This window comes from Lolium perenne, chromosome 4 (assembly GCF_019359855.2).
Source record: "Lolium perenne isolate Kyuss_39 chromosome 4, Kyuss_2.0, whole genome shotgun sequence".
In the NCBI taxonomy this organism is placed as follows: domain Eukaryota; kingdom Viridiplantae; phylum Streptophyta; class Magnoliopsida; order Poales; family Poaceae; genus Lolium; species Lolium perenne.
The window spans coordinates 107,816,521-107,888,609 of NC_067247.2; the positions used below are offsets into that span (position 1 = coordinate 107,816,521).

Below are 72,089 nucleotides of genomic sequence, written 5' to 3' on the forward strand. Positions count from 1 at the left end.
TGATCGTTACAACATCTATACAGTAGATCTTGGGTGTTCGTGTAGGTCGTGATTTTTTTGTTTTACATGCACAAACCCCTTCGGTGGTATTAGATCAGATCTATGTTTAGATGTTGTTTTCGATCTAGCATGCACATGTGTGCAAGCAGTATCATCCTTTGTTTCTTCTCACTAGTATGCTTCTTCTCGAACTCTCGTTCCATGAACTGTGGTTTGTTACAATCTTCTGACGCTCCACGGTCCTTCTATGCTATTATTGAGTATGCTAGTTGCTCGACCAACAACGCGCTATACAGTTGATTGTTCGCCTCATTATGTGACAAAGAGGATGCATAGGAAGTATTAATCAACACTTGATGATAGTGATGTAGAAGTTGTCTAATAAAATCGAACAACCTGAGTAAAAATTTGCAATCAAGTGACTAGAGCCATCTAACTCTTTTTTTTGCAGCAAGTGCATGTGATGTGGTATAATCATCAAGATTTCAATGATATTGTATAAGATGCTATATGACTAATTTTATGATCTGCATATCATGGTACAACATGATGGCTGGAGACATATGACTATCAATTAAATATGACTTGTGTGTTAGAAGTGTTTTACATTTCCTCGTTGGTCGTGTAGATGGAGATCGGGAGCAAGGTGTTGCTGTCATATGGAGGAGAAGGAGCTCTACGCCACCATGAAGGAGTTCCCGGCACCATGAGATGGAAAGCAAGTTCATCATGGTGCGATGAAGAACTAGAGACGAATGACTATTGTAAGGGTACATTGCCCCTATGTTTAGTTTTGATAATTGATAACAATCCCTATTCCATAGATATTGCTTGAAGACCATCTGTTGGATTCAAGTATGTATGCCATGAAGATAGAGATATACCTTGGGTATTGGCATCAAGATCATCGATTTGTAGAGAATAATATGATAGGATCAAGAAAAATAAATAAATGTGGGTTCTTATATCGAACTCAATTTATCCATGCTCTAGTTTATGTATTAATCAATGGATGATCAAAATCTTGAGGGTTTGATTTTGAGAGAAGAATTCAAGATATGGCTCTACGTCGGTGTCATGATAGACTCATGAGTTAATCTATGGTTAGCTAGGAGTTAGAGAATGCAATAAAATAAAGAATTCTTTATGTACCTCAAGACATTATGATAGAGCATGAGAAGATACAAGGTTGACCATATCTAAGAGCTAGGATTGTACTCAAGTTGGTCAACACATGCATGAAGCATAAGAATGTACCACATGGGATCATGTGATCATGTGGTATGGTAAGCACTGTCATTATTATTTCTAAACTAACCCATCATGTATGTGTCTTTGTGTTGTCTATGTGGGTTAGGTATCTTTCAATGGTCATGCATCAAAAGTAAGATCACATATATCTCACGAGAGGATGACATCAAGTGGTGATTGTCATCAATTTTGAGAAGTGTAAGTTCAAGATAAGCATCTCAAGAAGATCATGTGCTTGAAACTTGCCATCCATTTGGTGATAATGGACATGTGATGTGTCTTAATTAATGAACCTATACATAGAGCATGCTTTCAAGATCCGCAGCAATAATGGGAAACTATGAAAACTCATTTCCTTTATGCGTTATTTATTTACGAACATTTGCATTGATGACACCAACAAAATTGTATTTAAAAAATGATGACAGGTTCCAAGAAATAATGCCAACTATGGGAGCATATGCAATATTTTTAACCTCTAGGAAAATTACTCTTCTAACTACATAACTGATTGCAACCTCATAAAATATATCTATATCTACACTCCTATATAGTGTGCCAATTTTGAAAGTTTGAGTCCAAGCATCATGAAGCAATTTATACCGTTGATTGGACATCATCCAATGGCCTAGAACACTAGGATTCACAGCTACAATAGCGCCTAGCTTTTCTATACATCCTTCCAGAAACATCCATGATATAACTAAGCCCTCCTTCGGACGCAGCAGCTCAGTTCCTTAGAGCATCTCCAGCTGTTCGAGCCTCCCGGCCGAAAATCCGGATATAACAAATGCCGGATTGGGTGTAAAAAGGGTGTGGGGGTAATATTTTCCCAGTCGCACCCCTGGCATTCGCCCATCAGCGGCGATAGATTCAAATATCATCTTCCCGCTACACAAAAGAATCGCCAAAGTCCGGCGATCGGATCTGCCACATTCCGGCAATCGAAACTAGACGATTACATGCTCATCGGCGGTCCCGTCCTGAGCATCGGCGTCTGGCGCAGCATTGGGCGGTGAAGCATCGGCGTCTGGCGTGGCATCGGGCGGCGAAGCGGAGGACGAAGGATTCGACGGTGGCCGGAGGATTTCTTGGCGATGGGCATCGTACCAAGCCCTCGTCTCCTCGTCCATGTTGGCGTCATTGCCACCGATCAGGAACGCCAGGTCGGTGTTCCTCTTCTTCGTCGCGGAGGCGTCCTTGAGCAAGGCAATCCAGACGCCCTGGTTGGCGAGCATCGCCTTCCACCGCACATCGTGCTTGTCGTCCCTCCCGGCGGCGTGCACCCTCGCATCGGCCCAACACTTGTCAAAGGACGCCTGCAACCTGTCGGCTGGATGGTTGGCCTTCTTCTGCTCTTTCAGCTTCTTCTGGTCGAGCTCAGGGCGGCCCCCCGACGCGGCAGGTGCTGGATCGCCGGGGTTGTACTGCTCGCCCTTGTTATTTGCGAGATTCTTGCGCACCGCCTTCCACTTGTCGCACTCCGCGATGCGGGCGAACAGGTTGAGGTACTTGAACATCTGGCTACCGTTGTCGTCCGCGTACATGGTGAACGCCCGCCGCACCTGCAAAAACAGGCCGACGATTCAAGATTAAACCTCGACGATGTAGGGTCGACGGAGGAGCCACGGCGAGTGAGCATACCTTTGCTTCAAAGTCCTCGCCGCTCACAGCATGTTTGTCGATCTCCTCATGTATCTCGTGCCACTTGCTACACGCCGCCTGAATGATCCCCCAATGGGTCCCCATTGCCTTGTCGCCGCGTTCCATCACCGTCTTGTTGAAGTATGGATCGATGAGTTTGCGCTCGTCGAACGCCACCTTGACCCGCTGCCAGTACGTGTCGTAGTTCTGATTGGCGCCGGTGATGCTGTTCATAGACACGATCTTCCAAGCTTCAGCGAGGCACTCCTCTTCTTTGCCCGTCCATTTGATCCGCGGCTCGGCCGGTGGTGAGTCCTTCTTCCTTTTCTTCTTCCCCTTGGACGGCGCCTGCGTGGGTTCAGGCGCTTCCTCTTCGTCGACGTCCTGGTCGAGGTAGGTCTGCTCTTCTTCTTCATCGACTTCTTGGGTACCGTCGTTCTCATCGTGGTGATCGTGGTCGAGGTTGACGCCCCCCCACGACGCGACGGCTTCCGTCACCCTTGCCTCCTCTTGTGTGAAGAAACTCGGGCTCGACGCGGCGACCATGGAGCCCGACGTGATCATCTCATGCATCACAGGCTCATTCGGCGACGGCATCCTGGGGTTGCGGAAGGAGAGCATCCCACGTCGCAGGGCAGGCGAGATGCCCTCGTACATCGCACCGTCGTACGATGGTGGTGACGGCGTAAACCCTGCCATGCCGGTGGCGTAGGTGTCATGGAACATGGCCGTGGCCGGCGACGCCAGCGAGAAGGAAGGAGAGCCGATACCATGGCCCAGGGAATTGGCCGACGCGTGGCTGGCCGAAGTTGATGGAGATCAGCCTCGCATGTTCCTCCGCCGCCGTCGCCACCCTCTTCGCGTTGCACTTCTTCTCCCTCTCCGCCCTATCGCGAGTTTCGTTCCGCGGCCGCTCCACATCCGCCGCCCACTCCGCATTGATATACCCGGGGGCCTCCGTTTTGGCGCCCGCGGCTTCCTCCCCTTCGGCGCGCAATCGACGGCGAGCTTCTTCGGCGGCATGGTGGTGGAAGGGAAGAGGAGGAGCTGTAACTGTGGGGGGGGTGGCGGTAGATCCTCCGAAATTCGGCGGGGAAAATATTTTTATGCGGCGCATTTTGGAGGGAAAACGAAATTAATGGAGGGAACTACCAGTTCTGTCGCCGATAACACGGGCCCGCTCGACGTTTCGCGCGCTTTTGTTCGTCCGGAGTCCCCGATCGGGCCTCGGGAACCCGGGGATGGTCTGGGTTCTCCAGACGGATGAAATGCCTAATCCGTGGGAAAACGAGAATCCGGAGACGCGAGTGAGCCGTTTTCGTCCATCCAAATAAAAAAAAGGTGTCCTAGAGGTCTCGTCGAGTTGATAACGCATTATTGGACGGTGGGCAGTTAGAGGCTTAGAGCATCTCACGGTGGGTAGTTAGAGGCTTAGAGCATCATTCAATATGGTGTCCGGCACCTCGAGTCTGTCCCCGCTACAGGGGACGGTCCGGGTACGTCGGACACAACGAAATGAGAGGCGGGGAGGCGCGGGCCCGACACGTCAGCGGCTCAAACACTCAACCGCCGCCTACGTAGCGATGGTGTTATCAGGAAGGGGAACCGTCGCATTGGCAACCGCGTTGATCGACGCGCGAACCGTCGAAATGGAGCGCGAACTCCGCGGAAGAGCAACCGCCGCTCTCTTCGACAACTGCGCCGCCGTTCATCCGCACTCAATAAGACCCCTACGTATGCGCTTTCGGATCTACAACCCGCCGCCATTCATCCAAACCTCTCACGATGAGCGACCTCTCTCAGCTTCCATCAGACACCGACAGCGAGGGTAAGCCTCCGGGATGACGCCATTGGTGCGACAGAGTTGCGATGCCTAGCAGCGGTGATGATTCCCCGCCGCCGCTGGAAAGTGTGAAGGAATGGGAGGCCGTGGAGGAGGAGCGGAGGAGGAAGAGGCTGAGGAGGCGGCGGCGGCCCGGGCGAAGGCGGAGGTGAAAGCGAAGGCCAAGATGAAGGCGAAGGCGCAGCCGGCGAGCACCATCGACGACGAGGAGGACACAAATTCCTCCGACGCGTCGACCGACACCGCCTCTTCGGAAGAGGTGACGAGCAGGAAGCGTCACCGTGAGGACGACGAGGCGGGGCCATCAAAGAAGAAGAAGTAGTTTGAAAAAATTATATGTAATTTGTTTATGTTGCACCACTTTGAATATTAGTACAACAATATTAGTATAAAAAATTTCTTCTATCTATTAAAATAAAAATACAGTGTTTTAAAGTTGGGGACGCTGTTGTGGAGCGACGTCCCTTTAGCGCGACAAGAAGGAACACGTCCCCCAAACAATAAATCCGGCATTCTTTGGGAACCGTTTTGAGGACGGGGCTGGAGATGCTCTTAGAGCATAACAAGTGATGCTAAAAAAAGGGTTTTTTGTTCTCGTGCCCCTGGTTCGTTAGTTGTGCTCAGTTTTCCCCAGCCGATAACTTTTTCTCAGTTTTCCCCTCCCTCTAGTTTGAAACCCCTCGCAGACGCTCAGATGGGAGGGTTGCTGTCAGGTCAGAGGCCTTACCGTTACTGTTAATCTGACGGGTGGGGCTGCACAGAGGGCAGTTCCTCTCCGACCGTCTCGTGCTGACGGGTAGCCATCCATCTATCGCTGACGTGTGGGCCGTTTTATTTCTTGATTGTATACGTTGTGCTGCCAATGACAAATAAGGCCGCTCTATAGGGCTGCCGCAGCCAATGACCAGTGGAGTCGTCTATTTTTCAGGAAAAAATATATATTGCCACTCTGTGGGACAGCCGCAGCCAATGACCAGTGGGGTCGTCTATTTTTCAGGAAAAGACATATATTGCCACTCTGTGGGGCTGCCGCAACCAATGACCAGTGGGGTCATCTATTTATTTAGAGAAAATCATATATTGCCGCTCTGTGGGGCCTCCACAGCCAATGACCGCTGGGGTCGTCTATTTATTTAGAGAATATCATATAGAGCCGCTCTATGGGGCCGCCTCAGCCAATGGCAGGTGACTATTTTCACAGCTTAATCTAAAGTGAATCTTATGCTAAACATGGTGCATCCCGACGGTGACCTAGCAGTGGTAGCGAGCATAGCCGTTCTGACCATGCCGATATCGGCATCGGCATCGACATCGTTTGGAGGCTGTGGTGCTCGAATCATGGTGGAAATTGCGATATTATTTTTTACATGCATAATATATAGAAAATAGCTAGATCTCGAAATCGATGCATATGAAGCTACATATATATTCTTGGTCATAATCTCCTTATCTAAAGGGGATGGATGCATGGCTTCACGTCGTCGTCGCTTTCATCGTCAGTATCTTCGTCGTTCGAGTAGTAGTACTTCCTGCACATTGTTCCGTCGAACACCTTCACTGTGAGCACATCATAGCCTTCATATTTGAAGTGTACGAAGCAGCCGAAATCCACACCGTGCGCGATGGTGAAATTCTCCCAGCCCTTGTCAAGGTACATCTGGCCTTGTCCGTCAAATAGGACATCCACGGTCCAGAGACGAGGACCGCAGTCAGCTGCTCGCAGATACACCTTAGCTGGCTCCTGGCCGTCAAGATAGTCAGCAAACTTTTTTGGGAGTATCTGCAAAGAGATCGAGCGCCGATCGTTTGAAATTAAAGGTTTATTAGAACATGCCGATAATTAATCACATGCATCATATATGTGGGAACGCGTACGTACCTTCTTGACCAAAGGGTCTTCATAGACGACGATGAAGAACTCCTCTATGATCAATGGCAGTGTTGATGGTGGTGGTGGCAATGATGATGATCCACCACCCCGGCCGCCCCTTCCCCTTCCCCTTCCGGTCGGCGTCCGAGACGTGGAAGCCATGGCAATGGATCCAGTGTATGTGAACGAAGAAGAGAGAGGCAGAACCTATTGACACAAGGGATGGCCGTTGTGGGTGTTTATAAGGGAGAGATAACCGTTGTAGGGGTTTACACAATAAATTAAGGAGGAGGTGACCGTTGTGGGGGTTTACACAATAAATTAAGGAGGAGATGACCGTTGTGGGAGTATATATCTCAACAAAAAAGTAATGCGGACTATCTTGACGGAAATGGAACTTCGTGATATAGTTTATCATTTTACCGTGAAAAGTAATGCCTAAAATAAATGGTAATTCGTGATAGTTTATCATTTTACCATAATGGCCACAAGAACTGGGTGATGGTTTATCATTTTTTGCGTGAAAAGTAATGGCTACAACAAATCGGTGATGGTTTACCATTTTTTGCTTGGAAATTAATGGCTACAAGAAATCGGTGATGGTGTATCATTTTTTGCGTGGAAAGTAATGGCTACAACAAATCGGTGATGGTGTATCATTTTTTGCGTGGAAAGTAATGGCTACAAGAAATGGGTGATGGTGTATCATTTTTTGCGTGAAAAGTAATGGCTACAACAAATCGGTGATGGTTTATCATTTTTGCGTGAAAAATAATGCCTAAAAGATTTTATAATTTAGCTCGTGAAAAATAATGCAGAAAACCAAACTTTAGCGTACTGGGTAACCGCCCTTTAGCATACATAGAGGGTGGAAGCTAACCGCCGACAGAGAGAGAGAGAGGGTGGTGGCCCCGACCAGAGAGAGAGATAGGGGTTATCCTGCCCGTTAGATCATACGATCAACAGTCGGCGGGCACGATCCGCGTGACATGGGCTAGACTAATCAGGGCAATGTTGGGCGTCTGTGAGAATTTATGAAGGGAGAGGGCAAAACTGAGTAGTATCAAAAAACCAAGGGCAAGTGAGTAGTAAACAGACTAAGGGATTCAAATATGATATTTTAAAAATAGAAAATGCATGTTTTGTACAATGAAACCCATCTTGGTCTACCTCAAACTATTTGCAATATAAATATACATGAGTGCGAAAATTATGGCCTCATTCAGACAAAGTATGTTTTGGGAAAGCTGTTTTGGGTAGGGCTTATTGTGGAAAACCATGCACCTCCATAGCTACTAGGTGATTTGAGAAGTGGCAATTTGTGGTAAAACTTGATTTATCTATGATTGTTATGGTTCCCAACATGGCAGGTCGCGTAAGAAGACTCCATGAGTAAGTGCCACACTTTTTTGGAATTTTTTGCACACTAAATGACTCATTTAACTAGTTAATCATATTTGTTGACTCTCTGTTGACCAGCCACTTGAGGGTAAAACTGAGTATATTGCACTAGCCAGTATTAGCACTCAAGGGGAAAACTGAGCACACAAAAAATGCTAGTATATGACTCGAGGGTATACCTGAGTATATCTAAATTTCCAGGGTTAGACTCGAGGACGCGTGTTGCGGTGCAGAAGTGGAAGACATGTCATTGTTGATGCGTGTCGCAGGGCAGACGTGCAATAGTGGATGCGTAGGACGCGGGTCGCATTTAGGACGCGTAAGCCCCTCTCTCCCTCCCTCTGCACACAGTACGTCTCATTCTCGCTCACGCACGAAACCACGCCTTTGGGAAAAACCCCAACCGCCGTACGAGCGCTCCCCTGCCAGCGATGGAGAAGAAGAATGTGTCGGCGTCCATCGCCCCCGAGCCCGTCGCCTCCGAGCCCGTCGCATCCGAGGCCGTCGCCACCGAGCCCGTCGCCTCCGAGGGCGGCACATCCAAGTGCGGCGCCTCCGTGAACTGGGCCTCTCTCATGGCTGACGGACCACTTCACAAGATCGGCGAATGCTTACTGGCGAATGAGGAGTACGTGGACACCTACTCTGCAATGAGGCAAGTCTGTAGAAATTGGCGCTCAGGTTTACTTGAGCCCGACGTGCACCTGCACGAATGGATCATGGTAGACCACGCCCTTCCACGCGCCGCTGAGTTCACCTTCCTCCAACTCGGCACATCCCGCTACGTCACCATAGATCTATCGGAAGTTCATGCAAGGTTCAAATTCCTCCATATCTATAGGGTTAATCTATTTTTATTTTCAATCGTAAACATCTTAGTGCTGAATGTTATCTTCATCAATATATTTTAGATATTACTTCGTCGGCTTTTGCCATGGCGTCATTGTGCTTGCCCAGAAGAACCCGCCGCACAAGATACGGCTTCTGAACCCACTCACAAAGACATCAAACACTATGTTTGAGGCACAGATGCCATCTATTTTTCTAGATTCAGTCGCTGTAATGAAATCCCCGACTATGGTCTTCGTTTCTGCACATTACCTGGAGGGAATTGCTTGGGTCGATGAGAGCACTCCAACTAAGGATATATATGAAGATTTGTGAGAAGGAAGATTTTTGATCGAGCACCATTCTCTGCGTTGCATTACCCCGTTCAATGGTGAATTGTATGCAATAGTTGTGGACAATTCTGGGAACGGACAATTAGTGTGCACCAATGTACAGTCGGAGCAGCGCGCGAGCACTGTCAAGATGGAGACACTAATTTTATTTCCAGAACTTGGAAATGACAAGTTATACCTTGTGAAGTCGGATGGTGATCTGTTGCTTGTGTTGTTGGACAACATGCTTTTGGAGGACCAACCATTGGTGTACCGTGTGTACACTCAGAGCCGCTCTCTCCATGTGGTCAGTAACATTGGCAGTCATGCCTTCTTCGTGCATTATATCCGGTGTATCTCCGTCGACACCAGAGTGCACCCGACACTTCGACCTGGCTGCATCTACTATGCGGATTTGGGTTATATCAGAGAGTACTTTCATGATACAAAAGCCTGGGATGAGTGGCCACTACATGTGGATAAAACAGGAAACTACGGTCTGAGAAATGAACACAGGCCATACCGTTTGGAGGATGTATTGGCCGCACACTGCAGACGGAAGGAGTTCAATGAATATTTCCTTGGGATAATGCACGAATGGAGCGACGAAGAAATATATGAGGAATGAAGAACAAATTCATTCATCCTGGGGTATCCTAATCTTCATGTTGGCCATACATTGCGTGCGTCTTGTATTTTTTTCAGCTTAATTTGTCGTGAACATTAACGACGTTATTGGCTGATTTTGGCTGCTCTATGCAGTTTATGTATTGTACGTACTTAGTTTTCTGATTATGATGCTGTGAATTTATCATATACTAGCTTCTAGATTTGCTACTAGATTTGCTACCATATTGGGCAAAAAACGAGGGCCAAAAGACATAAATAATTGAAGAAAGACATAAATAGAAGCTTCTCTAGATTTGATACTAATTTGGTGAAAAAGATAGAGAGAGAAAGAGGGGAAAGGTGCTCTTAAAAATGCCAATTTGGGCTGAGAGAGACAAAACCCAGCTCTCACGTACAACCAAACACGGTTTCGTCCTGTCCCACGCGGTCCCTTCCTACCAATCCCACACGACGCGGCCCCACAAACGACACGGCCCCACACGTCAGCACGGAACGTTCAACTAAACGGATTCCTTCTGTCCGAGCTCCTTCTGCGGGTTTCAGACAAAGGCTTGAAGAAAACTGAGAAAAAACTAAGGGGCTGGGGAAAACTGAGTACAACTAAGGACCTGAGGGCACGAAAATAGAAATCAAAAAGCAAATAGAGCTTTGCTCTGGTGGTTAGGTCCTTGTGGTGGAACCAGCCCACCCAGGTTCAAGTCCTAGACTTGGCATGGGTGTTTGCATTTACCTGGATTTATTCCAGGTTTTAACCGGCGCTACGCTTTCAGTGGTAGGTGACGTGTCTGTCAACAGCGAGGCGCCAGTGGTGACTTCGTCAACCTCAAGATATGCTGGCTCAGTCCCTCGGAAGTGCTCATAGGGGTAGGATGTGCGTGCGTGCGTTCATAGGGGTGTTTGTACATGCGTGTTTGTAAGCGTCTGCGTTGTACTGTGTTCTCAAAAAAATAGAAATAAAAAAAGAAACATTAGAGCCGAACATTTTATTGTATACATGCACGAGTGACGACAGCCATGTTCAGTCGTTCAGCCGCATGAGGCATGAATGGGAGGAGATATCTGAAGAGGATCAGAGCGGCAGGTAGAACGATATATAGAGAAGGTATAAAAGAGTAAGACATGAAAAATCCAACCATATATCACAAATTTGCATTTCTGTATTAGAAAGAGATGTCAATGTTTCAGCAAAACACAATCATTACAAATTTGAAACTCCAAAATGTTATTTTGGGCAACAATTAGGAGAGTTTATTGGTTATAATGCCTAGTTTTAACGTGCAAAGCACGTGAAGCTGACTAGTATAGTTAAATGTATCACAATAGGGTGGCACGACATATTCGCAAATGATGCGGTGCATATATCCTCAATGTATGTGTTTTTTCAGGAGTGATGTTTTAGAACATGGAAGCATATGCTCCCTTTATTTTCAAATGCATCTTATACATATTTTAAAATTTCAAAAAAACTGAAGTAAAAAAAATTTGCACGTACATCTTCACGTGCTACACACTCACAAAGTCGTTTCAGAAAAAATCAACTTGTCATGTGGCTTGTGTAAAAAAAACAAAATTAAGTGCTGAGAATAAGGCTATTCACAAGATAAATTTTCTCTTTTTTACATATACCACACAAAAAAATATTTTTTCATGAAACTTGGTGAACTCAAATATATTACGGAAATGTACATGTAGAATGTTTTGTAATTTTTTTTTACATTTCCAAATTTTTTTTTTTAGTAGACGGAGCATATGCAATCAGGAGCCGAATTGAATTTTTTTTCCGGCTATAGACAAAAGGAAGCATGCTTACTTTTGAACCTGTAAAGAACTAAATATCCATGCTCTGGTGCTTCTGTGCTTGATGTTTAATTGCCTGTGACAAGGTTTGCTTGTTTGTGTCGACGCTGTGCTTGCAGCCTGCCTCCGCCGATCCATGCGAATCGATAGGAGCCTCTAGTCAGATCGTTGTTTGTTTCCAGTTTTGTTTGCCGTGATGTGAGCTAGCACAAGACAGTTATGTAGCTAGCTTTGCTAATCGGTGGGCTAGCACAAGATATTTACAGGTTGGTTCTTTGTGTTGTTCGTTGACTTGCAAGCGAGCAAGATGGTTATACACTTATACTGGCGATACTGGAACGGCTGAACCTAGATCAGGGTGGTAACCTCAATGAAAAGATCATCCTGATTGCCAATCTTCGTCATACCAACCCCGACCAACTATACTATTTCCACGACTCAACAAGTCCATGTAGGTACTTACTGGTTGAATCTATGCTATGATGGAGCTTGGTGAGGGTCTTTTCTATGTCTACGAGCGCAATTATCCATTATATAGTTCTATCATATGTTTCTTTATCTACTATAGACAAGATTTGTTTAAACAAAACATACACACAAGCAAAGAGATTCAATAGGTAGAGTACATACGAACAGAAAATTGATTACATAGGTGTAGCAGTACATACAGATTGTGCAACTGGACATTGTCAGTCAGGTCGGTCTTCTCATCATTGTACAGCATACAAGGTTTCAAACGCCGTGCAGATGACTGCAAATACTCAGAAAAGACTGTCGCGTGACAGAGGAACAGAAATAAAGCCCCATCTCCCGAGTTCCCGTTAGTGTAAAATGCAAAACATGCCTTGCCTGCCTTCTGTGCAGGTCGCATAAACTCTACCCAATAGGACCAGTGATGACAAACTCTACAAGCACACAGTTCTATTATCAATAGACCAAATGTATAAGATTTCTCAGGTTTCCACGACATGGCCACCCAACCGCGAGAGTGTGTGTGCGCATCAGAGCTCACCATAAATTAAACGATACTATGGGCTCCTCCAGACTAAATGTACAGTTAAATGTTAGCAATCACAGCTCAGAAGAGGGCAAAATCTCAAGGACCTTGTGGTTGTGGCTTCGGTAAGTTATCTGCAAGCGGAGAGATGCAAGAAATGGTTAGGTCTGTTCTCCTGGTAAATATCTTGTTGGAAATCTAATAAAAATATAAATGTAACCAGAATCTGTCAAGGGGAGAAATGGAAGGATGGCCAGAAATAAATCAATCAATCAACCAGACGATATAATCTAATCCAGTATGATACCAGACTACAGAGATGAAGGCATTGGAAAATCAACTTTCCCCAAGATGAACAGCACCCATCCCCACAAAACATATTAGTCCTCAGAAAAGCACAAGCATGCTGCTTCAGTGCTTCACATAGAAGAGGACGCACATGACTAATTATATTAAGGATATTCCAGATTTGCAAATTATAAAATTGCTTTATACTAAAAGAAGAGTCAAAAGTTCCACACTACCATAAGCACATGCACATATCAGGTGTAATTATCATGAACTAAACAATAGATTTCTTCATTTGTGCAAACTTTCTAGCGTACTGCAAACTTAGCTTTATCAAAAATAGTGCATACCATTGCTGAACTTTTCTGAACTCTGTGAGTACAGGATATATGTTTTCAAAGGCAGTGTATGTCTCATCTCTCACCTGGAAAGAAAACAGTTCCAGTCTTTCAGATGTACAAAAGAATAGCCAACAGAAGTATATACAATGAAGGACTGCTACCTTTGCTCCAGTCAAGACAATCTTGCCAGAAACAAAAATCAGAAGAACAATCTTAGGTTGCTTCATTCGATAGATCAGGCCAGGAAAAAGTTCAGGCTCATACTGCAAAAACAAAAGGTTCACATCATTCAACTTGGACTTGAGAATCACAGAAACATGCACACACCACAGATTCTCAAATAAACTCATTCGACTCACACTTGAGAAAGCACCATGAGAATATGCAAGGCCCTCCAGTCTAATTGGAAATTTGACATCACAAGAGGCAACGATATTCTGAATCTTAAAGTCCTGATATAGCACAGAAATCAGTAACAGTCTCACAAAATGAAGGTCAGAGTGCTGGTACACGTGAAAACTTTACATGCCTGAAATAGTTACCTTAAATTTAGCTGGAAAACCAAGTTTCTGAATTATACGAGCATACTGGGAACAACATTGATGTGTTAGACTTCAGAAACCTCTCAGCCAGCATAGACGAAATGGAACCAAGCCATGTCATACCTTTCTTGCTGCGAGCTTGGATTGTTGCTCACTCTTTGCTCCCGTACAAACCTGTAAAAAGATATTACTTCTGTTAACATAAATAGAGTGGATGGATAATTTGATACATAGTGGTAGTTCTCTGGAACTTATGCACTCTTCTATCAATAAGGCTAAACACAAGTTCCTACAAAAACAAATATCTTACTTCCAGCCAAATTGTTATGAGATCAATGATGACAACCAATAAAGATTATATGAATGAAGATGTTGATCTAAACAACATCTGAAGTAATCAATCATTGCAAATTATCCATCCACAGGTAATGGACTACAATATTTATGTTTCATCTATTACAGAGGAGCAGAAGAATTTCGTGATGCTTGACTGTTAACAGCAATGGAAATTAAGCAATGGATCACTGCTTGTTCCATTAGTAACAAAGCATGAACATAAGAACATAGGTTCTTCTCCATGCAAGATTTAGTATGCGGAAATTAATGTGATACAAACAGGGATTGAAAAAACTAAACTGAAAGCATTCTACCAGGTGATAGTGAAGCAGCAGATCATGAAAGGAAGCAATTCGAATGGTCATGTAAAAGCTTAAGTGCTAAACAGAAGTTGGATAGTACCATTTTACCCGACGCGAATATCAGTGCTGTAGTTTTTGGTTCTCTTATTCTCATGATAACTGCAGCAAAACGCTGTTTGAAGAGAAGGGTTAAGAAACTAAAGAATAAAACATGGATCTGGAACAACGAAGTTACAAAAAATATAGCACCAGCAAATAAGCAGAGTAATCAAGTAGCTACAAAGCCCTGTTACAACCTTAGCATGCATAGTCTAAGTGTACTACTTTTCTACAGGTGCCTTCATGGATCACAGGCTAAATAGTGTACATTCAGCTTAAGGCATCACATTTAATGCAACATACTCCCACTACATTCAAGCTTTTTTCTGGTTATTAGTACAACAATAATTAGCAATCCAAAGGGCAAAGTAACACAAGAAATGTATATGCTAAACAGTTGAATCTCATTTCTAGGAAATATGAGTTCTTATTCCAGCAACAAACTGGTTAGGACGCCTCCAATGCTGAAATAAGGTGGGCCACTAGGGCCTTATGATCAACCTTATACACGGCGAAGCTCAGTAATATGCAAAAACTTCCTGTAGTCGACCACTCGCGTAAGGTCGGGCCATAAGAGTAAAAAGTCATGGTCTCTATCGCACACAGCTTGGGAAGGCCAGTTGCTCTTCCTGCGATCTCTGGGGACTACCACCAGATGAGATATAGGCAAAGAAGCACCGCTGCAGGTCATCATTGATCCCCACCATTGGCATGTGCTGAGGCCTGATGACCATTTTTTGCCGCAGCCTTCTGGGTAGAGGACAGATGGGGTGCTGCTCGGTGGCGCTTTGAGCAGGGACAGGTGGGGTGCTGCTCAGTGGCATTGTAACAGAAAACTTAGGCTTGTGGTATCTGGAAGTGGATACCAGCTTATTGGTCTAATTACAGAATACAGATTGGAGATGGCCTTTATATGCTGCATCTTTACTCAACTTTACCATATCAAACTGAAACTGTGAAACACAAGTTACGAAATTCACAAATGGCACTAGTGAAACTGTGCCAAGGATTATCCTAACAAGTGAGATTTAAAAAAAAAGGGGAAAAGCATTTTGTCTCCTAAAAATTTTCTTTAGAGTGTAAAAAAAAAAAATCACACATACATGTTTGATGGAAAAGGTAACATTTTTGTGCCCTGGACAAAAAACAGTGCTCTAAGAAACAAGTTTAAAAGCATTAAAGTTTCTTATTTTTCACCCAGGTGCAATTTCAGGTCACCACAAAAAAGGCCCTAGCAATGTTTTGTTAACAGCAGCAAAAACAACATCGGAAAACGGTAATGCGTGCAGAAATGCAGGATAACATTTGAAGTGAAAACAGGACTGCAAGAATGCACTGGCCGACCATCGTACCTTTGGATTGTACTCTGCATTGCGCGCTTGCAAAGCTATAGCTTTGAGGTCTAATTTGCAATCCAAATTGACCGTCGACACGATATTCCTGTCATCAAATAAGAGGACGCACAGAAAATGGAATCAGTTTTCTTAACGGGAATGGTCAAAGAAAATGTGGTAGCAGAGCAAAACAGACATCATCTAGGAACTAACTATTATTCCTAGCACTGCAACAAATAAGCATTCCTCACTGGTCAATGCTTAACACGCATTAAGTCTGTACACGATGGGCAGTACAGCTGTACAGGTATAATTTGCTATATGCATGGAGCCGATATGATAAGCTAGCATGTCTTGGTGGCCTAAGTTTGGGCAATGACTGGCAATAAACTGCATAGGACCTGGGAAAGGACCAAAGAAAACGCATCTACACAAAAAAGGGACATAATTTCAGCTTGGTTTGTTTGGGCACACCGACCGCACACAGCCTTAGGCCTCTCTGTTTCCTCTCCGCTCGGCAACAGATCTGAAATCCTGATTTTGAGGTCACGGTTGATACCTCGAACCGATTAGACTTAATATCGCCCCACTACGGCACGACCAAATCCGTACTACCCAGTTGTTATCCAGACCAAACACGCCCAACGAGCTGACCCAGCAAGGAAGGCCGCGACCCAAGACGGGGCCGAGGCCGGCGAGGAACACACAGATCCGGGACTTACTGTAGCGTGGGGATGATACCGGAGGGGTGTTTCAGCAGATCCACCGGCTCGCTCCCCTCCAGCGTCGGCTCCGCCATGCCCCGGCCGCGCAAAAATCGATCCGGTGGCTCCGGCCACGAATCGGAGCAAAAGAGAGCGGATCCGGGGGTGAAATGGGCGGGAGGAGTCGCGGCGGTGGGGAAGTTGGCGGAAGAATTCGAAAATTCGGGTCTTTTATAGAGATCAGGAGCAGGAGGGGCGAGAGGGGATGGGGTCTAGGCGTCTAGGGTTATCTGTCTCGGGAGAGGGGAGGAGTCTGCGAGAGAGGAGGGGATTTGTGGTGGTGAGGGATGGCAGTGGACGGACCGGAAATAGGAGGTCGCTGTGGCGGCTTCGTATTTATAGGCGGCGCGAGTTAACCTGCTGTGGCCCGTCTGACCGCCGGGTGCTCCACTTGGCCACATCGTTGTGCGGAAGAGGCTGACATGTAGGCTTTTATTAGATGACATGGTATTTAGCACAGTCTTCTACTGTACTTTACAATGAGGTAAAAATATAAATAAATTTTTAAAAGAATAACTCGTAGATTACTTTATTGGTAACACTAGCTCTAGATATACTTTGCTTGTTAGAGCATCTCCAGTCGCGTCTCCTAAAGCGTCCTCCAATGGAATTAGGGGGACGCCGGCCAAAAAATGTCCTAATCGTGTCCCCTGATACGTCCAATTTGCATCACTATTTTATATCATAATTTGCTGTTATTCATTGATATATTTCATATTGGGACACATTACTTATGTTATTTCATCTATTTTGCATGTTTCATCGTTATTGGAGGATCGAACACCGGAGCCAGGATTCTCATTTGGAAAAAGCACCGTCAGAACGCAATATTTCGGAAGATCAACTCTGGAAGGAAATTATACCAAAAATCCTATTTTTCAAGATGACGAAGGAAGCCAGAAGGAGGAGCCAGGAGCAGCCAGGGTGGGCCCACACCCTAGGGCGGCGCGGCGCGGCCCCGCCGGCCTGTGGTGTGGAGGGCCCACGACCCCTTTCGCCTCCTTTTCTTCGCCAAACCCTTCGTCCCGAAGACCTAAGCCACAGAGGGTACCTCGCGAAGAGTTACAGCCGCCTCTGCGGGGCGGAGAACACCAGAGAGAAAAGAGCTCTCCGGCGGGCGAGGAATCCGCGGGAAATTCCTCCGGGAGGGGGAAATCGACGCCATCGTCACCGTCATCGAGCTGGACATCATCGCCATCACCATCATCATCATCTCCACCATCATCACCGCCGTCATCACCGCTGGACACCGTCACCGCCATAGCAATTTGGGTTTGATCTTGATTGTTTGATAGGGGAAACTCTCCCGGTATCGATTTCTACTTGTTGTTGATGCTATTGAGTGAAACCATTGAACCAAGTTTATGTTCAGATTGTTATTCATCATCATATCACCTCTGATCATGTTCCGTATGATGTCTCGTGAGTAGTTCGTTTAGTTCTTGAGGACATGGGTGAAGTCTAAATGTTAGTAGTGAACTATGGATGAGTAATATTCAATGGTGTGATATTTAAGTTGTGGTGTTATTCTTCTAGTGGTGTCATGTGAACGTCGACTACATGACACTTCACCATTTATGGGCCTAGGGGAATGCATCTTGTACTCGTTTGCCAATTGCGGGGTTGCCGGAGTGACGAAACCTAAACCCCCGCTGGTATATCGATGCGGGGAGGGATCGCAGGATCTCGTAGTTTAAGGCCGTGGTTAGATTTATTCTTAATTACTTTCTTGTAGTTGCGGATGCTTGCAAGGGGTATAATCACAAGTATGTATTAGTCCTAGGAAGGGCGGTACATTAGCATAGGTTCACCCACACAACACTTATCACAACAATGAAGATTATTTAGCCGTATGTAGCGAAAGCACTAGACTAAAATCCCGTGTGTCCTCGAGAACGTTTGGTCATTATAAGTAAACAAACCGGCTTGTCCTTTGTGCTAAAAAGGATTGGGCCACTCGCTGCAATTATTACTCTCGCACTTTACATACTCGTACATTATTCAACTGTTACATCAAACCCCCCTGATTACTTGTCTGTGAGCATTTACAGTGAATCCTTCATCGAAACTGCTTGTCAACACCTTCTGCTCCTCGTTGGGATCGACATTCTTACTTATCGAAGATACTACGATACACCCTATACTTGTGGGTCATCAAGACTATTTTCTGGCGCCGTTGCCGGGGAGTGAAGCGCTGTTGGTAAGTGGAATTGGTAAGGAAAACCTTTATTGTTGTGCTGATTTTATTTCTGCCTGTTGCTATAAGTCATTATGGAGGGATCTTCTCTTCAATTTCTATTTGGGAAATCTACTACTACTGCAACGGTAGTGGATGAGGCGCCAGGTGAGGAAGTGATACCATATAAAATACCTATGAAAATTATTGAACGTGTTATGGATAACCGCTATGAAGGGGATGGAACCTGTCCATCCTGGTGATCATTCTTGTTTTTGCATGAATTATGCGGGTTATTCAAATGTGCAGGTATTGCTATGGATGAAGTGAGGAAGAAACTATTCTCTTTGTCGTTGTCCGGTAAGGCGGCGCATTGGTATAAATTCTTGGATAATGGGGATTCTCTTGAATGGAATGATATTGTGCCCGGTTTTATTCTAAGTTCTATCCTCCAAGTGAAATTCATAAGGATCGGAATCGCATATATAATTTTTGGCCTCATGATGGAGAGAGTATTGCCCAAGCTTGGGAGGCCAGAAGTCTTTAATGCTCAAATGCCCCATTCATGAGCTTCCTGGTAATGTTATTATTGATAATTTCTATGCAAGACTTTCTTTTCAAGACAAGACCTTGCTAGATACTTCTTGTTCTGGATCATTTACACGCAACAAAGAAGAGTTTAAAAGGGACCTTCTTGATCGAATCCAAGAAAATACTGAAGGATGGGAGAACGACAAGGATAGAGAATCAGGTATAATTTATGATTATAAATGCATTGAAGCTTTTATGGATACTGATAAATTTCGTAATATGAGTGCTATATATGGTCTTGATTCTCAAGTTGCTGTAAATCTTTATAAAGCTTTTGCCTCTCATTATGAATTGCCAAAGAAGAATTTTGATAAGTATCATGAACCGTATAAAGATAAAATTGATTCATCTATTAATAAATGCGTTGTAGTTGAAGCTGGCGATCGTGTTATTCTGAAGCTTATATTGAAAAAACTCCTTTCCCTGCTAAAATGAAGGAGTACTCTGTTATAAATATTGCGGTTCATAAAAGTGAAAAGAAACTTGTAGAACACGAAGAACAAATAAAAGTTGAACTTTCTGTTGCAATAGTTAAAGATCTTGTGACTGAAAATGTGGAGGATGGTCATATTATTTTCTGTGAAGATGCTTCTAATATTGTTTCACATCCTAATAAACCCAAACAAGCTAGTGTTCCTATGCTATCTGTTAGAATTGGTGATCATTGCTATTATGGATTATGTGATATTGGTGCAAGTGTTAGTGCTATTCCGTATGAGCTTTACACGGAGATTATGCACGAAATTGATTCTTGTGAACTTGAAGATATTGATGTGGTTATTCAGCTGGCTAATAGAGAAACTATTTCTCCAATTGGTATTGTTCGAGATGTGGAAGTTTTATGCGGTAAGATTAAATATCCTGCTGACTTTTTGGTACTTGGTTCTGCTGCTAGTGATTATTGTCCTATTATCTTTGGTAGACCTTTTCTAAATACTTGTGGAGCTATTATAGATTGCAAGAAAGAGAAAATTTTGACTAAATTTGCTGGTGAATCTTATGAGTTTAACTTCTCTAAATTTACTAAAACTCCTTATAAAGCTTATTTGCCTAGTAATGATTTTAAAATGGAGCAATGTGCATCTATTGTTCTTGTTCCTAATAATCCTTTGCAGCAACATTTGGAGGATAGCGAGAGCGAAATTTTTAGGAAAGAAAGAGATGAGCTTGAGGAAATTTTTCTTCGCCAACCTATTCTCAAGCATGATTTACCGGTGGAAGATTTGGGTACAACACCGCCACCAAAGGAAGATCCTGTTTTTGATCTAAAGCCTTTACACGATAATCTTAAATATGCTCATATTGATGATAAGAAAATATATCCTGTTATTATTAGTTCTAAGCTTTCAGAGATTGAGGAAGAAAGGTTATTGGAAATATTGAAGAAGCATCGAGGCGCTATTGGCTACACTCTTGATGATTTGAAGGGGATTTCTCCGTCTATATGCCAACATGCTATTAATATGGAAGATGATGCAAAGCCTGTTGTTGAACCTCAGCGTCGTCTAATTCCAAAGATGAAGGAAGTGGTAAGGAATGAGGTATTACGACTTCTTGAAGCTGGTATTATATATCCTATTGCTGATAGTAGATGGGTTAGTCATGTGCATTGCGTTCCCAAGAAAGGAGGTATGACTGTTGTGCCTAATGATAATGATGAGCTCATTCCTCAAAGAGTAGTTGTAGGGTATAGAATGTGCATTGATTTTCGAAAAGTTAATAAAGTTACTAAGAAAGATCATTACCCTTTACCATTTATTGATCAAATGCTAGAAAGATTGTCTAAAAATACTCATTTTTGCTTTCTTGATGGTTATTCTGGGTTTTCACAAATTCTTGTTAAAGCTAAAGATCAAGAGAAAACCACCTTTACTTGTCCTTATGGAACTTATGCTTATAGACGCATGCCTTTTGGTTTATGTAATGCTCCTGCTACTTTTCAAAGATGCATGTCTGCTATTTTTCATGGTTTTTGTGAAAGTATTGTAGAGGTATTCATGGATGATTTTTCCGTCTATGGGAATTCTTTTGATAGCTGCTTGCGAAACCTTGATAAAGTTTTGCAGCGATGTGAAGAAACTAACCTTGTTCTTAATTGGGAGAAATGCCACTTTATGGTTAATGAAGGAATTGTATTGGGACATAAAATTTCTGAGAGAGGTATTGAAGTTGATAGAGCTAAAGTTGAAGCAATTGAGAAGATGCCCTATCCTAGGGATGTAAAAGGTATTCGTAGTGTTCTTGGTCATGCTGGGTTTTATAGGAGATTTATTAAAGATTTCTCCAAGATTTCAAAGCCTCTTACTAATCTTCTTCAAAAAGATGTACCATTTGTTTTTGATGATGATTGTAAGGAAGCGTTTGAAACTCTTAAGAAAGCCTTAACAACTGCTCCTATAGTTGAACCTCCTGATTGGAATTTACCCTTTGATATTATGTGTGATGCGTGTGATTTTCTTGTGTAGGCGCTGTTCTTGGACAGCGAGTAGATAAAAAACTGAATGTTATTCATTATGCTAGTAAAACTCTTGATGCTGCTCAAAGAAATTATGCTACAAGCTGAAAAGGAATTATTAGCTGTAGTCTTTGCTTGTGATAAATTTAGATCTTATATTGTTGATTCAAAAGTTACTATTCATACTGATCATGCTGCAATTAGATACCTTATGACAAAGAAAGATGCTAAGCCGAGGCTTATTAGATGGGTACTTCGGTTGCAAGAATTTGACTTACATATTGTAGATAGGAAAGGTGCTGATAATCCTGTTGCTGATAATTTGTCTAGATTGGAAAATATTGCTTATGATCCTGTTCCTGTTAATGATAGTTTTCCAAATGAACAATTGGCTGTAATAAAGGTGAGCTCGCGAGACAGTCCTTGGTATGCTGATTATGCTAACTTTATTGTTTCCAAGTACTTGCCTCCAACCTTTTCAGCTCAGCAAAGGAGGAAATTATTTTATGATTTGAGGCATTATTTCTGGGATGACCCACACTTATATAAAGAAGGAGTGGATGGTATTATGCGAAGATGTGTCCCTGAATATGAACAACAGGAGATATTGAGTAAATGTCATGGTAGTGCTTATGGAGGACATCACGCCGGAGAAAGAACCGCGCAAAAGGTTCTACAATCAGGTTTTTATTGGCCAACTCTCTTCAAAGATGCGAGAAAGTTTATTTTATCTTGTGATGAATGCCAAAGGGTTGGTAATATCTCCAGACGCAATGAAATGCCTATGAATTATACTCTTGTTATTGAACCGTTTGATTGTTGGGGATTTGACTTCATGGGACCTTTTCCGTCTTCAGAAGGTAACACTCATATACTTGTTGCTGTTGATTATGTTACTAAATGGGTGGAGGCTATACCTACAAAAAGTGCTGATGGTGAGACCTCTTTAAGAATGCTCTTAGATATTATTTTTCCTAGATTTGGAGTACCTAGATATATTATGACTGATGGAGGTTCTCATTTTATTCATGGAGGTTTTAGAAAAACTCTTGCTAAGTATGGTATTAATCATAGAATTGCTTCACTTATCATCCTCAAACTAGTGGTCAAGTAGAGTTATCAAATAGAGAGATTAAATCTATTTTGGGAAAGACCGTTAATAAAACTAGAAAGAATTGGGCTAGTAAATTGAAGGATGCACTTTGGGCTTATAGAACTGCTTATAAAAATCCCATGGGAATGTCACCTTATAAAATGGTTTATGGGAAAGCTTGTCATTTACCTTTAGAACTAGAGCACAAAGCTTATTGGGCTGTTAGAGAATTAAATAAAGATCCGAAACTTGCCGGTGATAAGAGGTTGTTGCAATTGAGTTCTCTAGATGAATGGAGAAGTGAAGCTTATGAAAATGCTAAACTCTTTAAAGAGAAAGTTAAAAAATGGCATGATAGGAGGATCATCAAAAGAGAATTTAATATTGGGGATAAAGTCCTATTGTATCAGTCTCGTCTCAGATTCTTTGCAGGGAAATTACTCTCGAAATGGGAAGGACCATATGTTGTCGAGGAGGTGTATCGTTCAGGAGCAATCAAAATTAGCTCTCTCCAAGGCAATGCTACGCAAGTGGTGAATGGACAAAGACTCAAGCATTATATCTCGGGTGATTCTTATAATGTTGATGTTGATATTATTCAAGTGGAAACACCGGAGGCCTACATCAAAGGGCAAATTGACAGTCCGCCAGAACTCGACTTTGAATAGGTAACAGTACTGGTAATGAAAAGTACGCAATTTACTTTCCGAACAATATTTTTACTGTTTTTGGAAAATATGAGAAATTACGAGTTCGAAACGGAGTGGAAAGGACGCACGAGGGAGTGCCACCATAGGGCGGCGCGGCCTGACCAGGGCCCGCGCCGGCCTATGGTTTGGCCGCCCCGTCGCTCCTTTCCGACTCTGGTTCGATCTGGTATTTTCCTTATTTCGCGAAAATATTTGCTATATAATCTCCCGGACCCCTGGAGGTCCGTATATCGTGTTTTCGACGTGTTTTGTTTCGAGCTGTTTCTGCCAGGATCTGTTTTCGGTTTAGAAGCACCATGGCCTCCAACAACAAGGGCAAGGAGTTTCCGGATGAAGATGATCGAGATCTTGGGTGGAAAGAGGAAGTCAAGGACGTCAAGGAAGAAGATGAAGAAGAGGTGGAGGAAGACTCGCGCGCAAGCCCGCGTGCTACCATCGCAAGCATCAAGGTGATGGACAACCCTTTTAGTGCAAACAGGAGCGCAAGAATTCGCACTGGAGGAGCGGTTCCACGTCATTACCTAGCTCCGAGAACATCTCCATCAGGCACTCATCACCCCTTCCACAATCTAATTTTCAATAATCAAATTGAAGGGACTCCCAAGGCAGCATTGCCTAGCCAGTGGGATATAGATCGCTCTAACACTGCAGGAGAGAAGGAGCCTGAAGCTGAAGAGTGGGGAAATAACTCCAAGAGCTGGGACTCGCCATCAGACAGACTCTTTAACCGCGTCGAGCACAACTCAGAGATGATTCGCAATCTCATACACAGGATTGACGAGCTTCAGGAGCTTATTGAGAAGCTTGTCAGGAATTCATCACCACCATCGCCGAAGGAGTAATTCATCATCGGTATTGGCATCCCCTTGGTTTGTTCCAAGCTTGGGGGAGTGCCGCGGTATCACATTATCACTACCTTTTACTTTTATTGTCAAGTAGTGTCATATCATGAGTAGGGAAGTTATCATATAAGATGGGTTGCGTCTGGAAGTATCTCTCCTTTAGTTGGTTGTCTATGTATCCCTTGGTGTGAGTTATCGTTATGGAATATTAATGAGAAGTCTTATCATTTACATATTGCACATCTTATTTTAGTTTGCAATCTTTACTATATGATTCACCTTGTTGTTAGTATTGGTATCACTTTGGAAGCATTGAATAAATCTATTTGGTTTTGGCAAACTTAGCATGGGTCAATAGCAACAACACTTTAAGGTTTAAATAGAAAAGAGAAATACATGTAGATGTTTCATTGTCTTTCTTGTTAGCTCATAGCTTATTATTCTGAAGTTAAAATTGTTTGTGCTTACAAGGAAGATGCATGATTGTTTCTATCACATGTATATTTGTTTGTTTCCCTCGACTCTTATGCTTGCTAATTAACCTTGCTAGCCAAAGACCTGTACTGAGAGGGAATACTTCTCGTGCATCCAAACCTTAACCCAAACCTATGCCATTTGTGTCCACCATACCTACCTACTACATGGTATTTTCTGCCATTCCAAGTAAATACTTCATGTGCTACCTTTAAACAATTCAAAACTTAGTATCTCTTATTTGTGTTAATGTTTCATAGCTCATGAGGAAGTATGTGGTGTTTTATCTTTCAATCTTGTTGGGCAACTTTCACCAATGGACTAGTGGCTACATCCGCTTATCCAATAATTCTGCAAAAAGAGCTGGCAATGGGATTCCAGTCCCAAATTAATTAAACTAAATAGACACTCCTCCATGGTATGTGATTGATGGACGGCACCCGAAGGATTCGGTCAGCCATGGCTTGTGTAAGCAAAGGTTGGGGGAGTGTCATCATCAAAATAAAACTACAATAAAACGGCACTCCTTCATGGTATGAGATTGTTGGCAGGCACCCGAGGATTCGGTTAGCCATGGTTTGTGAAAGAAAGGTTGGAAGGAGTGCCACACAAAATGAAAATAATATGGGAGCCGCTCTTAGGAGGTGGTCTGGCAAGGGGGTTAGAGTACCCGCTACCAGTCGTTGACAACAACAAACACTTCTCAAAATGTTACTTTTATTCTCTTTATATGATTGCAAAACTGAAAAAGCTCTAGCACATGATTTAACCCCTGCTTCCCTCTGCGAAGGGCCTGTCTTTTACTTTATGTTGAGTCAGTAAACCTATTTCCCTCCATCTCAAGCAAGCATTTGAGTAGTTGTGATCAAACCATTATATTGCGATTTGCTACATCATGTCTTTTATTCTTCCTTGTTTAGTACAAGTTTTATCTGAATGAATATAGCTTTGCAAGTTATCAATGACCATGAGAAGACCATTATGATTGAGTATGCAAGTTGTGCCTTATAAACTCTAACATGAGAGCGCTGCTCAATAAGATAAATATAATCTGTTAGTTGTTCTCTGACCAAGAACGAAGTTTGCCATCACCAATCATGATTTCTCATGCACCTTTACTTGTGATTACCCTATACTTGTTTCAATATGAGTTATAAGAGGTTGTCTACTATAATGTCCTGTGTGAATGAATATGATGCTTCTTGTCCGTATTTTATTTATCGACTCTTCACTCCATAAACATGTGGTCATGTCTATCGAGCTCAGTTTCGCTTGGGGACAAGCGAAGTCTAAGCTTGGGGGGAGTTGATACGTCCAATTTGCATCACTATTTTATATCATAATTTGCTGTTATTCATTGATATATTTCATATTGGGACACATTACTTATGTTATTTCATCTATTTTGCATGTTTCATCGTTATTGGAGGATCGAACACCGGAGCCGGGATTCTCGCTGGAAAAAGCACCGTCGAACGCAATATTTCGGAAGATCAACTACGGAAGGAAATTATACCAAAAATCCTATTTTTCAAGATGACGAAGGAAGCCAGAAGGAGGAGCCAGGAGCAGCCAGGGTGGGCCCACACCCTAGGGCTGCGCGGCCCAGGCCCTGGCCGCGCCGGCCTGTGGTGTGGAGGGCCCACGACCCCTTTCACCTCCTTTTCTTCGCCAAACCCTTCGTCCCGAAGACCTAAGCCACAGAGGGTACCTCGCGAAGAGTTACAGCCGCCTCTGCGGGGCGGAGAACACCAGAGAGAAAAGAGCTCTTCGGCGGGCAGGAATCCGCCGGGGAAATTCCCTCCGGGAGGGGGAAATCGACGCCATCGTCACCGTCATCGAGCTGGACATCATCGCCATCACCATCATCATCATCTCCACCATCATCACCGCCGTCATCACCGCTGGACACCGTCACCGCCATAGCAATTTGGGTTTGATCTTGATTGTTTGATAGGGGAAACTCTCCCGGTATCGATTTCTACTTGTTGTTGATGCTATTGAGTGAAACCATTGAACCAAGTTTATGTTCAGATTGTTATTCATCATCATATCACCTCTGATCATGTTCCGTATGATGTCTCGTGAGTAGTTCGTTTAGTTCTTGAGGACATGGGTGAAGTCTAAATGTTAGTAGTGAACTATGGATGAGTAATATTCAATGGTGTGATATTTAAGTTGTGGTGTTATTCTTCTAGTGGTGTCATGTGAACGTCGACTACATGACACTTCACCATTTATGGGCCTAGGGGAATGCATCTTGTACTCGTTTGCCAATTGCGGGGTTGCCGGAGTGACAGAAACCTAAACCCCCGCTAGTATATCGATGCAGGAGGGATCGCAGGATCTCAGAGTTTAAGGCTGTGGTTAGATTTATTCTTAATTACTTTCTTGTAGTTGCGGATGCTTGCAAGGGGTATAATCACAAGTATGTATTAGTCCTAGGAAGGGCGGTACATTAGCATAGGTTCACCCACACAACACTTATCACAACAATGAAGATTATTTAGCCGTATGTAGCGAAAGCACTAGACTAAAATCCCGTGTGTCCTCGAGAACGTTTGGTCATTATAAGTAAACAAACCGGCTTGTCCTTTGTGCTAAAAAGGATTGGGCCACTCGCTGCAATTATTACTCTCGCACTTTACATACTCGTACATTATTCAACTGTTACATCAAACCCCCCTGATTACTTGTCTGTGAGCATTTACAGTGAATCCTTCATCGAAACTGCTTGTCAACACCTTCTGCTCCTCGTTGGGATCGACATTCTTACTTATCGAAGATACTACGATACACCCCCTATACTTGTGGGTCATCATCCCCCAAAGGCCGCTTCTGTCCGAACATGCCCCAAAAAAATTCCGGCGTCCCTAGCCCATCCCCTATGTATAGAGGTTCTATCAGAGACGTCGGATACGACTTTTACACTTGTTTTTTGTTTGGAGGTCGCGTTTGGGGGACGTGGCTAGGAAAGGGACCTCCTCCAAACGCAAATTTGGTCCGAACGTCCACAAACGACCAATCCGACACTTTTGCAGGACGTCGTTTGTCATGGGATTCGTAGCATAGAAAACAAAAAAAAACCTACCGCAAGAACGAATAACATGCCAAGATCCAATTTAGTAGATGGTAGCAACGAGAAGATCATAAGACTAACCCTCGAAGATTTCCAAAGCCTACGAGATTAGATCTCGTTGTTGATGTAGTCGATCACTTGCCGCTTTCAAAAGCGCGTAGAAGATCTTGACGGTGCCACAGTCGGGCAGCACCTCCGTACTCGGTCACACGTTCGATGTTGATGACGACATCCTTCTCCCCGTTCCAGCAGGCAGTGGATGTAGTAGATCCTCCTCGAAATCCCGACAGCACGACGACGTGATGTCGGTGGTGGTGGAGATCTCCGGCAGGGCTTCGCCTAAGCTCTACGGGAGAAGTGAGAGGAGGGGGTGGCTAGGGTTTGGGGAGAGGGGGCGCCGGCCTAGGATCCCTTGGTTGGTGCGGCCAAGTAGTGGTCGGTCCCCTCCCTCTCCTCCTCATTATATAGGTGAAATCCCTAGGGTTTGCCCAAAGGTTCGAATAAGACCCCAATTCAAATCTTTCCATATGAGCGAAACCTAGGGGGACAGGGACTCCTCCCTTTCCTTCTCCCTTGGCCGGCCCTTTGGTTGGCTGGTTAGGTTGGTGGAGTCCAACCGGGACTCCACCTTCCATGGTGATTTCCTCCAGAAGGTTCTAGAACATTCTAGCGCCTTTCATAAATGCACCGGATCATTTCCAAACTTGGAAAGTGACTTCCTATATATGAATCTTATTCTCCGGACCATTCCGGATCTCCTCGTGATGTCCTGGATCCCATCCGAGACTCCAAACAACATTCGAACTCCATTCCATATTCCATATCTACTTAAAACGACATCAAACCTTAAGTGTGACACCGTACGGTTCGTGAACCATGTAGACTCCTCTCTGACCAATAACCAATAGCGGGATCTGGAGATCCATAATGGCTCCCACACATTCAACGATAACTTAGTGATCAATTGAACCATTTACATACGATACCGATTCCCTCTGTCACGCGATACTTTACTTGTCCGAGGTTCGATCATCGGTATCTCCATACCTAGTTCAACCTCGTTACCGACAAGTACTCTTTACTCGTACCGTGGTATGTCATCTCTTGTGACCTAGTCACATGTCTGCAAGCTAATTAGATGACATTCCACCGAGAGGGCCCAGAGTATATCTATCCGTCATCGGGATGGACAAATCCCACTCTTGATCCATATGCCTCAACTCACACTTACCGAATACTTAATCCCATCTTTATAACCACCCATTTACGCAATGGCGTTTGACGTAATCAAAGCATCCTTCCGGTGTAAGTGATTTACATGATCTCTGATACGCGTACAGCACGTGTCCGTTGGGAACCCCAAGAGGAAGGTGTGATGCGTACAGCAGCAAGTTTTCCCTCAGTAAGAAACCAAGGTTATCGAACCAGTAGGAGTCAACAAGCACGTGAAGGTTGACGGTGGCGGAGTGTAGTGCGGCGCAACACCAGGGATTCCGGCGCCAACGTGGAACCTGCACAACACAATCAAAGTACTTTGCCCCAACGTAACAGTGAGGTTGTCAATCTCACTGGCTTGCTGTAAACAAAGGATTAGATGTATAGTGTGGAAGATGATGTTTGCGAAGAACAGTAAGAACAAGTATTGCAGTAGATTGTATTCGATGTAAAAGAATGGACCGGGGTCCACAGTTCACTAGTGGTGTCTCTCCAATAAGAAATAGCATGTTGGCTGAACAAATTACAGTTGGGCAATTGACAAATAAAGAGGGCATGACAATGCACATACATATCATGATGAGTAGTGTGAAATTCAATTGGGCATTACGACAAAGTACATAGACCGCTATCCAGCATGCATCTATGCCTAAAAAGTCCACCTTCAGGTTAGCGTCCGCACCCCTTCCAGTATTAAGTTGCAAACAACAGACAATTGCATTAAGTATGGTGCGTAATGTAATCAACACAAATATCCTTAGACAAAGCATTGATGTTTTATCCCTAGTGGCAACAGCACATCCACAACCTTAGAACTTTCTGTCACTGTCCCAGATTAAATGGAGGCATGAACCCACTATCGACCATAAATACTCCCTCTTGGAGTTACAAGTATCAACTTGGCCAGAGCCTCTACTAGCAACGGAGAGCATGCAAGATCTTAAACAACACATATATGATAGATTGATAATCAACATAACATAGTATCCCCTATTCATCGGATCCCAACAAACGCAACATGTAGCATTACAAATAGATGATCTTGATCATGATAGGCAGCTCACAAGATCTAACAATGATAGCACATGAGGAGAAGACAACCATCTAGCTACTGCTATGGACCCATAGTCCAGGGGTGAACTACTCACACATCACTCCGGAGGCGATCATTGATACGTCTCCGACGTATCGATAATTTCTTATGTTCCATGCCACATTATTGATGATATCTACATGTTTTATGCATACTTTATGTCATATTTATGCATTTTCCGGCACTAACCTATTAACGAGATGCCGAAGAGCCGATTCTTGTTTCTGCTGTTTTTGGTTTCAGAAATCCTAGTAAGGAAATATTCTCGGAATTGGACGAAATCAACGCCCAGGGGCCTATTTTCACACGAAGCTTCCAGAAGACCGAAGGAGTCACGAAGTGGGGCCACGAGGTGCCCAGACACCAGGGCGGCGCGGCCCAAGCCTTGGCCGCGCCGACCTACTGTGTGGGGCCCTCGTGTGGCCCCCTGACCTGCCCTTCCGCCTACAAATAGCCTTCGTCGCGAAACCCCCAGTACCGAGAGCCACGATACGGAAAACCTTCCAGAGACGCCGCCGCCAATCCCATCTCGGGGGATTCAGGAGATCGCCTCCGGCACCCTGCCGGAGAGGGGAATCATCTCCCAGAGGACTCTTCACCGCTATGGTCGCCTCCGGAGTGATGAGTGAGTAGTTCACCCCTGGACTATGGGTCCATAGCAGTAGCTAGATGGTTGTATTCTCCTTATGTGCTTCATTGTCGGATCTTGTGAGCTGCCTAACATGATCAAGATCATCTATCTGTAATGCTATATGTTGTGTTTGTTGGGATCCGATGGATAGAGAATACTATATTATGTTGATTATCAATCTATTACCTATGTGTTGTTTATGATCTTGCATGCTCTCCGTTATTAGTAGAGGCTCTGGCCAAGTTTTTACTCTTAACTCCAAGAGGGAGTATTTATGCTCGATAGTGGGTTCATGCCTCCATTAAATGCAGGACAAGTGTGAGAAAGTTCTAAGGTTGTGGATGTGCTGTTGCCACTAGGGATAAAACATTGATGCTATGTCCGAGGATGTAGTTATTGATTACATTACGCACCATACTTAATGCAATTGTCTGTTGTTTTCAACTTAATACTGGAAGGGGTTCGGATGATAATCTGAAGGTGGACTTTTTAGGCATAGATGCATGCTGGATAGCGGTCTATGTACTTTGTCGTAATGCCCAATTAAATCTCACAATACTCATCATATCATGTATGTGCATTGGCATGCCCTCTCTATTTGTCAATTTCCCAACTGTAATTTATTCACCCAACATGCTATTTATCTTATGGGAGAGACACCTCTAGTGAACTGTGGACCCCGGTCCATTCTTTACATCGAATACAATCTACTGCAATACTTGTTCTACTGTTTTCTGCAAACAATCATCATCCACACTATACATCTAATCCTTTGTTACAGCAAGCCGGTGAGATTGACAACCTCACTGTTTCGTTGGGGCAAAGTACTTTGGTTGTGTTGTGCAGGTTCCACGTTGGCGCCGGAATCCCTGGTGTTGCGCCGCACTACATCTCGCCGCCATCAATCTTCAACGTGCTTCTTGGCTCCTACTGGTTCGATAAACCTTGGTTTCTTACTGAGGGAAAACTTGCCGCTGTACGCATCACACCTTCCTCTTGGGGTTCCCAACGGACGCGTGCTGTACGCGTATCAAGCTCTTTTTCTGGCGCCGTTGCCGGGGAGATCAAGACACGCTGCAAGGGGAGTCTCCACAATCCAATCTCTTTACTTTGTTTTTGTCTTGCTTTATTTTATTTAGTACTTTGTTTGCTGCATTAAATCAAAATAAAAAAAAATAGTTGCTAGTTTTACTTTATTTACTATCTTGTTCTCCATATTAAAAACACAAAAAATTAGTTACTTGTTTTACTTTACTTAATATCATGCATGTTTTTATTTCACTAGTTAAGCTTAATGGAAAACAACAAAAATATGAGAGATCTTTATGAACTTTATCTTGAATTAGGACATGATGTGTTTGAAGAGAGAATTAAAAAACCCATGGAACTTTATATGCATGCTAATGGGAATGTTATTACTATGAATGCTTTGAACACCATTGTTGCTAATGCTATGGAAAATTCTAAGCTTGGGGAAGCTGGCTCTGATGAGCATGATCTTTTTAGTCCCCCAAGCATTGAGGAGAAAATTTTCTTTTATGATTACAATATGCCTCCTATATATGATGATAGCCACTTTGTTGAATTTGCTCCCACTACAACTAATAAAATTGATTATGCTTATGTGGAGAGTAATAATTTTATGCATGAGACTCATGATAAGAATGCTTTATGTGATAGTTATATTGTTGAGTTTGCTCATGATACTACTGAAAGTTATTATGAGAGAGGAAAATATGGTTGTAGAAATTTTCATGTTACTAAAATGCCTCTCTATATGCTGAAATTTTTGAAGCTACACTTGTTTTATCTTCCTATGCTTGTCACTTTGCTCTTCATGAACTTGTTTATTTACAAGATTCCTATGCATAGGAAGCATGTTAGACTTAAATGTGTTTTGAATTTGCCTCTTGATGCTCTCTTTTGCTTCAAATACTATTTCTTGCGAGTGCATCATTAAAATTGCTGAGCCCATCTTAATGGCTATAAAGAAAGAACTTCTTGGGAGATAACCCATGTGTTTATTTTACTACAGCAACTTTATTTTATATTTGAGTCTTGGAAGTTGTTACTACTGTAGCAACCTCTCCTTATCTTAGTTTGTTGCATAGTTGTGCCAAGTAAAGTCGTTGATAGTAAGGTTCATACTAGATTTGGATTACTGCGCAGAAACAGATTTCTTTGCTGTCACGAATCTGGGCCTAATTCTCTGTAGGTAACTCAGAAAATTATGCCAATTTACGTGAGTGATCCTCAGATATGTACGCAACTTTCATTCAATTTGAGCATTTTCATTTGAGCAAGTCTGGTGCCTTAATAAAATTCGTCTTTACGAACTGTTCTGTTTTGACAGATTCTGCCTTTTATTTCGCATTGCCTGTTTTGCCATGCTTGATGGATTTTTCGATTCCATTGACTTTCAGTAGCTTTGTGCAATGTCCAGAAGTGTTAAAAATGAATGTGTCACCTCTGAACATGTAAATTTTAATTGTGCACTAACCCTCTAATGAGTTTTTTTGAGTTTGGTGTGGAGGAAGTTTTCAAGGATCAAGAGAGGAGAATGATACAATATGATCAAGGAGAGTGAAAGCTCTAAGCTTGGGGATGCCCCGGTGGTTCACCCCTGCATATATCAAGAAGACTCAAGCGTCTAAGCTTGGGGATTCCCAAGGCATCCCCTTCTTCATCGACAACATTATCAGGTTCCTCTAGTGAAACTATATTTTTATTCCATCACATCTTATGTACTTTGCTTGGAGCGTCTGTTTGTTTTTGTTTTTGTTTTTTTTGAATAAAATGGATCCTAGCATTCATTGTGTGGGAGAAAGACACGCTCCGCTGTTGCATATGGACAAGTATGTCCTTAGGCTTTACTCATAGTATTCATGGCGAAAGTTTCTTCTTCGTTAAATTGTTATATGGTTGGAATCGGAAAATGATACATGTAGTAATTGCTAAAATGTCTTGGATAATATGATACTTGGCAATTGTTGTGCTCATGTTTAAGCTCTTGCATCATATACTTTGCACCTATTAATGAAGAAATACATAGAGCATGCTAAAATTTGGTTTGCATAATTGGTCTCTCTAAGGTCTAGATAATTTCTAGTATTGAGTTTGAACAACAAGGAAGACGGTGTAGAGTCTTATAATGTTTACAATATGTCTTTTATGTGAGTTTTGCTGCACTGCTTCATCCTTGTGTTTGTTTCAAATAAACCTTGCTAGCCTAAGCCTTGTATCGAGAGGGAATATTTCTCATGCATCCAAAATCCTTGAGCCAACCACTATGCCATTTGTGTCCACCATACCTACCTACTACATGGTATTTCTCCGCCATTCCAAAGTAAATTGCTTGAGTGCTACCTTTAAAATTTTCATTCTTCACCTTTACAATATATAGCTCATGGGACAAATATCCTAAAAACTATTGTGGTATTGAATATGTACTTATGCACTTTATCTCTTATTAAGTTGCTTGTTGTGCGATAACCATGTTCCTGGGGACGCCATCAACTACTCTTTGTTGAATATCATGTGAGTTGCTATGCATGTTCGTCTTGTCTGAAGTAAGGGAGATTTACCACCAAAATGGTTAGAGCATGCATAATGTTAGAGAAGAACATTGGGCCGCTAACTAAAGCCATGATCCATGGTGGAAGTTTCAGTTTTGGACAAATATCCTCAATCTCATATGAGAAAATTAATTGTTGCTACATGCTTATGCATAAAAGAGGAGTCCATTATCTGTTGTCTATGTTGTCCCGCTATGGATGTCTAAGTTGAGAATAATCAATAGCGAGAAATCCGATGCGAGCTTTCTCCTTAGACCTTTGTACTGGCGGCATAGAGGTACCCCTTTGTGACACTTGGTTAAAACATGTGCATTGCGATGATAATCCAGGTAATCCGAGCTAATTAGGACAAGGTGCGGGCACTATTAGTATACTATGCATGAGGCTTGCAACTTGTAAGATATAATTTACATAACGCATATGCTTTATTACTACCGTTGACAAAATTGTTTCTTGTTTTCAAAACCAAAGCTCTAGCACAAATATAGCAATCAATGCTTTCCTCTTTGAAGGACCTTTCTTTTACTTTTATTGTTGAGTCAGTTCACCTATCTCTCTCCACCTCAAGAAGCAAACACTTGTGTGAACTGTGCATTGATTCCTACATACTTGCATATTGCACTTGTTATATTACTTTGCACTGACAACTATCCATGAGATATACATGTTACAAGTTGAAAGCAACCGCTGAAACTTCATCTTCCTTTGTGTTGCTTCAATACCTTTACTTTGAATTATTGCTTTATGAGTTAACTCTTATGCAAGACTTATTGATGCTTGTCTTGAAGTACTATTCATGAAAAGTCTTTGCTTTATGATTCATTTGTTTACTCATGTCATTTACATTGCTTGGATCGCTGCATTCATTACATATGCTTACAATAGTATGATCAAGGTTATGATGGCATGTCACTCCAGAAATTATCTTTGTTATCGTTTACCTGCTCGGGACGAGCAGAAACTAAGCTTGGGGATGCTGATACGTCTCCGACGTATCGATAATTTCTTATGTTCCATGCCACATTATTGATGATATCTACATGTTTTATGCATACTTTATGTCATATTTATGCATTTTCCGGCACTAACCTATTAACGAGATGCCGAAGAGCCGATTCTTTGTTTTCTGCTGTTTTTGGTTTCAGAAATCCTAGTAAGGAAATATTCTCGGAATTGGACGAAATCAACGCCCAGGGGCCTATTTTCACACGAAGCTTCCAGAAGACCGAAGGAGTCACGAAGTGGGGCCACGAGGTGCCCAGACACCAGGGCGGTGATAACCCACAAGTATAGGGGATCGCAGTAGTCTTCGCGGGTAGTATAACCCAATTTATTGATTCGACACAAGGGGATACAAAGAATACTTGGAAGCCTTAACAGCGGAGTTGTCAATTCAGCTGCACCTGGAAACAGACTTGCTCGCAAGAGTTTATCGATAGTGGTTTTATAACGGTAGCTTGATAGTAGAATAACGAGCAGCAGAGTAACGAGAGACAGCAGTAGTAATTATAGTAAACAGCAGGATTAAAATACTGTAGGCACAGGGATGGATGACGGGCGTTGCATGGATGAGAGAAACTCATGTAACAATCATAGCAGGGCATTTGCAGATAATAATAAAACGGTGTCGAAGTACAAAGCAATCAATAGGCATGTGTTCCAATTATAGTCGTACGTGCTCGCAATGAGAAACTTGCACAACATCTTTTGTCCTACCAGCCGGTGGCAGCCGGGCCTCAAGGGAATCTACTGGATATTAAGGTACTCCTTTTAATAGAGTACCGGAGCAAAGCATTAACACTCCGTGAACACATGTGATCCTCACATCACTACCATCCCCTCCGGTTGTCCCGATTTCTGTCACTTCGGGGCCATTGGTTCCGGACAGCGACATGTGTATACAACTTGCAGGTAAGACCATAAACAATGAATATCATGATGAAATAATAACATGTTCAGATCTGAGATCATGGCACTCGGGCCCTAGTGACAAGCATTAAGCATAACAAGTTGCAACAATATCATCAAAGTACCAATTACGGACACTAGGCACTATGCCCTAACAATCTAATGCTATTACATGACCAATCTCATCCAATCCCTACCATCCCCTTCAGCCTACAGCGGGGGAATTACTCACACATGGATGGGGGAAACATTGCTGGTTGATGGAGAGGCGTCGGTGGTGATGGCGGCGATGATCTCCTCCAATTCCCCGTCCCGGCGGAGTGCCAGAACGGAGACTTCTGGCTCCCGAGACGGAGTTTCGCGATGTGGCGGCGTTCTGGAGGCTTTCTGGCGACTTCGACTTTTTTCCGTGCGTTTTTAGGTCGAAGGCAATAAGTAGTCCGAAGGAGGGCGTCGGAGGCCGACCGAGGGGGCCACACCATAGGGCCGCGCGGCCCCCCCTAGGCCGCGCCGCCTTATGGTGTGGGGCCCTCGGGCCTCCACCTGACTTGTCCTTCTGGCTCCGTTAGTATTCTGGGAAAATAGGGCCTTCTGCATAAATTCCGAGGATTTTCCCAAAAGTTGGATTTCTGCACAAAAACGAGACACCAGAACAGTTCTGCTGAAAACAGCGTTAGTCCGTGTTAGTTGTATCCAAAACACACAAATTAGAGGCAAAACAATAGCAAAAGTGTTCGGGAAAGTAGATACGTTTTGGACGTATCAACTCCCCCCAAGCTTAGCTTATTGCTTGTCCTCAAGCAATTCAGTTAACAACTGAGCGATAAAAGAACTTTTACGAACACATTTGTTCATATGATGTATATATTCTCATGCTATGGCTAACACTTAGGCAGTTCATAATAAGATGCATGCAAATAAGATCATCTAATAGCTATGTCAATCATGGAGAGGTACCAACAATTAATAATAAGCATCATGAATCATGTCTATAAGCAGGATTGCAATGTTCATAAAAGAGTATGATAAAGTGGTATCTCGCTTGCCCATATTTGATCAGCAAAACATAAATGCTCAGGCACCTCTGAAGTTCATAGAAAGACTAGAAATAGTGATTGTCAAAGATAAAAGCATCAAAGTTATACCACAATCAATAATATTTTGAGACAAGCATATTGTACTAAGAATGACAGTTGTGCTCTCAAGAAAGTGCTCAAAGAAAGGATGGAGACACAACATAAAAATAAAAGATTGACCCTTCGCAGAGGGAAGCAGGGATTAACATGCGCTAGAGCTTTTCATTTTTAAAACAAGAGTAAAATTATTTTGAGAGGTGTTTGTTGTTGTCAACGAATGGTAATGGGTACACCAACTACCTCGCCAACCAGACTTTCAAGAGCGGCTCCCATGAAGGATGTTATCTCTACCAGCAAGGTAGATCATCCCTCTTCTCTTTTGTTTACACACGTATTTTAGTTTTATTATGGGTGACACTCCCCCAACCTTTGCTTACACAAGCCATGGCTAACCGAATCCTTCGGGTGCCTTCCATCAATCACATACCATGGAGGAGTGTCTATTTGCAAAATTAAGTTGCTTACTGATGAATCAGAGCAAAACATGTGAAGAGAATTATTAATGAAGTTTGATTAATCGGGGCTGGGAACCCCATTGCCAGCTCTTTTTGCAAAATTATTGGATAAGCGGATGTGCCACTAGTCCATAATGAAAGTCCGTCAAGAGTAAATGACAAGGTTGAAAGTTAAACACCACATACTTCCTCATGAGCTATGAAACATTAACACAAATTGAGAAGCATTTTGAAGGTTTTAAAGGTAGCGCATGAGAATTTACTTGGAATGGTTTGAAATGCCATGCATAGGTATTTATGGTGGACACTTTGGAACAACTTGGTTTTCAGGTGTTTGGAAGCACGAGCAGCGTTCCTGCTCAGTACAAATGAAGGCTAGCAATAGACTGGGGAGCGACAAATCAAGAGAGCGGTAACTGTCATAATCATGCTTGCGGCAAAATAAATTAACGGAGGCATAAAATTGATATAAGAACTCTGAAGCAATGTAAATCATCGAGGCTTAATTGACTTTTGTTCAGTCATATGCATACGTGAGCATGTGCCAAGTCGATATAAATGAATTATTCAGAGGAGGATACCACAATGCCATACCTACTTATGAATAAAACAATGCAAGCAAACATCCATGACATGCTACTCATATTAATAAATTGGAGCTAAACATGAGAGATCATGAACTACTAGACTTTCTCAAATGACATATACCTCACATGAACCAATTAAGCATGCTCACATGGATGAGTATATGTACAAAAATGAAAACAAATAGAGTTCATACCAGCCTCTCACCACAATCCAATTGTCGTAGATCGTCATTATTGCCTTTCACTTGTGTAGCTTGGATAATATGAAATGAAAACCACGCTCCAGCCACCGAAGACCATTGAACTCAAAATGAACTTTACAAACCAAAGAAGAACAACAAATATTTTTGGTGTTTTCGAATTGGAAACAAGAACAAGAGGAAACAAGCGAACAAAGCAAAATCTTTTTGGATTTTCTTATAGCAAACCAACGATAGCAAATAAAGCAAAGTAAAAGCAAGAAACCAAAATAAACAAATGGTGAAGAGAAACAACAGAAATATTTTTGGTCTTTTTGGGTTTTAGGAAAGAAACAAAGCAAAAAACAAGAAATAGCAAACTAGAAGACTCACATAAACACAAAGCAGCAGAAATTCGTCAAACTTGACAGCAGTACAGTACTCGATTTTTAAGAAATTCTTCCACTGCTCAAATCGAAAAGTGTTCAACTAATGAAAGTTAGATAACAACCTGGGGAACATGCTCAAAAATTGGCTTCGCAAAATAACGTTATGGCTGTTTTTGAGAATTTTTATGGTGACAGCCCAGAATCTGTTTTCAATCGGCACTTCCCCAAATATCATCTCCCTCTCATTAGAAAACCACTCAAACAAACTAAACAAGTATATACAAGTATCCAGCAATCATAATATGCAAAGAATGAGTGATGCCGGTATACCTCCCCCCAAGCTTAGGCTTTTGGCCTAAGTGGAGTTCAACCCCAGCGAGGGTCGTTGTTCCTTGCCGGTGGATAATGCATGGCGTAGTCATAGTAAGGTTCCTGTGCAGAAGAAAAGCGTGGAGGCTCCACATGCCCAATATGTTGATGCGAGGAACTTGCTGCATCGGATGATGAGTCGAGGTGTTCCTCGCCCTCCGTGTTGTCTCTTGCATGGTGGCCTCCTCCTTCTATGTGTGCACTCAGCGCACCTTCTGTGACTGACCAATCATTCCTGGAATCAAGGTTAAATAGAACAGGCGCAGGCAATTTTACTAGTTTTTCAGTTTTCTTAGTTAATCTCCAAGTTTTCTTATAAAAAGTCATATTGTACAACAGGTTACCCAAGTTAGATGAATTAGAAACAAATTCATGTTTAATCATGGAGGCTATGTCAAGTTTCTCTACGGAGAACGGAATATCAAAATGGTGAGGTTCTACCCCATGCATAGCTAATAAACGAGAGGTGATGAGACCTCCACAAATTACTCCCTTCTCACGGTTAGTAGCAAGTCTATAGGCTATCAAAGCATCCAAGTTATAAGTCCTATCACCTTGTAATGCAGCAGCTAAGAAGGCTAAATCCGGGATAGATAACTTACTCCCATTCTTTCTGGCAAGAACGCACTTGGTGATGAAATAAGCAAAGTAGCGAATGGCTGGGAGTTGAATACTACTGATTTTACCACTATCCTCTGAGAAGCTCCTTTCATGACAAATCATCTTGTAGAGATTCAAGAACTCTTGCGGCGATCCCCTCATCTTTTCGCACGATCCCCATTGCGGTACTCTAATTGCTACACAAAAATCACTGAATGGCAAGTTGACAGCTTTATTATAAATCTTATACTGAACCGTGGGGTTAGATCGCGACCAAATGTACTTAAAGTCCTGCACAACAGACATAGTTAATTTTGCATATTGGCTTGGTTCTCCATCAACAAAATCACTCAACCCTGCACGAGAAATTAGACTCTGAACATCTTCCAATATTCCTGCGCTTCTCATGAAATCTGTGCACGGGTAGTAAGAGGGGTATACTCCCTCTTCGCGGTTCACTCTCATGACTTGTTGCACCTCCAATTCTTGTTGGTTCAGTTGATATCTATTCCACTCCATTTTCTGAAATTTTTCAACAATCATTATAAAATTTGATTTGATGACATATAATCAAGGGGAACTACTATAGGAACTTGCTAGAGTACTAATCATGCATCAAAATTAGTTTTTACATCATAGAACAAGCATGCAAGCTCACTAAACATGTTACCTACAGCAGCAAAATATTCAAGATATACTTAACCAAACAAAATTCTACTTGGATCATTGGAGGAGTAACATACCAAGGAGCAAATGTGCCAAATTTCAGACAGAAATCTGGGCTGAGCAAAGAGATCGAAAAATCCTGAGCTCTTGAGCAAAAACGCGAGTGAGAGAAAGCTGGTTCGAGTTTTTTCGGGAGAGAGAAGATTCTGGGAGAAAGAGATGGCAAAGTGGGGCAAGGAGGGGCCCACACCACAGGGTGGCGCGCCCCCCTCCTTGGCCGCGCCGGCTGGTGGGGTGGCCCCCTGGGGTGCCCCACTGGTCATCCCCAGGTGCTCCCAGGTGCCTCTTCGAAAAATAGGACCAACAGTATAATTTTTGTGAATTTTTGAAAACTTTGAAAAATGCACATTTCTGGGTATTAAGTTTATTATTACTGGCCAGGAAAATTTTGAAATCTCTAATTAACTAAGGAACTTTGCAAATCAAAAGTGCTACAGCAAATAAAACAAGTGGAGGAAGAAAGAGATGTTGTTTACCCCCTCTATGCATATAAAAAGTATTTGTTAACAAGGTTGATCAAGTCTTGCCACCAAATAAATTTTACATAGCATAAGAAGAAATAAACCTCAAATCATTCATGTTACCTTGAATTGTATTGATATGGACCCAATCATAAGAGTTTGATATTCTTCCTTAGGCTCATATATTGGACAATCAATAGTTCCAACTTTGATAGTTCTCACACTAGAGATAGTATTAACTCCACATGCTTTCTCAATCCTCTTGGGAAAATAAATGGTATGTTCCTTATCATCAACATTGAAAGTAACCTTCCCTTTGTTGCAATCAATAACAGCCCCTGCGGTGTTAAGAAAAGGTCTCCCAAGAATAATAGGCATATTATCATCTTCAGGCATTTCTAACACAACAAAATCAGTTAATATCAAGCAGTTAGTAGTAACTTGAACAGGAACATCCTCACATATACCAACAGGAATAGCAGTAGATTTATCAGCCATTTGCAAAGATATATCAGTAGGTACCAACTTATCTAAATAAAGTCTCTTATAAAGAGAAAAAGGCATAACACTAACACCGGCTCCCAAGTCACATAGAGCAGTTTTAACATAATTATTCTTAATAGAACAAGGAATAGTAGGTATACCTGGGTCGCCCAACTTCTTTGGAACTTTGCCATTGAAAGAGTAATTAGCAAGCATGGTGGAAATTTCCTCATTGGGGATTTTCCTTTTGTTAGTAACAATATCTTTCATATACTTTGAATAAGGAGGCAATTTAATAGCATCAGTCAAAGGGATTTGCAAGAATAAAGGTTTCATCCAATCACAAAATTTATTATAGTGTTCTTCTTCTTTTGATTTTAGTTTCTTAGCAGGAAAAGGCATTTGCTTTTGCACCCAAGGTTCTCTTTCATTACCATGTTTCTTAGCAATAAAATCTTCTTTAGTATACTTTTTATTTTTATCTTGCTTTTCAGGTTCATCTTCAACTTCTTATTTATCAGAAACATCATTCTTATCATTACCATTATTATTATCATGTTCATTACCACTTTCAGTTTCAGCATCGGAAATAGAAATACTATTAGGATCATTAACAGGTTCAGAGGATTCTACAACATTTTTATGTTTCTTCTTCTTTTTCTTAGAAGGAGCACTAGGTTCAATTCGTTGAGAATCTTGTTCAATTCTTTTGGGATGCCCTTCAGGATATAGAGGATCCTGGGTAGAGACACCTCCTCTAGTTGTTACTTCATAAGCATGTTTCTCTTTAGAATTATTTTTTAACAAGTCATTTTGAACTTTAGTGAGTTGATCAATTTGAGTTTGAACCATTTGAAAATGTTTAACAAGCATCTTAACATCATTGGAGGTTCTCTCCACAATATCATGCAGTTCACTAATAGCTTGAGAATTTTCCATTAGATGATTCTCTACTCTCATATTAAAATTTTCTTGCTTAACAATATAATTATCAAACTCATCTAAGCATTGAGCAGGAGACTTTGAATACGGAATATCTTCCCTAGTAAAGCGTTGAAGGGAGTTTACCTCGATCATGGATGAAGGGGGAATTATCTCACATATATCTTCTATGGGAGGTATATTCTTCACATCTTCGGATTTAATACCTTTCTCCTTGAGAGACTTCTTAGCTTCCCTCATATCTTCATCATTCAATTCAATTAAACCCCTCTTCTTCAATATTGGCGTTGGAGTTGGTTCAGGTGTAGTCCAATCATCATAATTCCGGCTTATTCTAGCCAATAATTCTTCAGCTTCGTCTGGAGTTCTTTTCCTGAAAACACAACCAGTACAACTATCCAAATATGCTCTAGATTCAATGGTTAGTCCACTATAAAATATATCAAGTAGATCATTCTTTTCTAAATCATGTCCAGGTCGAGCTCTGATAAGAGAACAAAATCTTGTCCAAGCCTCAGGCAATTTCTCTTCATCTCCCTGGTCAAACCTATAAATTTTCTGTAAAGCAATATGTTGAGCACTAGCAGGAAAGTATTTTCGAAAGAAAACATCACGCAGCTCAGTTGGAATTTTAGTAGAACCAGGAGGCAAATTATTATACCAAGTTTTAGCATCATCCTTTAATGAGAAAGGAAAAAATTTAGCGACAAAGTAAGTACGCATCTTGACATCATCAGAAAACAAGCTACTCATAGAAGAAAGTTCAATCATGTGTTCTACAGCACTTTCTTTTTTAGTACCACAAAAGGGTGTTTTCTCTACAATAGCTATATGAGATAGATCAAGAGAAAAATCATAATCTTTATCCTTAATGCATATAGGAGATGTGGCAAATTCAGGATCAGGAGATAACTTATGTCTAACAGTATATTGTGCGAGAAACTTTTTAATTTTTCTTGCATCAGTAGTAGCATTGCATCTATTAATAAAATCATCATTAAGCTCCACATAATCCTCATCAGGATCATCGCTAGAATAATCAAGTTCAGGTGAATTAACAGGTGTAGCAGCATTAGGAGTTTCAGCATTTTCAATTTGTCTAGACCTAACAATTGTAGCATCTAGAAAGGATCCCAATGAACCACTATCATCAAGCACAGCAGAAATATTATCAATATTATGAGAGTTTTCAGATTCAGCAGAAGTACCAGCAAGTGAAGCTTGCGGCGGTGAAACAAGTTGACTTATCACAGATGGTGAATCAAGTGTAGCAGAGGTACTCAGAGTTGTACCTTTTCTTGTAGTGGATGGTAATATGGCGACTTTAGGATCGCGAGTTTTACCCATGATGGAGAATTTGCAGCGAACAATATCAATCCAAGTGAACTTCCAAATAAAGCTATGCTCCTCGGCAACGGCGCCAGAAAACAGTCTTGATAACCCACAAGTATAGGGGATCGCAGCAGTCTTCGCGGGTAGTATAACCCAATTTATTGATTCGACACAAGGGGAGACAAAGAATACTTGTAAGCCTTAACAGCGGAGTTGTCAATTCAGCTGCACCTGGAAACAGACTTGCTCGCAAGAGTTTATCAGTAGTAACCATTTTATAATAGTAGCAGTAGTAGAATAACATCAGCAGAGTAACAGAGACAGCAGTAGTAATTATAGTAAACAGCAGGATTAAAAATACTGTAGGCACAGGGATGGATGACGGGCGTTGCATGGATCAGAGAAACTCATGTAACAATCATAGCAGGGCATTTGCAGATAATAATAAAACGGTGTCGAAGTACAAAGCAATCAATAGGCATGTGTTCCAATTATAGTCGTACGTGCTCGCAATGAGAAACTTGCACAACATCTTTTGTCCTACCAGCCGGTGGCAGCCGGGCCTCAAGGGAATCTACTGGATATTAAGGTACTCCTTTTAATAGAGTATCGGAGCAAAGCATTAACACTCCGTGAACACATGTGATCCTCACATCACTACCATCCCCTCCGGTTGTCCCGATTTCTGTCACTTCGGGGCCATTGGTTCCGGACAGCGACATGTGTATACAACTTGCAGGTAAGACCATAAACAATGAATATCATGATGAAATAATAACATGTTCAGATCTGAGATCATGGCACTCGGGCCCTAGTGACAAGCATTAAGCATAACAAGTTGTAACAATATCATCAAAGTACCAATTACGGACACTAGGCACTATGCCCTAACAATCTAATGCTATTACATGACCAATCTCATCCAATCCCTACCATCCCCTTCAGCCTACAGCGGGGGAATTACTCACACATGGATGGGGGAAACATTGCTGGTTGATGGAGAGGCGTCGGTGGTGATGGCGGCGATGATCTCCTCCAATTCCCCGTCCCGGCGGAGTGCCAGAACGGAGACTTCTGGCTCCCGAGACGGAGTTTCGCGATGTGGCGGCGTTCTGGAGGCTTTCTGGCGACTTCGACTTTTTTCCGTGCGTTTTTAGGTCAAAGGCAATAAGTAGTCCGAAGGAGGGCGTCGGAGGCCGACCGAGGGGGCCACACCATAGGGCCGCGCGGGCCCCCCTAGGCCGCGCCGCCTTATGGTGTGGGGCCCTCGGGCCTCCACCTGACTTGTCCTTCTGGCTCCGTCAGTATTCTGGGAAAATAGGGCCTTCCGCATAAATTCCGAGGATTTTCCCGAAAGTTGGATTTCTGCACAAAAACGAGACACCAGAACAGTTCTGCTGAAAACAGCGTTAGTCCGTGTTAGTTGTATCCAAAACACACAAATTAGAGGCAAAACAATAGCAAAAGTGTTCGGGAAAGTAGATACATTTTGGACGTATTAAGCGGCGCGGCCCAAGCCTTGGCCGCGCCGACCTACTGTGTGGGGCCCTCGTGTGGCCCCCTGACCTGCCCTTCCGCCTACAAATAGCCTTCGTCGCGAAACCCCCAGTACCGAGAGCCACGATACGGAAAACCTTCCAGAGACGCCGCCGCCGCCAATCCCATCTCGGGGGATTCAGGAGATCGCCTCCGGCACCCTGCCGGAGAGGGGAATCATCTCCCAGAGGACTCTTCACCGCCATGGTCGCCTCCGGAGTGATGAGTGAGTAGTTCACCCCTAGACTATGGGTCCATAGCAGTAGCTAGATGGTTGTATTCTCCTTATGTGCTTCATTGTCGGATCTTGTGAGCTGCCTAACATGATCAAGATCATCTATCTGTAATGCTATATGTTGTGTTTGTTGGGATCCGATGGATAGAGAATACTATGTTATGTTGATTATCAATCTATTACCTATGTGTTGTTTATGATCTTGCATGCTCTCCGTTATTAGTAGAGGCTCTGGCCAAGTTTTTACTCTTAACTCCAAGAGGGAGTATTTATGCTCGATAGTGGGTTCATGCCTCCATTAAATCTGGGACAGTGACAGAAAGTTCTAAGGTTGTAGATGTGCTGTTGCCACTAGGGATAAAACATTGATGCTATGTCCGAGGATGTAGTTATTGATTACATTACGCACCATACTTAATGCAATTGTCTGTTGTTTTCAACTTAATACTGGAAGGGGTTCGGATGATAACCTGAAGGTGGACTTTTTAGGCATAGATGCATGCTGGATAGCGGTCTATGTACTTTGTCGTAATGCCCAATTAAATCTCACAATACTCATCATATCATGTAAGTGCATTGTCATGCCCTCTCTATTTGTCAATTACCCAACTGTAATTTGTTCACCCAACATGCTATTTATCTTATGGGAGAGACACCTCTAGTGAACTGTGGACCTCGGTCCATTCTTTACATCGAATACAATCTACTGCAATACTTGTTCTACTGTTTTCTGCAAACAATCATCATCCACACTATACATCTAATCCTTTGTTACAGCAAGCCGGTGAGATTGACAACCTCACTGTTTCGTTGGGGCAAAGTACTTTGGTTGTGTTGTGCAGGTTCCACGTTAGCGGCAGGAATCCCTGGTGTTGCGCCGCACTACATCTCGCCGCCATCAACCTTCAACGTGCTTCTTGGCTCCTACTGGTTCGATAAACCTTGGTTTCTTACTGAGGGAAAACTTGCCGATGTACGCATCACACCTTCCTCTTGGGGTTCCCAACGGACGCGTGCTGTACGCGTATCAATCATCGCGATGAAGAGTCCTCCGGGAGATGATTCCCCTCTCCGGCAGGGTGCCGGAGGCGATCTCCTGAATCCCCCGAGATGGGATTGGCGGCGGCGGCGTCTCTGGAAGGTTTTCCGTATCGTGGCTCTCGGTACTGGGGTATTCGCGACGAAGGCTTTAAGTAGGCGGAAGGGCAGAGTCGGAGGGCTGATGTGGGCCCCACACGCTAGGGCGGCGCGGCCCCACTCTTGGCCGCGCGGCCCTATTGTGGCGGCGCCTCATCGCCCCACTTCGTAATCCTTTCGGTCTTCTGGAAGCTTCGTGGAAAAATAAGACCCTGGGCGTTGATTTCGTCCAATTCCGAGAATATTTCCTTTGTAGGATTTCTGAAACCAAAAACAGCAGAAAACAAAGAATCGACTCTTCGGCATCTTGTCAATAGGTTAGTGCCGGAAAATGCATAAATATGACATAAAGTATGTATAAAACATGTGAGTATCATCATAAAAGTAGCATGGAACATAAGAAATTATAGATACGTTTGAGACGTATCAAGCATCCCCAAGCTTAGTTCCTACTCGTCCTCGAGTAGGTAAACGATAACAAGGATAATTTCTGAAGTGACATGCTATCATAATCTTGATCAATACTATTGTAAATCATATGTAATGAATGAAGTGATTCGAAGCAATGGTAAAGATAATGGTTAAACAACTGAACCATATAACAAAGACTTTTCATGAATAGTACTTTCAAGACAAGTATCAATAAGACTTGCATAGGAGTTAACTCATAAAGCAATAGATTCTTAGTAGAAAGTTTTGAAGCAACACAAAGGAAGATATAAGTTTCAGCGGTTGCTTTCAACTTCAACATGTTTATCTCATGGATAATTGTCAACACAAAGTAATATGATGAATGCAAATAAGCAAGTATGTAAGAATCAATGCACAGTTAACACAAGTGTTTGCTTCTAAGATGGAAGGAAATAGGTAAATTGACTCAACATAAAAGTAAAAGAATGGCCCTTCGCAGAGGGAAGGAGGGATAAAATCATGTGCTAGAGCTTTTCAAGTTTTGAAATCATAAAGAAAGCATAAAAGTAAAATTCTGAGAGGTGTTTGTTGTTGTCAACGAATGGTAGTGGGCACTCTAACCCCCTTGCCAGACAGACTTTCAAAGAGCGGCTCCCATGATTATTTTTATTTTTGGGTGACACTCCTTCCAACCTTTGCTTTCACAAACCATGGCTAACCGAATCCTCGGGTGCCTTCCAACAATCACATACCATGAAGGAGTGTCTATTTATTTTAGTTTTATTTAGAGATGACACTCCTCCCTGCTTGCGCACAGTTGACGTGGGCGTAGTAGCTTCCTTGTGACGGTAAAGCACTCGTCTGTTGGGAACCCCAAGAGGAAGGTATGATGTGTACAGCAGCAAGTTTTCCCTCAGTAAGAAACCAAGGTTTATCGAACCAGTAGGAGCCAAGAAGCACGTTGAAGGTTGATGGCGGCGAGATGTAGTGCGGCGCAACACCAGGGATTTCGGCGCCAACGTGGAACCTGCACAACACAACCAAAGTACTTTGTCCCAACGAAACAGTGAGGTTGTCAATCTCACCGGCTTGCTGTAACAAAGGATTAGATGTATAGTGTGGATGATGATTGTTTGCAGAAAACAGTAGAACAAGTATTGCAGTAGATTGTATTCGATTAAAAGAATGGACCGGGGTCCACAGTTCACTAGAGGTGTCTCTCCCATAAGATAAATAGCATGTTGGGTGAACAAATTACAGTTGGGCAATTGACAAATAAAGAGAGCATGACAATGCACATACATGATATGATGAATATTGTGAGATTTAATTGGGCATTACGATAAAGTACATAGACCGCTATCCAGCATGCATCTATGCCTAAAAAGTCCACCTTCAGGTTATCATCCGAACCCCTTCCAGTATTAAGTTGCAAACAACAGACGATTGCATTAAGTATGGTGCGTAATGTAATCAATAGCTACATCCTCGGACATAGCATCAATGTTTTATCCCTAGTGGCAATAGCACATCCACAACCTTAGAACTTTCTCACATCGTCCTGCATTTAATGGAGGCATGAACCCACTATCGAGCATAAATACTCCCTCTTGGAGTTAAGAGTAAAAACTTGGCCAGAGCCTCTACTAATAACGGAGAGCATGCAAGATCATAAACAACACATAAGTAATAGATTGATAATCAACATAACATAGTATTCTCTATCCATCGGATCCCAACAAACACAACATATAGCATTACAGATAGATGATCTTGATCATGTTAGGCAGCTCACAAGATCCAACAATGAAGCACATAAGGAGAAGACGACCATTTAGCTACTGCTATGGACCCATAGTCCAGGGGTGAACTACTCACACATCAATCCGGAGGCGACCATGGCGGTGTAGAGTCCTCCGGGAGATGATTCCCCTCTCCGGCAGGGTGCCGGAGGCGATCTCCTGAATCACCCAAGATGGGATTGGCGGCGGCGGCGTCTCTGGAAGGTTTTCCGTATCGTGGCTCTCGGTACTGGGGGTTTCGCGACGAAGACTATATGTAGGCGGAAGGGCAGGTCAGGGGGCCACACGAGGGCCTAGTGTTTGGGCGCCTCGTGGCCCCACTTCCTTTCCCCCTCGGTCTTCTGGAAGCTTCGTGGAAAAATAGGCCCCTGGGCGTTGATTTCGTCCAATTCCAAGAATATTTCCTTACTATGATTTCTGAAACCAAAAACAGCAGAAAACAACAACTGGCTCTTCGGCATCTCGTTAATAGGTTAGTGCCGGAAAATGCATAAATACGACATATAATGTGTATAAAACATGTGAGTATCATCATAAAAGTAGCATGGAACATAAGAAATTATAGATACGTTTGAGACGTATCAAGCATCCCCAAGCTTAGTTCCTACTCGTCGCGAGTAGGTAAACGATAACAAAGATAATTTCTTAGTGACAATGCTACCAACATAATCTTGATCAATACTATTGTAAGCACATGTAATGAATGCAGCGATTTGAAACAATGGTAAATGACATGAGTAAACAATTGAATCATAAAGCAAAGACTTTTCATGAATAGTACTTCAAGACAAGCATCAATAAGTCTTGCATAAGAGTTAACTCATAAAGCAATAATTCAAAGTAAAGGTATTGAAGCAACACAAAGGAAGATGAAGTTTCAGCGGTTGCTTTCAACTTGTAACATGTATATCTCATGGATATTTGTCAATGTAAAGTAATATAACAAGTGCAATATGCAAGTATGTAGGAATCAATGCACAGTTCACACAAGTGTTTGCTTTTTGAGGTGGAGAGAGATAGGTGAAATGACTCAACATAAAAGTAAAAGAAAGGTCCTTCAAAGAGGAAAGCATCGATTGCTATATTTGTGCTAGAGCTTTGGTTTTGAAAACAAGAAACAATTTTGTCAACGGTAGTAATAAAGCATATGTGTTATGTAAATTATATCCTACAAGTTGCAAGCCTCATGCAGAGTATACTAATAGTGCCCGCACCTTGTCCTAATTAGCTTGGATTACCTGGATTATCATTGCAATGCACCTGTTTTAACCAAGTGTCACAAAGGGGTACCTCTATGCCGCCTGTACAAAGGTCTAAGGAGAAAGTTCGCATAGGATTTCTCGCTTTTGATTATTCTCAACTTAGACATCCATACCGGGACAACATAGACAACAGATAATGGACTCCTCTTTTATGCATAAGCATGTAGCAACAATTAATTTTCTCATATGAGATTGAGGATATTTGTCCACAACTGAAACTTCCACCATGAATCATGGCTTTAGTTAGCGGCCCAATGTTCTTCTCTAACAGTATGCATGCTCTAACCATTAAATGAGTGGTAAATCTCCCTTACTCCAGACAAGACGGACATGCATAGCAACTCACATGATATTCAACAAAGAGTAGTTGATGGCGTCCCCAGAAACATGGTTATCGCTCAACAAGCAACTTAATAAGAGATAAAGTGCATAAGTACATATTCAATACCACAATAGTTTTTAAGCTATTTGTCCCATGAGCTATATATTGTAAAGATAAAGAATGGAAATTTTAAAGGTAGCACTCAAGCAATTTACTTTGGAATGGCGGAGTGATACGTCCAATTTGCATCACTATTTTATATCATAATTTGCTGTTATTCATTGATATATTTCATATTTGGACACAATACTTATGTTATTTCATCTATTTTGCATGTTTCATCATTATTGGAGGATTAAGCACCGGAGCCAGGATTCTGCTGGAAAAAGCACCGTCAGAATGCAATATTTCGGAAGATCAACTGTGGAAGGAAATTATACCGAAAATCCTATTTTTCCAGATGACGAAGGAAGCCAGAAGGGGGAGCCAGGTGGACCCAAGGTGGGCCCACACCACAGGGCGGCGCGGCCCATGGCCTGGCCGCGCCACCTGGTGGTGAGGGGGCCCACAGCCTCTTTCGCCTCCTTTTCTTCGCGAAATCCTTCGTCCCGAAGACCTAAGCCATAGAGGGTACCTCGCGAAGAGTTACAGCCGCCTCTGCGGGGCGGAGAACACCAGAGAGAAAAGAGCTCTCCGGCGGCTGAAATCCGCCGGGGAAATTCCCTCCCGGAGGGGGAAATCGACGCCATCGTCACCGTCATCGAGCTGGACATCATCTCCATCACCATCACCATCATCTCCACCATCATCACCGTCGTCTCCACCGCTGCACATCATCACCGCCGTAGCAATTTGGGTTTGATCTTGATTGTTTGATAGGGGAAACTCTCCCGGTATTGATTTCTACTTGTTGTTGATGCTATTGAGTGAAACCGTTGAACCAAGGTTTATGTTCAGATTGTTATTCATCATCATATCACCTCTGATCATGTTCCATATGTGTCTCGTGAGTAGTTCGTTTAGTTCTTGAGGACATGGGTGAAGTCTAAATGTTAGTAGTGAACCATGGTTGAGTAATATTCAATGTTATGATATTTAAGTTGTGGTGTTATTCTTCTAGTGGTGTCATGTGAACGTCGACTACATGACACTTCACCTTCATGGGCCTAGGGGAATGCATCTTGTATTCGTTTGCTAATTGCGGGGTTGCCGGAGTGACAGAAACCTAAACCCCCGTTGGTATATCGATGCAGGAGGGATAGCAGGATCTCAGAGTTTAAGGCTGTGGTTAGATTTATCTTAATTACTTTCTTGTAGTTGCGGATGCTTGCAAGAGGTATAATCACAAGTATGTATTAGTCCTAGGAAGGGCGGTACATTAGCATAGGTTCACCCACACAACACTTATCAAAACAATGAAGATTAATTAGCCATATGTAGCGAAAGCACTAGACTAAAATCCCGTGTGTCCTCAGGAACGTTTGGTCATTATAAGTAAACAAAACGGCTTGTCCTTTGTGCTAAAAAGGATTGGGCCACTCGCTGCAATTGTTACTCTCACACTTTACTTACTCGTACTTTATTCATCTATTACATCAAAACCCCCTGAATACTTGTCTGTGAGCATTCACAGTGAATCCTTCATCGAAACTGCTTGTCAACACCTTCTGCTCCTCGTTGGGATCGACATTCTTACTTATCGAAGATACTACGATACACCCCCTATACTTGTGGGTCATCAAGACTATTTTCTGGCGCCGTTGCCGGGGAGTGAAGCGCTATTGGTAAGTGGAATTGGTAAGGGAAACTTTTACTGCTAGTGCTGATTTTATTTCTGCCTGCTGCTATAATTCATTATGGAGAGATCTTCTCTCGAATGTTTGTTTGGAAAATCTACTGCTACTGCAAAGGTAGTGGATAAGGCGCCAGGTGAGGAAGAGATAACATACAAAATACCTATGAAAATTATTGAACGTGTAGTGGATAACCGTTATACAGGGGATGGAACTGTCCACCCTGGAGATCATTTACTGTTTTTACATGAATTATGCGGTTTATTCAAGTGTGCAGGTATTGCTATGGATGAAGTGAGGAAGAAACTATTCGCTATATCGCTGTCTGGTAAAGCGGCGCATTGGTATAAATTACTGGATAATGGGGATTCTCTTGAATGGAATGATATTGTGCCCCGGTTTTATTCTAAGTTCTATCCTCCAAGTGAAATTCATAAGGATCGGAACCGCATATATAATTTTTGGCCTCATGATGGAGAGAGTATTGCCCAAGCGTGGGGGAGATTGAAGTCTTTAATGCTCAAATGCCCCATTCATGAGCTTCCTGGTAATGTTATTATTGATAATTTCTATGCAAGACTTTCTTTTGAAGACAAGACCTTGCTGGATACTTCTTGTTCTGGATCATTCACGCGCAATAAGGAAGAGTTTAAAAGGGACCTTCTTAATCGGATCCAGGAAAATACTGAAGGATAGGAAATCGACAAAGAAAGAGAATCAGGTATAAATTATGATTACAAATGCATTGAAGCTTTTATGGATACTGATAAATTCCGTAATATGAGTGCTACTTATGGTCTTGATTCTCAAGTTGCTGCCAATCTTTATAAAGCTTTTGCCTCTCATTATGAATTGCCTAAGAAGAATTTTGATAAGTATCATGAACTGTATAAAGAAAAAATTGATGCATCTATTAATAAATGCGTTGTAGTTGAAACTGTTGATCATGTTATTCCTGAAGCTTATATTGAAAAAACTCCTTTCCCTGCTAAAATGAAGGAGTACTCTGTTATAAATAGTGCGGTTCATAAAAGTGAAAAGAAACCTATAGAACCTGAAGAACAAATAAAAGTTGAACCTGCTGTTGCAATAGTTAAAGATCTTGTGACTGAAAATGTAGAGGATGGTCATATTATTTTCTGTGAAGATGCTTCAAATATTGTTTCACATCCTAATAAACCCAAGCAAGCTAGTGTTCCTATGCTATCTGTTAGAATTGGTGATCATTGCTATTATGGTTTATGCGATATGGGTGCAAGTGTTAGTGCTATTCCTTATGAGCTTTACACGGAGATTATGCACGAAATTGGTTCTTGTGAACTTGAAGATATTGATGTTGTTATTCAGCTGGCTAATAGAGAAACTATCTCTCCAATTGGTATTGTTCGAGATGTGGAAGTTCTATGTGGTAAGATTAAATATCCTGCTGACTTTTTGGTACTTGGTTCTGCTGCTAGTAATTATTGTCCTATCATTTTTGGTAGACCTTTTCTAAATACTTGTGGAGCTATTATAGATTGCAAGAAAGAGAAAATTTTGACTAAATTTGCTGGTGAATCTTATGAGTTTAACTTCTCTAAATTTACCAAAACTCCTTATAAAATTGATCCGCCTAATGATGATTTTAAAATGGAACAGTGCGCATCTATTGTTCTTGTTCCTACTAATCCTTTGCAGCAACATTTGGAGAATAGCGAGAGTGAAGTTTTTAGGAAAGAAAGAGATGAGCTTGAGGAAATTTTTCTTCGCCAACCTATTCTTAAGCATGATTTAGCGGTGGAAGATCTGGGTACAACACCGCCACCAAAGGAAGATCCTGTTTTTGATTTAAAACCTTTGCCTGATAATCTTAAATATGCTCATATTGATGATAAGAAAATATATCCTGTTATTATTAGTTCTAAGCTTACAGAGTTTGAAGAAGAAAGGCTATTGGAAATATTGAAGAAACACCGAGGTGCTATTGGCTACACTCTTGATGACTTGAAGGGGATTTCTCCCTCTATTTGCCAACACGCCATTAATATGGAAGATGATGCGAAGCCTGTTGTTGAACCTCAGCGTCGTCTAATTCCTAAGATGAAGGATGTGGTAAGAAATGAGGTATTACGACTTCTTGAAGCTGGTATTATATATCCTATTGCTGATAGTAGATGGGTTAGTCCTGTGCATTGTGTTCCTAAGAAAGGAGGAATGACTGTTGTGCCTAATGATAATGATGAGCTCATACCTCAAAGAGTAGTTGTAGGTTATAGAATGTGCATTGATTTTCGTAAAGTTAATAAAGTTACTAAGAAAGATCATTATCCTTTGCCTTTTATTGATCAAATGTTAGAAAGGTTATCTAAAAATACTCATTTTTGTTTTCTTGATGGTTATTAGGGTTTTCACAAATTCTTTGTTAAAACTAAGGATCAAGAGAAAACCACTTTCACTTGTCCCTATGGAACCTATGCTTATAGACGTATGCCTTTTGGTTTATGTAATGCTCCTGCTACTTTTCAAAGATGCATGTCTGCTATTTTTCATGGCTTTTGCGAGAGTATTGTAGAGGTATTCATGGATGATTTTTTACGTATATGGGAATTCTTTTTGATAATTGTTTGCGGAACCTTGATAAAGTTTTGCGAGAGATGTGAAGAAACTAACCTTGTTCTTAATTGGGAGAAATGCCACTTTATGGTTAATGAAGGAATTGTATTGGGACATAAAATTTCCGAGAGAGGTATTGAAGTTGATAGAGCTAAAGTTGAAGCAATAGAGAAGATGCCCTATCCTAGGGATGTTAAAGGTATTCGTGGTGTTCTTGGTCATGCTGGGTTTTATAGGAGGTTTATTAAAGACTTCTCTAAGATTTCAAAGCATCTTACTAATCTTCTTCAAAAAGATGTACCTTTTGTTTTTGATGATGATTGTAAGGAAGCTTTTGAAACTCTAAAGAAAGCCTTAACAACTGCTCCTATAGTTGAACCTCCTGATTGGAACTTACCATTTGAAATTATGTGTGATGCTAGTGATTTTGCTGTAGGCGCTGTTCTTGGACAGCGAGTAAATAAAAAATTGAATGTTATTCATTATGCTAGTAAAACTCTTGATGCTGCTCAAAGAAATTATGCTACTACTGAAAAAGAATTGTTAGTTGTAGTCTTTGCTTGTGATAAGTTTAGATCTTATATTGTTGATTCAAAAGTTACTATTCATACTGATCATGCTGCAATCAGATACCTTATGCAAAAGAAAGATGCTAAGCCAAGGCTTATTAGATGGGTGCTTCTGTTGCAAGAATTTGATTTACATATTGTAGATAGGAAAGGTGCTGATAATCCTGTTGCTGATAATTTGTCTAGATTGGAAAATATTTCTTATGATCCTGTTCCTGTTAATGATAGTTTTCCAAATGAACAATTGGCTGTAATAAAGGTGAGCTCGCGAGACAGTCCTTGGTATGCTGATTATGCTAACTTTATTATTTCCAAGTACTTGCCTCTGACCTTTTCAGCTCAGCAAAGGAGGAAATTCTTGTATGACTTGAGGCATTATTTCTGGGATGTCCCACACTTATATAAAGAAGGAGTGGATGGTATTCTGCGAAGATGTGTTCCCGAATATGAACAGCAGGAGATATTGAGTAAATGTCATGGGAGTGCTTATGGAGGACATCACGTCGGAGATAGAACCGCGCAAAAGGTTCTACAATCAGGTTTTTATTGGCCAACTCTCTTCAAAGATGCAAGGAAGTTTATTTTATCTTGTGATGAATGCCAAAGGGTTGGTAATATCTCCAGACGCAATGAAATGCCTATGAATTATACTCTTGTTATTGAACCGTTCGACTGTTGGGGATTTGACTTCATGGGACCTTTACCCTCTTCAGAAGGTAACACTCATATATACTTGTTGCTGTTGATTATGTTACTAAATGGGTGGAAGTCATACCTACAAAAAGTGCTGATGGTGAGACCTCTTTAAGAATGCTTTTAGATATTATTTTTCCTCGATTTGGAGTTCCTAGATATATTACGACTGATGGAGGTTCTCATTTTATTCATGGTGGTTTTAGAAAAACTCTTGCTAAATATGGCATTAATCATAGAATTGCTTCTGCTTATCATCCTCAAACTAGTGGGCAAGTAGAACTATCAAATAGAGAAATTAAATCTATCTTGCAAAAGACCGTTAATAAAACTAGAAAGAATTGGGCAAGTAAATTGAAGGAAGCATTATGGGCTTATAGAACTGCTTATAAAAACCCCATGGGAATGTCACCTTATAAAATGGTTTATGGGAAAGCTTCTCATTTACCCTTAGAAGTAGAGCACAAAGCTTATTGGGCTGTTAGAGAATTAAATAAAGATCCTAAACTAGCTGGTAATAAGAGGTTGCTGCAATTGAGTTCTCTAGATGAATGGAGAAGTGAAGCTTATGAAAATGCTAAACTCTTTAAAGAGAAAGTTAAAAAATGGCATGATAGAAGGATTATCAAAAGAGAATTTAATGTTGGGGATAAAGTCCTATTGTATCGGTCTCGTCTCAGATTCTTTGCAGGGAAATTACTCTCGAAATGGGAAGGACCATATGTTGTTGAGGAGGTGTATCATTCAGGAGCAATAAAAATTAGCTCTCTCCAAGGCAATGTCACACAAGTGGTGAATGGACAAAGGCTCAAGCATTATATCTCAGGTGATTCTTACAATGTAGATGTTGATGTTATTCGAGTGGAAACACCGGAGGCTTTCATCAAAGGACAAATTGACAGTCCACCAGAACTCGACTTTGAATAGGTAATAGTACTGGTAATGAAAAGTTCACAATTTACCTTCCGAACAATGTTTTTGCTGTTTCTGGAAAATATGAAAAATTACGAGATCGAAACGGAGTGGAAGAGACGCACGAGGGGGTGCCACCATAGGCCGGCGCGGCCTGGCTTGGGCCCGCGCCGCCCTATGAGCTGGCCGCCTCGTCGCCCCTTTCCGACTATGTTTCGACCTGGTACTTTCCGTTCGTTGTGAAAATTTATTCTATATAATCCCCCGGACCCCTGGAGGTCCGTATATCGTTTTCTCGATGTGTTTTGTTTTGAGCTGTTTCTGCCAGGTTCTGCTCCGGATCTAGATCCATCATGTCTTCGTCGGAAACTCCGAAGGACAGCTCCTGCAAGGATGATGGCAACTTGTACATGGAGGAGTTGAGGATGCACCCCAAGGAGTTGCTGCTCGTTGAGGGAGAACTGCAGATCAAGGACGTCCAGGGTCCTAAAGGAAAAGGAAGCTTGGAAGACAGGATGGAGAAGCTAGAACAAGAGGTCTTCAAATACAAGAAGATGGCTGAGCGTGAGGTGGATATCTTCCATAAGATTGTGTCTGAACTCATTGCTGAGCACGAGAAGGAAACTGCAAAGCTTTGGGGCGACATCCTCTCACTTCACGACACCACCAACAAACTCCAAGCACAACTCTATGATGTTCAGAATCAGAACTGTGAGTATGAAAACAGGTTTAAATACATAAGCCGTGCTGCTAGTTTCAGGATCCCCGAGACCAAGATGTCGTTTCTTGATGGAGAGCCTCTTCCCTGGAAGTTTGATGACGGGAGTTCATCACCACCATCGCCGAAGGAGTAATTCATCATCGGTATTGGCATCCCCTTGGTTTGTTCCAAGCTTGGGGGAGTGCCGCGGTATCACATCATCACTACCTTTTACTTTTTACTATCAAGTAGTGTCATATCATGAGTAGGGAAGTTATCATATAAGATGGGTTGCAGTATGGAAGTATCTCTCCTTTAGTTGGTTGTCTATGTATCCCTTGGTGTGAGTTATCGTTATGAAATATTAATGAGAAGTCTTATCATTTACATATTGCACACCTTATTTTAGTTTGCAATTCTATTATATGATTTACCTTGTTCTTAGTATTGGTATCACTTTGGGAGCATCGAATAAATCTATTTGGTTTTGGCAAACTTAGCATTGGTCAATAGCAACAACACTTTGAGGTTTAAGTAGAAAAGAGAAATACATGTAGTTGTTTCATTGTCTTTCCTTCTTGTTAGCTCATAGCTTATTATTCTGAAGCTAAAATTGTTTGTGCTTACAAGGAAGATGCATGATTGTTTCTATCACATGTATATTTGTTTCTTTCCTTCAACTCTTATGCTTGCTAATTAGCCGTGCTAGCCAAAGACCTGTACTGAGAGGGAATACTTCTCGTGCATCCAAACCTGAACCCAAACCTATGTCATTTGTGTCCACCATATCTACCTACTACATGGTATTTTCTGCCATTCCAAGTAAATACTTCATGTGCTACCTTTAAACAATTCAAGATTTATTATCTCTTATTTGTGTCAATGTTTTATAGCTCATGAGGAAGTATGTGGTGTTTTATCTTTCAATCTTGTTGGGCAACTTTCACCAATGGACTAGTGGCTTCATCCACTTATCCAATAATTTTGCAAAAAGAGCTGGCAATGGGATTCCCAGTCCCAAACTAATTAAACTAATTAGACACTCCTCCATGGTATGTGATTGATGGACGGCACCCGAAGGATTCGGTTAGCCATGGCTTGTGTAAGCAAAGGCTGGGGGGAGTGTCATCATCATAATAAAACTAAAATAAAAAGGCACTCCTTCATGGTATGAGATTGTTGGCAGGCACCCGAGGATTCGGTTAGCCATGGTTTGTGAAAGAAAGGTTGGAAGGAGTGCCACACAAAATGAAAATAAAATGGGAGTCGCTCCTTGAAGGTCTGTTTGGCAAGGGGGTTAGAGTACCCGCTACCAGTCGTTGACAACAACAAACACCTCTCAAAACTTTACTTTTATTCTCTTTATATGATTTCAAAACTGAAAAAGCTCTATCACATGATTTAATCCCTGCTTCCCTTTGTGAAGGGCCTGTCTTTTACTTTATGTTGAGTCAGTAAACCTATTTCCCTCCATCTCAAGCAAGCATTTGAGTAGTTGTGATCAAATCATTATATTGTGATTTACTTCATCATGTCTTTTACTTTTCCTTGTTTAGTACAAGTTTTATCCGAATGAATATAGCTTTGCAAGTTATCAATGATCATGAGGAGACTATTATGATTGAGTATGCAAGTTGTGCAATATAAACTTTAATATGAGAGCATTGCTCGATAGATAAGTATAACCTGTTAATTGTTCTCTGACCAAGAACGAAGTTTGCCATCACCAACTATGATTTCTTATGCACCTTTATTTGTGATTACCTTATACTTGTTTCAAGTTGAGTTATATGAGGAAGTTGTTTACTAGAATGTTTTGTGTGAATGAATATGATGCTTCTTGTCCGTATTTTATTTATCGACTCTTCACTCCATAAACATGTGGTCCTGTTTACTGAGTTCAGTTTCGCTTGGGGACAAGCGAAGTCTAAGCTTGGGGGGAGTTGATACGTCCAATTTGCATCACTATTTTATATCATAATTTGCTGTTATTCATTGATATATTTCATATTTGGACACAATACTTATGTTATTTCATCTATTTTGCATGTTTCATCATTATTGGAGGATCAAGCACCGGAGCCAGGATTCTGCTGGAAAAAGCACCGTCAGAATGCAATATTTCGGAAGATCAACTGTGGAAGGAAATTATACAAAAAATCCTATTTTTCCAGATGACGAAGGAAGCCAGAAGGGGGAGCCAGGTGGACCCAAGGTGGGCCCACACCACAGGGCGGCGCGGCCCATGGCCTGGCCGCGCCACCTGGTGGTGAGGGGGCCCCACAGCCTCTTTCGCCTCCTTTTCTTCGCGAAATCCTTCGTCCCGAAGACCTAAGCCACAGAGGGTACCTCGCGAAGAGTTACAGCCGCCTCTGCGGGGCGGAGAACACCAGAGAGAAAAGAGCTCTCCGGCGGCTGAAATCCGCCGGGGAAATTCCCTCCTGGAGGGGGAAATCGACGCCATCGTCACCGTCATCGAGCTGGACATCATCTCCATCACCATCACCATCATCTCCACCATCATCACCGCCGTCTCCACCGCTGCACATCATCACCGCCGTAGCAATTTGGGTTTGATCTTGATTGTTTGATAGGGGAAACTCTCCCGGTATTGATTTCTACTTGTTGTTGATGCTATTGAGTGAAACCGTTGAACCAAGGTTTATGTTCAGATTGTTATTCATCATCATATCACCTCTGATCATGTTCCATATGATGTCTCGTGAGTAGTTCGTTTATTTCTTGAGGACATGGGTGAAGTCTAAATGTTAGTAGTGAACCATGGTTGAGTAATATTCAATGTTATGATATTTAAGTTGTGGTGTTATTCTTCTAGTGGTGTCATGTGAACGTCGACTACATGACACTTCACCTTCATGGGCCTAGGGGAATGCATCTTGTATTCGTTTGCTAATTGCGGGGTTGCCGGAGTGACAGAAACCTAAACCCCCGTTGGTATATCGATGCAGGAGGGATAGCAGGATCTCAGAGTTTAAGGCTGTGGTTAGATTTATCTTAATTACTTTCTTGTAGTTGCGGATGCTTGCAAGAGGTATAATCACAAGTATGTATTAGTCCTAGGAAGGGCGGTACATTAGCATAGGTTCACCCACACAACACTTATCAAAACAATGAAGATTAATTAGCCATATGTAGCGAAAGCACTAGACTAAAATCCCGTGTGTCCTCAGGAACGTTTGGTCATTATAAGTAAACAAACCGGCTTGTCCTTTGTGCTAAAAAGGATTGGGCCACTCGCTGCAATTGTTACTCTCGCACTTTACTTACTCGTACTTTATTCATCTGTTACATCAAAACCCCCTGAATACTTGTCTGTGAGCATTTACAGTGAATCCTTCATCGAAACTGCTTGTCAACACCTTCTGCTCCTCGTTGGGATCGACATTCTTACTTATCGAAGATACTACGATACACCCCCTATACTTGTGGGTCATCACGGAGAAATACCATGTGGTAGGTAGGTATGGTGGACACAAATGGCATAGTGGTTGGCTCAAGGATTTTGGATGCATGAGAAGTATTCCCTCTCGATACAAGGTTTAGGCTAGCAAGGTTATTTGAAACAAACACAAGGATGAAGCGGTGCAGCAAAACTCACATAAAAGACATATTGTAAACATTATAAGACTCTATACCGTCTTCCTTGTTGTTCAAACTCAATACTAGAAATTATCTAGACCTTAGAGAAACCAAACATGCAAATCAGATTTTAGCATGCTCTATGTATTTCTTCATTAATAGGTGCAAAGTATATGATGCAAGAGCTTAAATATGAGCACATATATCATTTTCCAATTCCAACCATATAACAATTTAACGAAGAAGAAACTTTCGCCATGAATACTATGAGTAAAGCCTAAGGACATATTTGTCCATATGCAATAGCGGAGCGTGTCTCTCTCCCACACAATGAATGGTAGGATCCATTTTATTCAAACAAAACAAAAACAAAAACAAACCGACGCTCCAAGTAAAGTACATAAGATGTGACGGAATAAAAATATAGTTTCACTAGAGGAACCTGATAATGTTGTCGATGAAGAAGGGGATGCCTTGGGCATCCTCAAGCTTAGACGCTTGAGTCTTCTTGATATATGCAGGGGTGAACCACCGGGGCATCCCCAAGCTTAGAGCTTTCACTCTCCTTGATCATAGTGTATATCATCCTCCTCTCTTGATCCTTGAAAACTTCCTCCACACCAAACTCAAAACAAACTCATTAGAGGGTTAGTGCATAATCAAAATTCACATATTCAGAGGTGACACAATCATTCTTTATACTTCTGGACATTGCACAAAGATACTGAAAGTCAATGGAATCGAAAAATCCATCAAGCATGACAAAACAGGCAATGCAAAATAAAAGGCAGAATCTGTCAAAACAGAACAGTTCGTAAAGACGTATTTTTAACAGGCACCAGACTTGCTCAGATGAGAAAACTTAAAACTAATGAACGTTGCGTACATATCTGAGGATCACTCACGTAAATTGGCATAATTTTCTGAGTTACCTACAGAGAATTAGACCCAGATTCGTGACAGCAAAGAAAACTGTTTCTGCGCAGTAATCCAAATCTAGTATCATCCTTCTATTAGAGACTTTACTTGGCACAACAATGCAATAAAACTAAGATAAGGAGAGGTTGCTACAGTAGTAAACAACTTCCAAGACTCAAATATAAAATAAAAGTACTGTAGTAAAAATATGGGTTGTCTCCCATAAGCGCTTTTCTTTAACGCCTTTCAGCTAGGCGCAGAAAGTGTGTATCAAGTATTATCAAGAGATGGTGTATCAACCTTACCTTGGGCTTTGCCCTTACCTTTCTTGTTCTTTTTCTTACCCTTTGCTTTAGGGAATATATGTCTTCCCCCTGGTGTAGAGGTGAATTTCATGGTGCCTTCTCCCATATCTATGACTGCTCCCAATAGTTTCAGCAGGGATCTTCCAACTGTGATTTGTCCTGTTCCTACACATTCAATAACAAGATAATCAATGGATATTGTTCTTCCAAGAATGGTTGTATGCACACCTGCAGCTATTTCCTTAGGGTTTATAACAGAGTTATCAATAAGAGTTATTCCTTCTCCCCCTTCAACGAAATCCCAAAGTTTCAAAGATTCATGAATACTCTTAGGCATTAGGCAAAATTCAGACATAATATCACAATTGGCATGAAGAGTTTGGTCACCGATAACAATTTTAATAGTAGGATCCCATAATGAAGGTTCAGAGTTCACTAAAACTTGATCAAGACGGTTACAAACATATCTATAATTTTCATTCAAGCAAGATGCACTTGTCTCAAGAGTATTTAATCTATTATAAATGCTAATAAGGGCTGAATCAAAGTTATTAGCTGAATCATGTGATGCAACCAACTTCTTTATGGCATTAAAAGCTTGATCCCCATTGCAATGAAGGAAATCTCCTCCCACTAAAGCATCCAAAGCATATCTATAGCGAATCATAAGCCCAAAATAAAAGTTACTAAGGAGTAAACTTAGAGTCATTTGTGGTTCAGTTTTGCGATAAGAAGTAAAAATTCTGGACCGAGCATCTTTAAAACTCTCCTCATCCCCTTGTTTAAAAGTGAAGACTAATTCTTCAGGTGAAGAAGTAACAAGTGCAGAACTAGACATGGTAACAAAAATAAAATGCAAGTAACTAATTTTTTTTTTTGTGTTTTTGATATAGCAAACAAGATAGTAAATAAAGTAAAACTAGCAACTAATTTTTTTGTGTTTTGATTTAGTGCAGCAAACAAAGTAGTAAATAAAATAAAGCAAGACAAAAACAAAGTAAAGAGATTGCGATGTGAAGACTCCCCTTGCAGCGTGTCTTGATCTCCCCGGCAACGGCGCCAGAAAAAGAGCTGTTGACGTGGGAGTTGAAAATCTTTGTGGTGTAACTTTCCTTCGTTCCCCGGCAACGGCGCCAGAAAAAGAGCTGCTTGCGCACAGTTGACGTGGGCGTAGTAGCTTCCTTGTGACGGTAAAGCACTCGTCTGTTGGGAACCCCAAGAGTAAGGTATGATGTGTACAGCAGCAAGTTTTCCCTCAGTAAGAAACCAAGGTTTATCGAACCAGTAGGAGCCAAGAAGCACGTTGAAGGTTGATGGCGGCGAGATGTAGTGCGGCGCAACACCAGGGATTCTGGCGCCAACGTGGAACCTGCACAACACAACCAAAGTACTTTGTCCCAACGAAACAGTGAGGTTGTCAATCTCACCGGCTTGCTGTAACAAAGGATTAGATATATAGTGTGGATGATGATTGTTTGCAGAAAACAGTAGAACAAGTATTGCAGTAGATTGTATTCGATTAAAAGAATGGACCGGGGTCCACAGTTCACTAGAGGTGTCTCTCCCATAAGATAAATAGCATGTTGGGTGAACAAATTACAGTTGGGCAATTGACAAATAAAGAGAGCATGACAATGCACATACATGATATGATGAATATTGTGAGATTTAATTGGGCATTATGACAAAGTACATAGACCGCTATCCAGCATGCATCTATGCCTAAAAAGTCCACCTTCAGGTTATCATCCGAACCCCTTCCAGTATTAAGTTGCAAACAACAGACGATTGCATTAAGTATGGTGCGTAATGTAATCAATAACTACATCCTCGGACATAGCATCAATGTTTTATCCCTAGTGGCAACAACACATCCACAACCTTAGAACTTTCTGTCACTGTCCCAGATTTAATGGAGGCATGAACCCACTATCGAGCATAAATACTCCCTCTTGGAGTTAAGAGTAAAAACTTGGCCAGAGCCTCTACAAATAATGGAGAGCATGCAAGATCATAAACAACACATAAGTAATAGATTGATAATCAACATAACATAGTATTCTCTATCCATCGGATCCCAACAAACACAACATATAGCATTACAGATAGATGATCTTGATCATGTTAGGCAGCTCACAAGATCCGACAATGAAGCACATAAGGAGAAGACGACCATCTAGCTACTGCTATGGACCCATAGTCCAGGGGTGAACTACTCACACATCAATCCGGAGGCGACCATGGCGGTGTAGAGTCCTCCGGGAGATGATTCCCCTCTCCGGCAGGGTGCCGGAGGCGATCTCCTGAATCCCCCGAGATGGGATTGGCGGCGGCGGCGTCTCTGGAAGGTTTTCCGTATCGTGGCTCTCGGTACTGGGGGTTTCGCGACGAAGACTATATGTAGGCGGAAGGGCAGGTCAGGGGGGCACACGAGGGCCCCACATGCCAGGTCGGCGCGGCCAAGGGCCAGGCCGCGCCGCCCTAGTGTTTGGGCGCCTCGTGGCCCCACTTCCTTTCCCCCTCGGTCTTCTGGAAGCTTTGTGGAAAAATAGGCCCCTGGGCGTTGATTTCGTCCAATTCCGAGAATATTTCCTTGCTAGGATTTCTGAAACCAAAAATAGCAGAAAACAACAACTGGCTCTTCGGCATCTCGTTAATAGGTTAGTGCCGGAAAATGCATAAATACGACATATAATGTGTATAAAACATGTGAGTATCATCATAAAAGTAGCATGGAACATAAGAAATTATAGATACGTTTAAGACGTATCACTCCCCACCTTTGCTTTCTCAAGCCATGGCTAACCGAATCCTCGGGTGCCTTCCATCAATCACATACCATGGAGGAGTGTCTATTAAGGTTAATTAATTTGGGGCTGGGAACCCCATTGCCAGCTCTTTTTGCAAAATTATTGGATAAGCGGATGAAGCCACTAGTCCATTGGTGAAAGTTGCCCAACAAGATTGAAAGATAAAACACCACATACTTCCTCATGAGCTATAAAACATTGACACAAATAAGAGATAATAAATTTTGAATTGTTTAAAGGTAGCACACGAAGTATTTACTTGGAATGGCAGAAAATACCATGTAGTAGGTAGGTATAGTGGACACAAATGGCATAGTTTTTGGCTCAAGGATTTTGGATGCACGAGAAGTATTCCCACTCAATACAAGGCTTAGGCTAGCAAGGTTATTTGAACAAACACAAGTATGAACCGGTACAGCAAAACTTACATAAGAACATATTGCAAGCATTATAAGACTCTATATTGTCTTCCTTGTTGTTCAAACCCTCACCAGAAAATATCTAGACTTTAGAGAGACCAATCATGCAAACCAAATGTCAACAAGCTCTACAGTATTTCTTCATCAATAGGTGCAAAGTACATGATGCAAGAGCTTAAACATGATCTATATGAGCACAACAATTGCCAAGTATCAAATTATTCAAGACATTATACCAATTACCACATGTAGCATTTTCTGTTTCCAACCATATAACAATTAACGAAGCAGTTTCAACCTTCGCCATGAACATTAAGAATAGAGCTAAGAACATATGTGTTCATATGCAATAGCAGAGCGTGTCTCTCTCCCACACAATGAATGCTAGGATCCAATTTTATTCAAACAAAACAAAAACAAGAACATAAAGACGCTCCAAGTAAAGCACATAAGATGTGACAGAATAAAAATATAGTTTCACTAGAGGTGACCTGATAAGTTGTCGATGAAGAAGGGGATGCCTTGGGCATCCCCAAGCTTAGATGCTTGAGTCTTCTTGAAATATGCAGGGATGAACCACGGGGGCATCCCCAAGCTTAGAGCTTTCACTCTCTTTGATCATATTGTATCATCCTCCTCTCTTGATCCTTGAAAACTTCCTCCACACCAAACTCAAAACAAACTCATTAGAGGGTTAGTGCATAATCAAAAATTCACATGTTCAGAGGTGACATAATCATTCTTAACACTTCTGGACATTGCACAAAGCAACTGAAAGTTAATGGAACAAAGAAATCCATCAATCATAGCAAAACAGGCAATGCGAAATAAAAGGCAGAATCTGTCAAAACAGAACAGTCTGTAAAGACGAATTTTTCTGGGGCACTAAACTTGCTCAGATGAAAATGCTCAAATTGAATGAAAGTTGCGTACTTATCTGAGGATCACTCACGTAAATTGGCAGATTTTTCTGAGTTACCTACAGTGAATACTACTCAAATTCGTGACAGCAAGAAATCTGTTTCTGTGCAGTAATCCAAATCTAGTATGAACCTTACTATCAAAGACTTTACTTGGCACAACAATGCGATAAAATAAAGATAAGGAGAGGTTGCTACAGTAGTAACAACTTCCAAGACTCAAATATAAAACAAAAGTGCAGAAGTAAAATAATGGGTTGTCTTCCATAAGCGTTTTTCTTTAACGCCTTTCAGCTAGGCGCAGAAAGTGTGGATCAAGTATTATCAAGAGACGAAGCATCAACATCATAATTTGTTCTAATAATAGAATCAAAAGGTAACTTCATTCTCTTTCTAGGGAAGTGTTCCATACCTTTCTTGAGAGGAAATTGATATTTAATATTACCTTCCTTCATATCAATAATAGCACCAACAGTTCGAAGAAAAGGTATTCCCAAAATAATGGGACAAGATGCATTGCATTCAATATCCACACAACAAAATCAACGGGGATAAGGTTATTGTTAACCGTAATGCAAACATTATCAATCCTCCCCAAAGGTTTCTTTGTAGAATTATCAGCAAAATTAACATCCAAATAACAATTTTCCAATGGTGGCAAGTCAAGCATATTATAGATTTTCTTAGGCATAACAGAAATACTTGCACCAAGATCACATAAAGCATTACAATCAAAATCATTGACCTTCATCTTAATGATGGGCTCCCAACCATCTTCTAACTTCCTAGGAATTGAAGTTTCAAGTTTTAATTTATCTTCTCTAGCTTTTATGAGAGCATTTGTAATATGTTTTGTAAAGACCAAATTTATAGCACTAGCATTAGGACTTTTAGCAAGTTTTTGTAAAAACTTTATAACTTCAGAGATGTGACAATCATCAAAATCTAAACCATTATGATCTACAACAATGGGATCATTGTCCCCAATATTTTGAAAAATTTCAGCAGTTTTATCACAAGTAGTTTCAGTAGTTTTAGCAATTTCAGGCAGTTTTTCACGCTTTGCATTAGAAGTAGAAACATTGCCAACACCAATTATTTTACCATTGATAGTAGGAGGTGTAGCAACATGTGAAGCATTAGCATTACTAGTGGTGGTAATAGTCCAAACTTTAGCTACATTGTTCTCTTTAGCATTTTCTTCTCTTTCCCACCTAGCATGCAATTCAGCCATCAATCTAATATTCTCATTAATTCGAACTTGGATGGCGTTTGATGTAGCAAATGACTTAATATCTTTATTTTCATTAGGCATAACTTTCAATTTTAAAAGATCAACATCAGCAGCAAGACTATCAACTTTAGAAGCAAGAATATCAATTTTACCAAGCTTTTCTTCAACAGATTTGTTAAAAGCAGTTTGTGTACTAATAAATTCTTTAAGCATGGCTTCAAGACCAGGGGGTACATTCCTATTATTGTTGTAAGAATCCCCATAATAATTACCATAACCATTACTATTATGAGAAGGATATGGCCTATAGTTGTTACTAGAATTATTCCGACAAGCATTGTTGATGAAATTATTATTTTTAATGAAGTTCACATCAACATGCTCTTCTTGAGCAACCAATGAAGCTAAAGGAACATTATTAGGATCAACATTAGATCTACCATTCACAAGCATAGACATAATAGCATCAATCTTATCACTCAAGGAGGAGGTTTCTTCAACAGAATTTACCTTCTTACCTTGTGGAGCTCTTTCCGTGTGCCATTCAGAGTAATTAATCATCATATCATCAAGAAGATTTGTTGCGGCGCCTAGAGTGATGGACATAAAAGTACCTCCAACAGCTGAATCCAATAGGTTCCGTGAAGAAAAATTCAATCCTGCATAAAAGGTTTGGATGGTCATCCAAGTAGTCAGTCCATGGGTAGGGCAATTTTTAACCAAAGATTTCATTCTTTCCCATGCTTGAGCAACATGCTCATTATCCAATTGCTTAAAATTCACTATGCTACTTCTCAATGATATAATTTTAGCAGGAGGATAATATCTACCAATGAAAACATCCTTACATTTAGTCCATGAATCAATACTATTCTTAGGCAAAGATAGCAACCAATCTTTAGCTCTTCCTCTTAATGAGAAAGGAAACAATTTTAATTTTATAATGTCACCATCTACATCCTTATACTTTTGCATTTCACAAAGTTCAACAAAGTTATTAAGATGGGCAGCAGCATCATCAGAACTAACACCAGAAAATTGCTCTCTCATAACAAGATTTAGTAAAGCAGGTTTAAGTTCAAAGAATTCTGCTGTAGTAGCAGGTGAAGCAATAGGTGTGCATAAGAAATCATTATTATTTGTGCTAGTGAAGTCACACAACTTAGTATTTTCAGGAGTACCCATTTTAGCAAAAGTAAATAAAACAAACTAAATAAAGTAAATGCAAGTAACTAATTTTTTTTGTGTTTTTAATATAGAGAACGCAAACAAGACAGTAAATAAAGTAAAGCAAGTAACTAATTTTTTGTATTTTGATATAAGAAAACAAACAAAGCAGTAAATAAAATAAAGTAAAGCAAGACAAAAACAAAGTAAAGAGATTGGAAGTGGGAAACTCCCCTTGCAGCGTGTCTTGATCTCCCCGGCAACGGCGCCAGAAAATGTGCTTGATACGCGTACAGCACGCGTCCGTTGGGAACCCCAAGAGGAAGGTGTGATGCGTACAGCAGCAAGTTTTCCCTCAGTAAGAAACCAAGGTTATCGAACCAGTAGGAGTCAAGAAGCACGTGAAGGTTGATGGTGGCGGAGTGTAGTGCGACGCAACACCAGGGATTCCGGCGCCAACGTAGAACCTGCACAACACAATCAAAGTACTTTGCCCCAACGTAACAGTGAGGTTGTCAATCTCACCGGCTTGCTGTAAACAAGGGATTAGATGTATAGTGTGGAAGATGATGTTTACGAAGAACAGTAAGAACAAGTATTGCAATAGATTGTATTCGATGTAAAAGAATGGACCGGGGTCCACAGTTCACTAGTGGTGTCTCTCCAATAAGAAATAGCATGTTGGGTGAACAAATTACAGTTGGGCAATTGACAAATAAAGAGGGCATAACAATGCACATACATATCATGCTGAGTAGTGTGAAATTCAATTGGGCATTACGACAAAGTACATAGACCGCTATCCAGCATGCATCTATGCCTAAAAAGTCCACCTTCAGGTTAGCATCCGCACCCCTTCCAGTATTAAGTTGCAAACAACAGACAATTGCATTAAGTATGGTGCGTAATGTAATCAACACAAATATCTTTAGACAAAGCATTGATGTTTTATCCCTAGTGGCAACAGCACATCCACAACCTTAGAACTTTCTATCACTGTCCCAGATTAAATGGAGGCATGAACCCACTATCGAGCATAAATACTCCCTCTTGGAGTTACAAGTATCAACTTGGCCAGAGCCTCTACTAGCAACGGAGAGCATGCAAGATCTTAAACAACACATATATGATAGATTGATAATCAACATAACATAGTATTCCCTATTCATCGGATCCCAACAAAAGCAACATGTAGCATTACAAATAGATGATCTTGATCATGATAGGCAGCTCACAAGATCTAACAATGATAGCACATGAGGATAAGACAACCATCTAGCTACTGCTATGGACCCATAGTCTAGGGGTGAACTACTCACACATCACTCCGAAGGAGATCATGGCGATGAAGAGTCCTCCGGGAGATGATTCCCCTCTCCGGCAGGGTGCCGGAGGCGATCTCCTGAATCCCCCGAGATGGGATTGGCAGCGGCGTCTCTGGAAGGTTTTCCGTATCGTGGCTCTCGGTACTGGGGTATTCGCGACGAAAGCTTTAAGTAGGCGGAAGGGCAGAGTCGGAGGGCTGACTGATGTCTACGCACGCTTCTATTCCTGTAGACAGTGTTGGGCCTCCAAGAGCAGAGGTTTGTAGAACAGCAGCAAGTTTTCCCTTAAGTGAATCACCCAAGGTTTATCGAACTCAGGGAGGAAGAGGTCAAAGATATCCCTCTCAAGCAACCCTTCAATCACGATGCAAGAAGTCTCTTGTGTCCCCAACACACCCAATACACTTGTCAGATGTATAGGTGCACTAGTTCGGCGAAGAGATAGTGAAATACACGTGGTATGAATGAATATGAGCAGTAGTAATGGCGCCAGAAAATAGCTTGCTGGCGTGCAGTTGATGGTAGTAATATTGCAGGAAGTAAAGATGCAGTAGAACAGTAAATAAGCGATGATTGTAGTATTTGGAAACAAGGCCTAGGGATCATACTTTCACTAGTGGACACTCTCAACATTGATCACATAATAAAACCACTCTACACTCTCTTGTTGGATGATGAACACCATTAATTGTGTAGGGCTACAAGAGCACCTCAATGCCGGAGTTAACAAGCTCCACAACATTCGATGTTCATATTTAAATAACCTTAGAGTGCATGATAGACCAACGCAATTATTCCAAGTACTAACATAGCATGCACACCGTCACCGATAGACTATGAAAGGAGGAATAGATCACATCAATACTATCATAGTAATAGTTAACTTCATAATCTACAAGAGATCACAATCATAGCTTACACCAAGTACTACATGATGCACACACTGTCAACAATACATCATGGAGGAGGAATAGACTACTTTAATAACATCACTAGAGTAGCACATAGATGATATTCAACTAGATCACAAAGAGAGAGATGAACCACATAGCTACGGTAGAGCCCTCAGCCCCGGGGGCGAATTACTCCCCCCTCATGGGAGATAGCAGCGGTGATGAAGATGGCGGTGGTGTCGATGGAGATGCCTTCCGGGGGCACTTCCCCGTCCCAGCGGCGTGCCGGAACAGAGACTTCTGTCCCCCAGATCTTGGCTTCGCGATGGCGGCGGCTCTGGAAGGTTTCTCGTACCGTGGCTTATTCGTCTAGGGTTTTCGCGACGGAGTCCTTAAGTAGGCGGAAGGGCAGCCTCGGAGGGGCTCTGGTGGGG

At 41.8% G+C, this 72,089-nt stretch overlaps 1 protein-coding gene across 1 annotated transcript; it reads right to left on the bottom strand.

Moving 5' to 3' along the window:
* Positions 1–12,214: 12,214 nt before the first annotated feature.
* LOC127293589 (TATA-box-binding protein 2) lies at positions 12,215–16,901 on the bottom strand. Its single transcript, XM_051323234.1, has 9 exons — positions 16,558–16,901; positions 15,854–15,941; positions 14,503–14,574; positions 13,888–13,938; positions 13,765–13,809; positions 13,582–13,674; positions 13,384–13,485; positions 13,232–13,305; positions 12,215–12,727 (listed from the first exon to the last, which is right to left on the bottom strand). Coding segments are annotated over exons 1-9 (603 nt in total). The 5' UTR covers positions 16,635–16,901; the 3' UTR covers positions 12,215–12,726.
* Positions 16,902–72,089: the final 55,188 nt, after the last annotated feature.

Bases quoted from the DNA above. Each gene is read 5' to 3' on its own strand.
- LOC127293589 (XM_051323234.1), bottom strand. From the start codon at position 16,634: ATGGCGGAGCCGACGCTGGAGGGGAGCGAGCCGGTGGATCTGCTGAAA. The intron at 13,939-14,502 runs GTACTATCCAAC...ATCTTTTTACAG, and splicing joins TATTCGCGTCGGGTAAAATG to GTTTGTACGGGAGCAAAGAG. The intron at 13,486-13,581 runs GTGAGTCGAATG...TTGTTTTTGCAG, and splicing joins CTCATGGTGCTTTCTCAAGT to TATGAGCCTGAACTTTTTCC.